Source organism: Larimichthys crocea, chromosome III (assembly GCF_000972845.2).
Source record: "Larimichthys crocea isolate SSNF chromosome III, L_crocea_2.0, whole genome shotgun sequence".
Classification (NCBI taxonomy): Eukaryota; Metazoa; Chordata; class Actinopteri; family Sciaenidae; genus Larimichthys; species Larimichthys crocea.
The window spans coordinates 33,424,163-33,496,251 of NC_040013.1; the positions used below are offsets into that span (position 1 = coordinate 33,424,163).

Sequence of the window (72,089 nt, forward strand, 5' to 3'; positions counted from 1 at the left end):
AAAGAGGAAGTTTCTCCTTTCAAACTGACTCTGAACTGCTTAGTCAACCATGTCCATTGAAGAGTACAACTGTTCATTACAGTGGGGTCGTTCTGCACAGATAGTGGCCCAGCAAAGCATACAATTGAAGATGATAAGACAGAACGCTATAGGGAAACCTAACTCTGTTTCCTCTCACAGTCTGTAAAAAAACCCCCAGCAAAACACCTCTGTCTAGCCAACTAAAGATGCAGCTTTATGTCATGACTAAACTTCACATTAATTATGGTCATATATCAGCCATATCGAATATATATATAAGCAAGTGGATTCATTTGTCTTATAGTTTCGGCACATAGGTAGAACCGTACACCTGCCACACACAGTCATCAATCACAAGGTTTTAGTCTAACATCGTTAAGTAACCGGAATGCGCACCGGTAGAGCCACTGAACAAAAAGAAAGAGAGGCAGAGAGGGAGGGAGGGGTGTGTTTTTCTGGAGGTATTGCCTACACTCATACAGTGTGTGTGTGTGTGTGTGTGTGTGTGTAGTCGTATGTATGAGAGCGATAGAGTGACGGAGCGTAAGACTGAGAGAGAGAGAGAGAGAGAGAGAGAGAGAGAGAGAGAGAGATGACTACATATCAGATCCACGCAGAGAGCTTCCCTTCACAGAAAAAAAAAACTCCTCCACTGAAGATGGAACCACTGGATCGCAATGCGCCTCCGTACCCATGACCAATTAAGAGGGAGCCAACAATTATTGTCTTTGTGGATCCGGACACGCGTTGACTTTGTCATCTTTTCACGCTTTCAAGAGACACATATAGAGCCATTGTCTTTTTAAGTGTAACGCGTCGTTTCTGTGGATTATATGGAGGTGGTTGGATCTTAAGGACGGAGTGCGTCAAGTGAGCGCACGTATCCAACAAGTGGATGCATGAATTTGCTCGCGGCAGACAAACGCCGGGACTGAAAGCACAAACAATCAGTGGATTGATAACCTACAAATCGGCGTATCGATTGATCACTTTACAACAGAGACAAATAACCTGCACTAATTGGCTCAGGTGCTTGTCTTGGTTGATGGTGTTGCATATATGTGCGCATTGTCTCGGTCTGAGGTAGTTTTTGTTATATCCAGTGACTTTGTGTATTAATCAGTAAATTGTTTTTCAAGACAAAAAAATAACAAAACTGCAATGAGGTAAGACACCCCCTATATTATTTTCCCTGCTATTCCGTCGTTGACCAAAAGCAAGATTTCGGCGGACACGCTGCGGAATCCATCGTCTCCCACCTCACCCCTCATGGACTCGCTTCTCCCTTCCCTCTCTGTCCGTGGGGGGAAGTTTGGATCCTCTCTGTAGAAATATCTGTATGACGAGGGCGCAGGTGGCACCCAAAGGTCGCAGTCATGCCGATGCACCCAGTCACCTCCACACTGATGTATCGGGGCATCTGCACCATCCCTGACATCCTCTCCTACAGCGCACCGGTGAACCTGCCCGAAGACGAAGTTGAAGGTGAGATGTTACCTGCTCGTGTATACCTGAGGGTGTTCAAGGCTGGGTGAGCCGCACAGTGAAGGGTACGTGGCTGTGGTCTGCTCCTGCGGTGGAGCTCATTCAAACAGACGCGCGGTCAGCACCGTGGACAGCGCACATGACGGGGATAAAGATGTGAAATGATTGATTTTGAGCTTACAGGAGGCCTGGTTTAGGGTTTGGATTTTACACCTAACAACACACCTTCTCTGATCTTGATATAAGAAGCAAAAATGTGCAAAAATATTAACCCACTTTGTTATCTGTGTTACTGAACGACCAGCAATCCTGTTTCAATTTTCTGTCATTGACTGCAAAAATAGATTTGCAGCTCAGTCAGATGGTTGGTTGCATATGCCTTCAGGGTGAAGCTGATTTTCTTAAATAAAACAAGGCACCTTTTCTGCCATTAAATCTTACTTCTTGAGAACAGCAATGATGCATTGGCTCTAACTAGAAGCAGGAGCTGCTGGGTGGGAATTTGGTTCACGGAAGCCAGATTTCAGTGGCCCATTAAGTCAGACTTTTTGATGTTCAGATGGTCCAAATGGTACCAAATCTTCTAAATGACTGATTCATCATTTCAGGATAAATCCTAAAGAAAAGTTCAATCTTTCTTTCTAAAACAATATACAGATCACTTTGCAGCAGTGCAGTGGCACCCAACAGAAAGATATGTTCCCCCAACAAGCATGCTGACACATGACAACTATTCTGAGCAATTTGTTGTCTTTTTTTCTGTTAGTATCCTGAGAATATTCATGCCTGGAGCACTTGTGATGTGAACCTACGACATCTGCACATTATCATGCAGCAGCCCCTGGGACATACAGGTCCCAAAGCGTGTTGTGATGACAGTAAGTTGTTGCGTTGTTGCCATGTATCCAGCGCAGTGACGCTGTAAGGTATCTGACGTATCTCTGCTCAATGATTTGTTCAGTGCACCTCTCATCCATGCTGCCTTATTAATACACACATTGTTAGAAAAGGCGTTTTTGAGTGTGTGCCCACGTTTTTGAAAAGTCATGCATTTCTGATTAGGCAATGACTGAAAATGCATGTGAGTGAATTACAGACAAGCTGGGTCTTGTGAGGAATTTTGTCAGTTGGTGCTGGTGCAGAATTTTCCTGGGAGAAATCAGAAATGAAACAATTAATTTAAACTAGAGTTGCACACATCGGAAATTACACAGACCCACACTCCTTCTTTGTCTGACACACACAGAAACAAAGGTTTGCATCTAAAATACAAGCAAAGACACATTCGTACACACATAATAAGGTTGTCAGGAAATGCTTTTCAGCACTGAGGTTGATATTAATTAGATAAACTGTGGAAGAGGCCAATTATGAATTGGGTTTGATTTCCAAAATGGGTGTTCAAGTGTTCAGAACACACACACACAGCACCAGAAACATCCAGAAAAGAAAAACAAAAAAAAGAGGTTGTTTTATTTCATACTCCATTGCTTTTCTGTCTTGCTTTGACACCCAACAAACCGAGCCTGTCATAAAAGAGAAGTGTCCAATGTGCCAGTGCCAAAAGTGATCTTTGCATGATGTCTTGATTATAGTTTTGCATCACACTCGCTTTATTGTCAAACATGATTTCCAGTGTACAGAGACCTTGCATGACAGAAATATATTTTGCGCACAGCGGCAGTGCAGAAAAAAAGGGTGTCTCATATTTCAATCATTTTTTTAAACCAACTCCAGAGGAAGCTTTTGGTTGTCAAGCTTGAGGAATCTCAGTTTCCTTCTCACCCTCCCACTTTAATTTACGGTCAAGCTTAGGATGCAATAAACAAACAACACTTCCTTTTCATCTTCATTTCAATTAGTCAAATCCACTTGTACTGTCTCGCTGCAGTCGCTCTGTCGCAGAGTGACTGAGTGAGCCGTTTGGGCTTTACAGCTCAACTTATAGTGGCAGTTTGACTGGAGAAGCAATGGGATGCTTTGTGGAGAGAGGAGAAAAGCTCGAGGTAATGCACAGTTAACAGCAGTGACACAGCCTCTCTCAGCTGCTCTAGAACATTAGTGATCCGGTGTGAGGGGCATCTTACAGGTTGTGAAAAAGGCAGACTTTAACGTCAGTGTCACTGAGGAAAATGGATTGTTGTTGTTGTTATTGTGGAACTGAGATTCACAGTTTTTCCTGTCGGATAGCGCAAAATGGGAAGGAATATAAATGTGGTAAAGCTGATTAATGCCAATTAATAGCTCCAAAAAAGTGACTGCATAAATACTACACAACAAGATGTGCTTTAAAAAAAACAACAACACCATTTTTAGCTTTTGGAAACAATCCTGCATTTACCCTCATCATATTTTCAGCTGCTCAGAAATGGAGGAAAGTGCCACAGCAGCTTGGATCATAGCGTTTGTTCCTTCCAGACATTCTTTTGTTGCATTGTGATACATTTACCTCCTTATCCCCTTACCCCTGATGTTTCTTTTGTAATTCAGCTGTGCAGGCCCAACTGATTTTGTGAGAATTATTATAAACATGTTTTGGAAGTCTGCTATTATTTCTATACATCGGCTGTAAAACATGTTTAAATACAACAGATTTCCATATGGTCTCTATCTGTGACTGGCGTTGACAGAATTTTTTATGCAGCACTGCATCTGAAAATTTTTTGGGACTTCTGTTTTTGGAATTTATACAGGGATCGTACTGACTCAAACATTAGCAGTATCATGTATGTAGGATCACAAACTGAACATTTATTTGTCCTTGAATGAACAAATACATATTTATTTTTCACTATATAACATAGAAACATATATATTCCTTAGTTTAATAAGATAACAGAGATTCATGATAATTGTTAACTTCATCAAGGCCAGTATGTGTCAAAAGGAAGGGTGATCATTTTTATATTTTCTATATAATGTGTGGAAAGGAACATTTAAAGGAGAAAACTTGCATGATATGCAAGGCCCCAAACAATGAGGAAGTCAAGCCAGTTTCTATAAAACACATTACTGTAGTTGTCTCCTCTGGATTGCAGACACTGTAAAGGTCGCTAAATTCTAAGTTATAATATGCATTGAACAATCTCGAGCGACAGCCTCTGTGTCTCGTCACTGCTCTCATCTCTCTAGAGATGGACGAGAATTGGTTGGAAGTCTGAAGTGTCACATACATCAGCTCAGCCGTCAGGGAGACAGGGCTTTGTCACGAAAAGAAATTGCACATTAGTGAATATGTGTGTGCGAGTGCATGTATAGGGACAGGAGGCTCAAGCCCTATTGGTATAGCCAAGGACTTGATTTTCAATTACCGGCTTCAACACCGCAGGGACTGGACCAATGGCATCATACTTTGCGGCTGAGAAGGCTGTCAAAGCTATAATTGGAACAAAACACTACGTTTCTGATTCGCGATAAGCCTGTGTATATGTATGTGTGTGGTAGATGGTGGAGGGTGGTAGCAAGTACCTTAATGTACAATGATGTGAGCATAAATTGAATTGGACTCCGTATTCTCCATTTCCCCTCCTACACAAGAGGGACGATAAAAACAGTTGGTCATATTACAGGAGCTCGATATAGTTTAGACCTCCTCCACCACTAAAGCCACACGCTCACACACGCATACAGTGTCAATATCACTGCAGGTGGAATTAAGTGGGTAGCCCATTTCCATGCTGCCTAACAACAGCCCTATTGGAAGCAGCTTTAAAATAGTCTCTGGGCTGAGCTTAAAGCATTTGTAACAGGTCCCAGAATGAGGCTTGTGTAAACAGACGCCAGTAGTTTCCTGTAGACACAAGCAGAAGATAAGACAGAAGCAGACTGTTTGTATCTTTCCGACAAGGTTGTGATCAGTTTACTTTATTCATCGTTTCAGTTCAATTCAGCTCTGGCTTTCCTTTCATATTATTATTTCTATTTTTTATTATATTATTGTTATTTTCAGACGTAGACTTATACAATTTCAGATTTACTGAAATAGAATGATACATATTCTCTGAGCGACGTGTCTGTTGCAATAATCTTTGAAGTCTGCTTGAGGGGAGTTTCATTCTATCACTGAATATATTCATCCACAATAGTCAATCAATTCAACATAAATGATCAAACACCTAGAGAAATCCATTCATTTAATGTTTGCTGAAATGATTCTATAAATGCAGCACAAATAAAGTGAGACAAGTGAATTTACTTTATTTCCACTGCAGCCATAATGATGGACATTATATACTTGTTTTTTCCTCACTCGGTTCCAGTTTCAGTGTGTTTGCTTGGCCATGAAAGCCTTCTCTTAATCACTGTCAAAGAAACAGGAAAGTGTATCCAGAGCCAAACCTGTCACAGAGGCCCAGCAGGGACAAATCTCTCAAGGAGGATTTTAAACTCACTGTGTAACAGTCTGTGGTAATCGAAATCAACGCAGAGTTATCTCTACATTTGTTCATGCTCGTGGCAGAGTGAAGGGGGGCTTTCCATGTCTCCAGATCAAACACAGATTGGGCTTGTCACTTCCCCCCCAGAGACAGGAAGCTGAGATGTTGCAAACAGGAAGTGATCGAAATAATGTGACCAAGTCACTGAAGCTTCAGGGTGGATTTATAACAACTGTGTCTACATTATTTCATTTACTTTGTAATATTAGTAACAGTGAGAAGGTCTCCCTCGTCTTTTACTGAATTACAGACCATCAATCAATGTGGTTTTCGGTATTTTATCCACTCTGATAGAGAATGATAACTGAGGTGGATCAGCTTGGTCTAGACTTAAATATCTTAACAACTATTGGACAAAGTGCTGGGAAATTTAGTTCAGATTTTTATATTTTGATAACTCTGATGATCCCTTTGTAGCCTCTGGAACTCACTGGAAAGAAAATCAGTCAACCACATGCACCATTGACTATCTTTGGTTTATTGGAAACTGTCCCGAAACAACCAGAGACACTCAAAGGTAACGTCTGTGTATTACGATGATTAACATCAGGATTTGGCTCATGAACAAGACTAATTTGGAGGAGTTTATTTTTTATCCTCATATGTTTCCTTGAGTCATAAATATGCAGTTGAGAATGTTTTATTTAAGATACTCTGACTTCCAAGCTACATTTTGTTTTTGAAAGTAGTTTGCTCTCAGTAGTAAAAAATTAACACATGCTTCTCTTTCGGCATTTTTAGTCATTCCCTTGGCCTTGAGTTTTTGGGACTTTGCAAATCACTTTGAATGACAGCTGCTCAAAAAAACTCTGACACCACTGTGTTCCTAATGGCATAAACTGCCTGTGAGGCGATCTTGATGTTTTTCGCTCGACTCCTACTGTAGCTGCTGCAGAAAACATTGACTCATTCCTTCACCCTGAGGTGGAGGGTTGACATCCATTCCTTTGGAAATACTTACATGAATACAAATGAAGATATTTAAAGACAACTGCATTTGCTTGGCAAGACAGAAAATATGCACATAACGTATTGCTGGTGCAGAATCAGTGGGTGTTGTGGGGGTGTACTTCCAAGGGGTCAACTGAGACCATTTTGAAACATATGCTGCGAAGAAGATTTGGACAACAGCACATTACAAAATGACCAATCATGATGATAGCGGATATGCTGGCTCATTTTCCGAAGAGTGCAGCTTGCAAACGATCCAGATGTGTTTACCAGAACCAAATACTTGTTTTTCTCTTCTGTTCACTTACCGTATTGACTGCTTTTAGCAAAGCTCTCTCTTAGTAAACCAGAATTAGTTCAATTGATGTTCTATTATAGAAAAAAAATACCCTTAAATCAAACCCCCTAAACAAGCTGTTTGTTTCCCCTAGCATAGATGAGAGCTTTTCATACCTCCCTACAGACAAAAAAAAAATAATGTTTTCCATCTCACTCTAAAACAATAATGGAACAAAAAACAGAATCAAACTCAGAAATTAAGTGTTTTCCCACTGCCAGCACCATTACATTTCCACTCTCTGCCTTTCAAATCCTTTTGACAATGTTACAAGTCTGGCAAACGTCAGTTTATAACTCAGACAGCTTTTGTTAATGATTTCCAAAGAAGAAAGACATGCAGCATCAACAGCACTGACTGCTGTAATTGTTAAATTACTCCCAAGTTAAATGCCTGTAAAGCCAGTGACAGAGTTGTTGTCAAAATTTGACTTCGGTAGTGTTTGATTTGCAACTTGATGCAGCATGTTGAGATCATGTTGCATGAGTGCCTAAAGCCTCAAAAATGTTGTGATTATTAAAGAGGTACACACCCAGGTAAAGAAAAGAAACAAGATGATTACATAAATCCATTTTAGGATATGTGCTCTGACGTTACAGATATGCTTCCCCCATGAAAGTATACTGCTTGTACATAATAAGGGTGAGGACAATAAATCACTTTGCTCATCTTCCCGTCTGTCAATCCTCAACTGTTCCTGCTCTACCTGCATGATGGAGGGCCGTCTTACACAATTTCCCAGACAGACGGGCGGGCGGGGATGGACTTCAAAATGGCTTTCTCGGTTGTATCACCCGTCTGGATGAGAAAGGCAGCATATGAAGAAGCTCTCCTTGACATAGATGGTGATAAAGATGTGAGCACAAATGAGGCACTTTTCAAAGGGTGAAGTGACCCAGCACCACAACCAGTAAGCCACAGGTTTTGTATAGATCTGTCCAATAAGCTACAGGTTTTATATAGATTCGTCTAGTAAAACTGCTTAAAAAAAATATGTGTGAGTTTTGAGAAAATGTTGTGGTGTTTGTGATGATATTAGTGCTTAAATCTTATGTAAACTTAATGGTATTCTGAAAATAACCACTGATATGGTGCCATTTTTTACTATATTAAACTTTTTGCCTTGTAGAGTTAAATCAGAATACTCTAATGATTATACGTGGAAATATGAAACTATCGCCAGCAGCTTGTTTGCTAAGCATAAAGACCAAAACAGAGAAACAGCTTAGTACAGTATACAGTATAGCACTTTATATATCTTTTTTTTTTTTTTTTTTTACAAATTGTGTGTGAAATTGACAATTCACTGTTTTACAGTGGGTTATGTACTGGCTTATTTGTCGGCTCTGAACAGTTTCTAGGCAACCAGTGGTGACTCAAGCAAGTTACTGTGCCTTGAAAGACATAATCCGATATGTAGTTGAGCGATGCAGATTAAAAATACAGATTAAAACAAAGAAGATATGGCACATTAATGAATGGATGAATGAATGAATGAATGAATGAATGAATGAATGAATTCATAGTTAGACAGTCTAACCTTTAACCCCATTTTTTCCAGCTTAACTAAGATAACCAATAGCTCACAGTAGCTTCATATTTACCATGCAGATTAGAGAGTGGTATCAATCTTGTCATCTAACTTTCATCTTGAAAGAGAATAATTGAATTTTCCAAAATGTCATTCCTCCTCCTATATTCCTCCTTGATATTTCCCTATGCCTGTTGAATAGCGATCACTTTGAACATTTGACATTCAAAACACGTCACCAAACCACGGCATTGTAAAAATTCTCTGTTGATCAGTTGCTGTAATCTGCCAAGTTGGGCTTGATGGAAAACATGTGGTGTAGATTAGCAGAGAATATCATGCAATGCTGTGATTACGGCTGTCGGATAGGTTAAAGTTAAGTCATTTATTTCCATTTTGATCGATTGCCATGAAGGAGTGAATCCAGCAGACTTTATTACCTGTGAAATTAACTGTGATGAGTTCTGGAAGGTGAAGTGCTTTTTCTCCGTGGTAATATTCCCTCCCTTTGATGAACAATACTGCAAAGTCTACACCAGACAATAACAGAAACCAGCGGTAGAAAAACGCGATCCATAAGTGAGCGTGTACCGTTAACGTGGTGGAACTGATGAGGGAGTGTTGGATAAGCTGTTATGCATAGTGGAGTCTTTTGATTGTTCACATCTGACCTTTGTTTGAGGTACTTCTCACGGGTTTTCGCCTTGTGGATACTGGCTCAGCTTGGTATCGGCTGTGATGATGCAAACTTGCAGCCTTGAGGGAAAAAGAGCCAGGGAGGGAGGGGAAAATGAAGATAGATCAATGATTCTCCTACCTCGCTGGAAAAGAAAACTGAAAGAAGTAACAGAGATGGGCTAAAACTTCACGGCCTTTCACTGACTTCAATCGTTCGAGGTCAAGTGGGATTTAAGAAGCTGGCTGTAGGATTTTTTTATTGAGGATGAAGCACCTCAACCTTTACAACTTTTTTTTTCTACCAGTTTCTCCTTGTAGTCATGTCAGTATTACATTGGAGAGGTTAAAGCGCTCTAAATTTCAAAATGGAGGGAGGAGTTTCTATCCAAACCCAGAGATGGGATTTTTCTGTAAGACACAGACGACTTAGACTCTGCCATATACCCCTTATGAATACTCCAGAGCCTTATTAGAAGCCTGTTATGGTAATATTCAAGTCTTACGGGTGCCCAAGTCAGCTCATATCCAGCTAAAGATGGATTAAGGTTGCTATGGGTGTTTAAAAATAGTCGCCTGAGGTTCACACACACACACACACACGCGCGCGCGCATACACGCACACACATACACAAAGCTGTGTGTTTTCTTACACTCATGAGGTTTCACATTACATAAAGAGTGGGTGTGCTGCAATTACTGATCCAAAGCAGCCCCTAAGTAGATACAGGTCTGACTGAGGTGAAGAGGATCTCTGGCTCTGAAAAACAGGCCCTGGATTACCTTCATGGACTCTTCACCACTACAAAAGCCTCGGTATTAGTCTGTTCTGCTCAAAGTGCACTGCGTGTAATTAGCAAAAGTTTTCACTGATGCTAAATTTAGCTTGAAAAGGGGTAAAGCTTTGCTCCAGGCATGCCTCACAAATCCAAATAAATATTTCCCATGTGATGTGTTTCAGTCCTTGGAGGATGAGGAGAGTTCCTTTCACCCATTTCTTCCTGATTACTACTTTCTTTAGTATACATTTACAAGCAAAGATGATGACATTTTTTAATCTATATTGTCTAGAGTCTAGTATAAAACACAATATAGAGAGCAGATGTCATGCCCCTTGTCATTGATGTTTCATCAAGTGATTTCTGGCTTTGTCTAGTGCTGCATACAGTTCAGAGACTGTTCAGCATCTCCGTACTGCAGCAGGGATCCGGTACACTTCACTAATATACAATGCTGTACGGGGAGAGCAGTGCGATGGGGGTACACTGCACCTTTCTCTTGTGGGGGTACAGCTTCAGATGCTCGCGGCTCACGATCTTAACTTGGGCTTTTCATCCTCTGTCAGATCACACCACAGGGGACCGCATGGCATGGCATCTTTGAAGGCCAACAAGCACCTCTCTACATCAAAGCAAATACCACATGCTTTTAAGAGAAATATTCACGCCTCCCCGGTGGAGCTGCAGTCCCTAGGACTGCGTGGAAGATGCAACAACAGCGGCTTCTACATCTAAAAAAAAAAAACATATGTATATTAATTAGGTAATAAAGTAAAATGCAATTGAAGCTGAAAGAGAGAGTAGCTGGAGTTCAAAGAGCCTAGAAGCTATAATAATATCTGCAGCTACAAAGGAAAAATCTAAAATGGTGACAGTATAATTTAAATTAAAACGGCAGGTTCATTATATGATCTGATTTTATGCCAGTTCAAACATTTCACAAGAGGTAAAATTGAAACTGATTTAGTTCCAGATAAAACTTTGGTTCATTTTCTGTAATCAGGAATCAGCAAACTAAACTCCAGCCAGTAATGTGTTGCCATTCATGTCAGTAGAAAGATTATTCAAAACAATGTATAGCCACGTGTCCATCAACATATTTTGATGCACATTTCACACAAGTATCACATCAGAATGTTAACAGGATATAGAAATAAGAACATATAAAACAGGTTCTAGTTATATATCTAGATATATGCAGTAATATGCAGTGAACTTACGTGCCTCTATGATTTAGTTTAGATTGGAGCTACTGACCTACTGTTGTTTTGATTATGTGTGCCTCGTATTTGGATCCATTTATTTCAAGGCTACATGACTAAGCAGTGGTTCATTTTTGCCAACTGCCTCTCTTTGAGCAGGATAATTTAGGTCATTTGTGCAGGCACACACACCGATATCAGAGCTATTCAGTTTTTCTTTGGTTTTTTGTTTTGCCAGGGCATTTATTCACACAGTCAGGTAGAGAGAGCATTTTGAATCTTAATAGAGGCAGTCCCTCAATTACAGTAGAGTCACTGTTGTATACATGTGCATTTGGCCCATTTGGGGCTCACAGAGTAAAGTGAAAATAGGAGAATGTAGTTGTCTCTCCTGAGGACAATTAAAATAGATAAACTCTCGAAGAGATAACATTATCTGGATAGCATGTGGTCAAAAAGAAAAATTAATTTTAGAGGACGATTATTCAGCCTCTTTTGATAAGTTGTGATGGGGATTAGGTATGGTCTGCTTTGCTTTAGAGATTTGTTCGTTCATTTTAGTCTTACTATGTCCTAATTTGATAATATATTTCTAATGGTTATACATATTCCAGTTTACTGTAGTGTATCTCACTGGACTTGATAAGCCATTTATTATATTTCTGGCAAATGCAGCACTGAGGCATTTATATCCTGTGAATGGTTCGTATAAAATACACCCACAACAAACTGTGCCCCATATTTCATAACACAATACAAACTTTTTTTTTTTTTTTTGACCTTCCATCAAATATACAAGACACCACTCACCAGTCGGGATGTTTTGCTCACCTTGGCCTTTGAGTATTTTCTAAAAGTGTTTTGGCACCTTATTTAAAAGTGTGTTTGCCTTCTGCGTTCCAGCAACATTTTTTATTTTTTTTTTAGCAAGTGTGTGCTGGAAAGCCCTTCTTTCTAAAGTAAACAGATGGAGCGGAGACCTCAGGTGGATACTGAGGTATTGTTATTCTATAAACAATAAGATCACACAGAGGGAAGAAAAAAAAAACACAGCTGGAGGCTCTCAATGATTCAAACTATCCCTCCAGTAAGATATTTTGTAGAGGAAAGTAATGTGAAAAATAGCTGCAGCGAATGTCACTCTGCTTGGTTTTATAAATTGCATGCCCAGATGTAATCCATTGTAATGCATGATTGCCAAGTACCCTTGTCCCTGTGGCAGGGTTTCTATTCTGTGGACATGTACTTGATTACAACAAACTATTTCCTGAAGCTGTGCTACCACATTATACGCCGAATGACACACACTGTTTCCTGCCATCATCGATATTTCATGTTTTGTTTTTCCAACTGGAATATTTGTCACACTGTCATGCTGTGGATTTTGGCCCGAGGCTCGGCCATTCATTGCCCGTCTGACACAAATCACTGGAGCAGCAATTCCCATTTACAAGACTTTGGGCTTTGTAGTGGATTGATAAAGTTTGTTTAGGATCATACTTCAGTAACTTAACAACTGCTAATTGGCTGTAAACTTGGCTGTAAACTGAGAAGGGAATGTCATTTATATTTTAATTCAAATTTTTATTTGGCCTACCTAGACGGCTGTTATTGTCAGGCACTTCTGTAACAAGTTATGCATTATTTAGCGATATCATTCAGTTCCTGTTTTGTTTCCATTATTCATTCCAAATCCCACTCTACAATTCATTTACACACTCTTAACCTCATCTATAATGTTCTGTCAGACCTGAAACCTTATTACAAAGTGTGAATATGACTATGCAGAGATCCATTTTCAAAAAGGTTTCCGATTCAGCCAAATGCCAGATTAGAGAGATTATAGATGTTTCATGTGATTCTCCTGAAGATTTACATCATCTCTTTCTTAAGATTCATCTCCTGCTCTGCTCTTTTGTGTGCTAATCAGCCGTGTGACACGCCGATGGGACATGTTTAAAATTGTAGGTGACTTTGTTGTGGATGTTATTGCATGTAAATGAAGGGATTCAAGGATTTGTGAAGAGTAAACAAGCAGAGAATGAGGTGAAATATGCAGCATGGCTGAACTGAGGTATTAACAGTTTAAAGATGTCCTGTAGCGATTGTGGCTTCGTTTCACTGAACGAGTCGGTGTTCAAACTGTGTGCCCAGCAATATGATTTAAATGGTCATCGGAGGTGCCGATATTCAGTGTTTTGATACATTTCAGTTATTAGTCATGCTAGTTTGTTGCAAGGTTGAGGGTCTTGGAAAGAGCACAGCAGTTGATTAACGGACAGGGGTGGAATGTAACAATTTACTTTATTATTGTATTTCCAATTCATTCACTTTACACTATTTGTAACACTTAATAGTAAGGGAACATGGATTATCATGACTTCATGCACAAAAAAGAATGAATGAATTCATGTAGTACTTCAGGAACTGTCAGTTTGAGAATTTACAGTACGTCATGTGTAACCTAATCCAAAAATAATACCTTAATTAACGCAAGAACTAATCAACAATAGAGCTATTAATTATGCTTATGCTATCTGCAGTTAAAGAAACACACAGCATATGTACTACAGATGCATTATTCACAAAAACCTAATGACACTCAAGCTGATTTAAAGTTCTACTGCAGAAAACAAAACATTATTGTTCATCAGTGGATGACAAATGAGTAAATGAGTGTTTCCCTGAGCTGCCAACACCCATATTACTATAACTCAAGCATAATGTAATGTGGCATAAAAAAAATGTGTCCTTGGTGTGTGGAACAATTCCACTTTCATATCCTCCTCTACCACAGAGACTTCAGCTCGCATGTGTCTCTTGTCTTGCAGAGATCCGCGAGGCCTTTAAAGTGTTTGACCGTGATGGAAACGGTTTCATCTCAAAGCAGGAGCTGGGGATGGCCATGCGCTCCCTCGGCTACATGCCCAACGAGGTGGAGTTGGAAGTCATCATCCAGAGACTGGACATGGATGGTGAGGCAACATTTGTACAGTTTGGATTTTATTATCCTAAGTCACAAAGCACAGAAGCAGTTTACTGTCTACTTGGCCGTTAAACTGGGCTGTAGTGAGCAGTAAAATCAACGACACACACCAACTATTCCTCCTTTCCGCAGGTGATGGCCAGGTGGACTTTGAGGAGTTTGTCACTCTTCTGGGTCCAAAGCTGACGGCAGCTGGGTTGCCAGATAAGTTCCACGGCACTGACTTTGACTCCGTTTTTTGGAAGGTGCTCACTCATTTCCTGCCTATTAGAGACAAGATAGACAGCAGAGTCGCTGCTGTAGCAAAGATCCAAGCGGCGTAGACTCTGCCACTGTACGACTTTAAAGGAAAACCAGTTTTAATTGCCGCATCCAGACAGTCATTAATTGGAGGATTGGAAAGATAGGTTTGGATTCCCTTAAGAACTGTGTCCTCCATCAAGACTTTGAATTGATATCACCGCCTCTTTGTGTGTGGCGACAGTCTTATTACTTAGAACATTGAAGTCAATTTTCATGTAAAATAGATATTAATTTATTTACAGACACCCCATTAGATAATCAACTCCTCATTTTGACAGTATGATGAAATTAAATAGGATAGAGCTCGTGTCAAAGCTCCCTTTGTTGTAGTTAGGTGATAACAATACCAGAGTGGCTGTCAGAAAACCAGGCTCTAAATCAAGTGAAAAAGAGAGGATTTATGGGAATTCTCAGTGCAGTCAATGTACACGAAAAAGAATCAGAAGCAAAGACACCTGCTGAGAGAGTCAAGAAACCCGAGGGGCTACATGGCGTTATATGTGAATAGAGGAATCAAGTATGTGCGGCTGGATTGATCACACAGAGCCTCTGGTCACACTGCTGAGCTCGTCTCTGGCTGAGCTGAAAATGATAGATGAACATAGATGAGCTTTCCAAACAGGCGCAGATCCTAGACTGGTAATTTTGCAGTTTATTTATTTATCTTTTTATTTTTGGCCGCAGTTATTCACACGTTCTCCATCTTATACGTACTCACCCTGTTAACTCAAATTTTAAATAATGACAATGGTGAATGGTAAATATGCACATGTATTCAAAAACTGAAATTTGAGTCAATTTTTACTTTGAGATAGTTAGATAAATTCAGTGGAGTAAAAAATACAACTAGCGTCATAGTTATATGTTTTGCTTATAAAATACAGTTCAGTCCAAGTGGAATCAAGCCAGGGACTTTGCATTTTGACTGGATGTTAATTTAGCTGTTTAATATATCAGTTCATACTTCCTATTTTCTATTTATATTTCCCTAATCTCGTAAAATTCACACTGCATGAACCTGTGTGTTGTTTTGGAAAAAATGCTATTCCTGCTGTTGTTAATTTCCCCTTTGTGTTTATGTGTATGCCTGCCTACTGTATGCATGTGCACAAATGCCTGTTTGCATTTACTGTGTGTGTGTTTGCAGTATCATAGTCCGCCAGCCCGTGTTCATGTTAACGTTCAGTTACGTGTGTGTATCTCCAGTGTGACATGCAGAAGTTAACAGTCGAAGAGCTGAAGAGGCTTCTGTACGACACCTTCTGTGATCACCTCTCCATGAAAGACATCGAGAACATCATCATGACCGAGGAGAACCACATAGAGAACCCTGAGGACTGCCAGGTGGATATAGACAGTAAGGAAGGACCTCCTATACTTCAGACGGTCACTGTTTATGATATACTTTGCATTTCTGGAAATTTGCATCTGGTGATATAATATTCACATATATGTAACAGATCAATAACTGCCCAAAACTAGATGCATTTTATTAATGCTTGTTAAACATTAAAGGGTCACTTTACCCCCCAGATTCTTCTCACTTACTCACTTAGTGCTACTGGACCATTCTTGGCTTTATTTGCCAATGTTTTAGCCATCTGCCACTGAGATTTCTGCCATCACCCCGATACAGTTAATTTAATTTAATTTGTAGCGGTCAACGCCTTCAAAATTACCATTTGAAATATCAACAGCAACATGTCTCTCTATCTACGTTTTAAGCTGAACAAATTAAATTAGTCTTCATTATGTTAAAATTTTAAACTAATCTGATGCCACTATAGGGGTAAATAAGGGATTAAAATGCAAGCAACATCTTTCCTTATAACTGCATTAAAAATAAGCTTTATAAGTGTTTGAAAGATTATAACAACACATAACAAGCCACCATAAAATAAATATAATATATTATTTCTGGAAGTTTTTTTGTCAATGAACCTGTTCATTCCTCACTCGCATTGTATTTTGTAGAACAGGATCAACATGATTGAAACAACACTGATACCAATTTCTCCCATCAGCAGCCCCAATGGATCATAATGTACTCCAGCCAGTTATCGGCATTGTATGAAATGGCAGCGGTTTTGTAAACTGGGCAAGCGTGCAAAGCAAATAGCGTTCTTCCCTCTCCCCTCTCACTTTCTCCTCACTCGAAAAAATTACTGCGCAATTGCTAAAGCTCCATCTGCCTACACAAACTCATTGCCAGAAATACAGGAAATCCCTAACTGAAGAAGAAATAGAGGCACGTTTTAGGAAAATGTCCAGTGAAAAAGTCAATTATACTTCTTCATTACAAAATAACTGAGATTTACTGAAGCAAATTGTTGTCTGAAAATCAAACAGTTTTCCTTTGATGGTTCATTGAAACAGGGCTATTATTGAGGATGCTTTGCTTTTTATCTGGTCATTTACCTAATGTGTAAGTGTAACGGTTTTTGGAGCCATTACAAAGCTGTTCTATGATTTACAATCTTTTCTGCTGTCACAAAAAACGTGTTTTCCCAAGAACAACAATGACACTCTTTAGGAAATAAAGATAAATCAAAAGTAAGATCAATTTTAAGCATTCTGAAATGTTCTACTTGGACAATAATAAGGGACAGCATGAAAGTTTCTATTTGAACATTTTGTTTTGCTTCAACTCCCTCCGGCTCTTCAGATGATTCTGCAGATATACTACACTTTTTCCTGGAGTGCTGGTGTTTTGATGAGCATCTTTTAATATGCCAGTCAGACGCCAATCCATTTGTTTGTTGTTGTTCCAATTCCAATCAACATTTCAATCTAGATGCAGTTACGCAGCATACAGGTGTGAAAACAAATCTTCTTGGCAGTGTTCATCCCTTATAATTGTGTTCATGTAATTGTAAGGTTTTGTGATGAGCTCTTTCATTCGGAAATTACTATCAGATATCTCTCAAGCAGTAAATAACGGCTGATTCAATGGACCTTCGGATAATCTTTTTCTCTTTCCCTTCCACCTCCTCTTTTTTTTTTCTCCCCCAGGTTCCAGCCCGACACAACAAGTCAAGCAAACTTGTGTGCGCAAGAGCCTGATATGCGCCTTTGCGATTGCTTTCATCATCAGCGTAATGCTCATTGCAGCCAATCAGGTACTGCGGAGCGGCATGAAATAGGAGCAGCCGCATTTTCAGCCTTGACGACTACCTAAAGGCTGCCTTACAGATAGAGGACTGAGAGGATGAGGCTAAAAAAGAAAAAAAAATACAACAGACAATCACACAGCTGTAAAAAATGACTGCAGCATAACTGGAGTCACCAAGGACACTACATGTGCAGGAATTTATCAAAGACATGCTGATGGCTTAGAGTTTCAAGGACCTCACATACCGGACAGCGGTGTGTTTAAAATGGACAGCTGACTATACATATCACTCTTCGTAATACAGCATTTAGTATATTAGCTATGTGCATTTGAGCAGTGTTACGTTCAGTATGGTGGCAGCTATAGAGAGAAGTGTAGTAACTGTCCAGTTTTGTATTTGTCCAGTGTACCATGCGGTTTATTATAAACGAGTAGAAAGAAATAGTGAAATATTGTGGGAACTTTGGAGAAACTGTATTCCTGAGGATGAAATTTGTTATGTGCAAGGTCTGGAGCGCACTGTGTTGTAGAGATATTGTATGTGGTGCAACATGGTTAAAAAAAAACACTTGGGAATAACAATAGCTTAAAGGAAAAAGACAAAAGGGATTTGCAGGGAGGTGCATGTGATTGCGTGGATAGCTTCACTCATTCACAGAGCTGCATGGCTTCAGTCTGAGGCGGATGGAGCGGGGTGAAGCAGGTTAACAGCTCTCGGGAGGAAGGTGTTGATGTCTGAATGGACAGGTAACTGGCTGCAAAGTGGCTGGACGTGAAGTAAACACTCAACTCTCTTTGTCTCCACAGTGGGGCTTTGCAGGCCTCAGAGGATGACCATCATCTATGCATGAAATGCATGGATTTAAACAGTTGTCTTGACACATTTGTAAAAGTTCCTATCAATGTATTAATCATTATGACTGTGTAAAAGAGCTGTTTTCAATTACTTCATGAAAACTGTGAGCAATTGTGTGTGGTCTGGGGTATCAGCAATCACAACAAAAGTAAAGCATACAACTGCATGAAAAAGAAGGGCTGCTTTAGTACATGCTCGTAAAAATTAGTTCCGGGATTGCTAAACTATGGACCTTTTACCGCGCCGCGGCGTCTGATGATCATCTGTCACTGCCACCGAAGAGCAAACAACTCCAAGCTGTGTGCAACTCAACCATTTAAAGAATATGCATCAAAACTGATCTGGATGGTAGTGCTGATACAAATGTGCAGGAATGTGTTATGTTCTTTTATTTTCCGTATGGATGAATTGCTATGGAGCAATAAATGTGTGTAAAATGCACATTTCACAATGTTTCGAACAGACATGAAGCTTCAAAAATGTTAGCATCAATGGACCTACTAACTGTTAAAGTCAGAAAATGTTGTAAAGCACTTTTCAAATTAAGGTTTTGGCAATACAACAGAGACATTGCCTCTGATGTTCAAACAGAGGACAACCCTCTTATTCAGTGAGACACAAAGATCAGACAGAGTGGAAAAATGCGTGTCAGAAGCTGTCCAGTGCATTGATGTTTGACAGGGGCCAAATGGTGTAAACTGTTGCAATAAAACATTAATATCTGTGAAGCACCACATGAATTTGATTGGGTGTAGTTTAGATTGTTGTGCATGCATCTGGGTATGGTCTGTCACTTTCAATGTTTATTGTGCATATAAACCAACTTCAACCAAAGCTTTGGAGGGATCTGCGACAACAGGACTGAGCCACATAACGATAAACATAAACATAACGATTTGAATTATTTAGAAGAAACCTGAGCCAGAAGTTAAAGATTCAGTTTAACATGAACAGATAAAGAATAAAATGGGGTTGAGTATTTGTAATATTTCAATTGTTTCATAACAGATTATCTATAGAGTATATGAGGCAATTCATAAACATATACTCTAACCAAGATGTACTTTGTGCCTAAACCTAAGCAAACAGTTGAATTGATCAATTGAGTCTAGACTAATGTGATGTTGAAATGTTACAAATACTCTCTCTATATCTGTAGTTGGACTTGGTAATCCAAATAAAGTTTCACTTTTGTTTGAAAACCAAGTTTTAATGTTTGACAGAGCCAAGAAATGCCCTGAAACACAAGACACTGCAATACAGAGATCTAAATAATTCACATCTTATGAATATCCCTTTTTAGGATCGCAGCTTCACAAACATGGATTTTTCACAAGAACCAGAACCTCACAGAGGCAATAAAATTAGACTACCCTATTGCCCAGAGCCAGCCGGGATAACGATTATCTAATGCAAATTGTCAAAAGTGTCAACTCCGATGGAACACACAGGGAAAAAAGAGAAAAAAGCCCACTTATTAACTAATACCCATGTTTCCATTTTGCACTTTAAGACGTGCTGCAGCGCACAACAACAACTCACCGCCATGATTGTCATATCCATTTCCAGATATACTTTAGGCATAAAGAATTACTTTACCATAGATGTATCTATTTTTGTGATAAGAATATGATGGACTAGAATATTAACTGATCGACAAATGATACTGTCTCATTGGTTTTCTATTATATCATTACTGAGGGGACATTTTCATGGGGAATAAAGTTATAATAATAATTTGATTTGTTGCCTTATTCTTTGAGACACTTTGGCATTGTGCATACACATACAAATACACCAATTATGGGTTTATAGTTTATCACCAGAGCAAAATGTATAAACCAATATTTATTTTCTTTTTACAGATGAAAAAAAAACAACTGTATGAACATGTTGATAGTCTACTGAATGTCCTATTTCCATTGTACTGTACTTTGATACTTGTCTTTGGATCTTGCAAAAATGTTTATTGACCATGTGATATCTGTTCATTGACTCCACCCGATGTTCTACTTCTATGTCTGTGGAATGGTATTTCACATGAATAAAATCATGTAATGACCATGTTATGTGTCCATGAAATCATTTACGATTTGTCAGTTCGATCAGGTAGAGAGCGTAAGATGAATCTCTGAGGGTCTGTTTTGCTGTTTGATTGGCATTTTGACATTTCAGATTGAGACCCATAGAAAGTGATGGATTCACTGAATCCATGGATTGATTTATTCCGTTTTGAGATGCCCTTTGGCTCAGCTCAGTGTTTTTGGGCCCCATCTGTCAACCCAACAAAATCGCCTTTTATATCTCTTATGTCCACTAGTAATGGACAGGCTGTTTCATTCAGCCTGAAAGAAAATGGGAGATACATTTTACAGCAGTCATTCACTTTAAAAATCTACTAAATAAAACGATCCATCTTTGTTATCTGGACAGACTCGTCATCAGTATAATGATGGCCAGCAAGTTAGCTAAAATCCAAGAGAAAGACTTTATGAGGCAGCAATCTATCAACAAATAACGCCTCAAAAAATACTGCATGTACATTTTCTTTTTCATCCCAGGAAGGGAACATTTCAGCCTAGCTGATAAATGTTGTAATGCTGGTCTCTTGCCTGCAGCGCCATGTTCAGTCTTTGAGCAACAGAAAATGCAAGTAGGTGGTGAGAGGAGATTAGGAGTGTCTTGAATTGCCAGGAGGCAGAGAATGTGTGTCCCAAAAGTGAGTTCAAACCAACCAATAAGTACTGAATGTTGGACATTTTAGTTCCCTTTGATTGAGCTTGGTAGTTATAAATTAAAACTACACTGTTTTCCATAAAGTTGGAATAATTTTGTTTTCAGACACATTCCTCCTTTTTTTAGAACTGTTTATACACATCAGATTAATTGTGGTTTTGTTTTCACTGTGATATGTTTGGAAGAGATTGATCAATAAAATTTTGAGAAGATACTTTACCTATTAAAAATAAATCACATTAGCACAATCATTTCATGGAAAGTTAAAAAATATTTTATTCCAACTGTATGGGCAACAGTGTATTTACATCATGGTTACTTGCCTGTAACTTTACTTGATTTACTTGAAGTATGCTATGTAATCTACAGTTTTCTATCAAATAGGTCTACAATTTGAATTATATTCAAACCTTTCATCTGCATTTTTGTTGGGCGTGGTGCACACAGGAGGCAGAAGCGCAGTGAAGACCCTCCTCTGTATGCAGACTTCCTCACTATTTATATTACTTCACTTCAAACATTACACAGGCATGTCCAGGAAGGGGCACCTACAGTGTCCTAATTTGAAACATAGGGCCACTGGCCATACTTGGGTTTGAGAACATGCTGGGCAGGTTGTTGAAGTTGTTGTAGTTCTGCATTTTGAACCAAGTACTGACATTGTTTGCACGAATGTCCACCAGTGCATATATTTCTTGGTGTTAATGTTGGCAACAGGAATGTGTGATTGAATCTGTTCCACTTTTCTCTTATTTATCTCTTTGGGTTACACCTTGAAACATGTTAGAAGGATTTTTTTTATAATGTGCAGTAAGTCTTAGCAGATATAATCTGACCTATAGATTTAGGAACTCACTTGTGCCAGCTGTGCAACAAATTCACCCTCTGCGATATTACCTTGACCTTGAAATGGGCAATAAAATATACTTTATAAAATATATATTGGCATTATCATATTGACAACACTATTTTGTAAAAATGTATTGTGACAATGAAGCAATCTGCAAAGGTCTGCTTCTGAAATGGTGGAGTTACTTTGTAAGGGTGAGTAATGTACAACATATTTCCAACATGATCTCAAAAGTCAAAATGGGCTCTACCAAATGGAAAATGATTAACATTTTTACATAATGTTATTCATAGATTACCATCTATTCCTATTGGCTATATTGCACAGCCTCTGCATATTTGCATTCAGATGCATTTTTCTATCTTTTCAGGCTACATGTATTCAAATCTCACACCTCAATTCTGCATACAAAATCATAAAAAAAGGACTCGCATTGAGTCAGCAACTGTATCATTGCCTGCAGAATTAGACAACAGCATGATGATTGATGTTACACGTTGACGCCACAAATAGAAAGAACTTAAAAAACCGAAGCACTTTTGAAACATGCAGAGATGTCCACATCATATATGTATTTAAATAGAAACTAAACTAAACTAAACTAAAGCATCCCTGGCCCCTAAATATATGTACTTAATTAGATCTATCCAATACAAACTTCACAGCTCCAAAGAAAACTGCAAGAGGGACAGTTGTATTGCAACTTTGAGAGAGCTGTTTCATGCATTATGTAAAGACGTCACTACCAGAGAACAGATAAAAAATGACTATTTTGCGTTCTTTACTACATTTTTTTCAGTTTGACACGCTCTACAAGGTTCCAAATGGCAACACAAGCCCCCATCAAAATGAGTAACGATTTTGTCACTTCAGAGAGAGAGGAAATAGGAAAAGTATTTCATTTCTTTTGTCTCAACATTAATCAGTTGCTGAATGCCTCAAGGTGAACACTGGTAATCAAAAGGAACCTAACTGGTACAACATTCATCTCTTTTGTGTGCTGCAGAAAAAACCTTGGAGACACAAAAAAAAGCGAAAAAAAAAAAAAACCTTAGTAAGCAATGACCAGCAAACTATTACGGCAACCTGATGATCAGTGGAGGTCAACAAGTTAAATTCTGCATGAACAGATAAATCATAATGGAAGGAGAAGAAGTCAGTTCTTAGATGGTGGTGTAGCGCCCTATTTTTTTCAAACGCTTTGGGGGTTTTTTCCAAGCCATATTTATCTCAGATTCCTCTGTGGGACCAGTGACTCATGGTAACTTTATTACTCAACTGCAGGGTTCAGAAAGAGCTCTATTGCATCAGTCCGTAAAGGGCTTTCACTAAAGTTCTGCATATCACAGTGCCTTCGAGCACCCAGGGACGATCTCCCTCCTTGGCAAAGCTTAAAGGCTTTTTATTTTAAAAGGAATATCTTGATACAGCTTCAAAAGAACAAGGCAAGGTTGGACACAGTTCTTAAAATGACTTTAAGATGGCATAAGCCCAATGGGTGGTAGAGAAAGGACACGAGAAAATGTTTTAGGAATACTTGAGATAATACCTAAAAGCTATGCAAACCCTGAGAGCAAGTTTTGTTAATCTAATCACTGCAGCACAAACAAAATGGGCAATTGAGCATGTTTTCCTCTCTACTATACCGAAATAAGCACTAGAGCTAAGCTGACATGGTGCAGTACCAGTGGTAATCAAATTTATTTATGGAAGGGAGCGAATTACAGAGCATATAAAAGTTTGTTCTGGGGATATTTGAATCCATAAAAAGCATATAAAGATGGATACACAAATGTTCACATGGGGGGCAACAAGATTCATGCAGAAAAACACTACATGTTCAACTGCTGATTGCTTGATTTTTTTTGACAATCAGGTGCATAATGCGTTTTTGTGTGCAGATAGTGAATGTTCATGCAAATGTTTGAAAAGTAATCATTTAAAACGGGGCTCAATTTCAGAATTAAAGGCTGCACATTCTCGTTTCAGCCAATTCTTTCAATTGTTCTTGCTCTCCTGGGCGTTTGAGCAGAGATCATTATCATTTCCCAATAAGGTACTAAACACGTTTGCACTATCCGACTTAGTTAATCATCAGGGGACTGTCTGTAGTGTTTGCCAATCACTATCAATTTAGGCTGCCCAGGCTGCATACAGATTACCGGTTTATGATCTATACGTGCAGCAAGCTCTCTCAAACAGCAGTACTGTAATTTGTATCTGTGCATACTGCAGCATCAGGTCACATTGTTTTCAACAGAGATATTTGCAGTCGCATCAGGCCACACTATAATTTCCCACAGAGAGTGAGTGATTAAAAAGGACTGGTTTTCACAGCAGCAGCCGCAGTAGCAGAAAAAAATGACACATTTCTCATTCATTACTGATGAGCCTGTTTAGCCTGTGTATATGAAAACAGGGATCTGAGTTTATTAATGATTTATTCTCAAATTTCAGTGAGGGCAGAGTTAAAGATGTTCAAATTAGCTTTTTTCTAAGCCTTTTAATATCATCAGCTGTAATTAATAGTAAACAAAAAGGTACAGGAAACTAAATAATTTAGAGAGATTCAGTGTGATCAATTGCATTGATCCAAGTAATTATGGGCCAGAAATGAAAACACTTCTCTGTAAAACAGAACTGCTTTATTTTCTCAGTTTTAAAGACACCAGCTGTAGCTCTCAGCCTTTTAGTCACAATGCGTTCTTATATTTGGCAAAAGTTCAAAGTAGAGAAACATGAGACAGTCTTTGCAAACACTTCCCTTGGGGGGGTTGAGCACAAACTGTATCATTGGTTTGACACTGCTAAAAAAAGGCTGGATTCATTGAGGCGGTTTTTGAATTATTGGTTGCATGCTCTGTTGATCAGCAAAGCATGGTAATCCTGACCCTGTGACAAAGAAAAGAGAAAAACATTTTATCCAGACCATCCAAATGTTTGGTCAGTACCAAATATCTTTAGTCTGGGTCAAGTATAAAACTCAGGTAAGATCATGAGGTGAACGTTGAAGGCGGTGCGACTTCTCAATGGAAAGAGGCGATTAAATACAAAGTCACTCTTCAAAATTGCACAAATGATGCAAGGTGAAAATTCACTTTGCTCTCAAACACCTAGGTATGTAGAGATGCATCATTAGACTGGAGCAAAAGGTGGATTCAAGCTTCTCTGCACACCGAATCCTATTTCTGATAAAAGAACCTTAACATTATTTCTATGCCTAATTACATTTCTACAACTCTAAAAAAAATTAATGCAAACTCTACAGCCAAAACATAACTCTAGACCAGAATAACCCTCAGTCGACTGACAACCAAGCTGCAGGATTTTACTCATGCGTAATTTTTAGGACATCTGCTCTACACAATAAAACCCAAGATTATCAATTTTAGCAAATCAACTAGAACTGCATGGTAAACATGTTCCAATAGGTTTCCACACAGTCGAATGTGAAACCAGCTCATCTGTAGCAAGTTTCCAATTTGAAATCACAAATCACTGGAACAACATGTCCAACCAGCTCAGGCTGCCACTTCCTCCCACCCTGTGGCTTGTCCAGCACGTTCACAGCTAAAGAGATGAAGAGTAATCACCGGACTTCCAGAAAATCAAACAATGTTATATTTCCTGCCAGAAAAAAGATGTCATTCAAGTCGACCCCTGGGTCAGGGCCAGTTTGCTTTTATGAGAGAGGATCTGGGGACCTATTTGATGCCATCAGTGCTGGATTTGATCAGAGCAGATGGAGTACCCGGCTGCCAGAAGTTTCAAGCTTTATTTTTTCTTTTCATTGATTATTTATTAGTGTCATTGTATGGGTGTTCTTTGTTTTGTTTTTCAGCTTGACTCTAATGAGAGAGAGCTTCAATACGGGGTGTGCAGCTGGATCAGAAACTTACTGCTTACTTATCTGCCGGGACTATATGGAGGTTACCAAACCCCCAACATGCTGTATAGATAAGATAAGTGGATAAACAAATGAGATCACCTTCTCTGCCTTTGCAGGGTCTCTCTTTCAGACAGCAGAGAGCAGTTTCACCTTCCTCAACTGTGTGCTGAGCAGTCAGTGAGAAGAACTACATGAAGTCCAATTAACATATTAATAAATAAGACTTCATTTATTAAGTATTTTGTCGAAATACAACTAAGTATTGGTTCCTTATTGTCCTTTCTACTGTCACATTTGAATACAGTGTTACAAAGCCATTGATGACATTTGCAAAGGTTGTTGTGAATGAATTGTGGGTTTTGTTTTGTATTTTTATTAATTGGGTTTTTTTTGTGTGTTAGCTTTGTTTGTCCAAAATATTAACTTCAGTGAGTCAGCTAAAATACTGCCTAGTAATACCAAACAGGGTTTTCTGTATATTACTCTATAGAGGCACTATCACCATATTTATGTTATGTTTTGCAGCACATTTACCATACTTTGGCTGCTTTTGGCTTTGTCTTTTCTGGAAGCTATTCAATATATAAGAAAGAAACTATTGGGGAATTTACCAAAGAAACCAAGAAAAAAAAAAATCAACATCTCACAAATAGTGTTTCAAGTATTATGTATGAGCTTCTCCAGCTTCAACAAGGCAAGAAAAGTGAAAGCTGTCCCACCCTAACAGGGTGCTGAAAGTTACTTTTGTACCAAATGAGATCTAGTTGGAAAAATGCCCAATCGTTTCACCTTTACAAGCTCTTTATTGAAAGCTTGAGGTCACAGCAAGTGAAGGACCACGCTTTGTCAATTTCATGAGCAGGGAGTGTAATGCTTCAAATGTAGAGAGCCTGGATCTCAACGTAACCCGTTGCCAGCCTTTAGCCATCAACCCAGTCAGGTCCTTCTGCAGGGATGGATAATATCCAACAACTGCAGATTCAGAGGCTCACTGGCTCTGTGCTGCAGAGGTGTCAGGCAATGCTGCAGGAGGTCACACAAGGTACTGAAGGATTACAGAGTGACTACAGCTACACGGTGTATTATGTATGCTTCCTCCATTAATTTCAAATGTACAGTGGTTGTTGCACAACCTCACACACTATATGTGGAATGTATTTAAGTCAGTTAAGTGAGGAATAATCTAAAAAAGGCTAAAATGTGCAATGTGCACTGCCTAATATAGCCAAACCCTCATCCTAGACCTGATCCACCTCTAACTAAGCCTATGACTCTAAAATTAACCCAACCATTGATGCTAAGTAGAGATCACTGAAACCACAGCACGTCAATACAGTCGCTTTCTCTTATCTTGGTTAGTAAAGTCTATCGATATCTATAAGGCATTATCAACCGAGAGTAGCAAATAACCTGTGTGTGACTTTAAAACTAACATCTCCCAAAATAAGTTTAAAGAACTATTATGAGAGCGTGCAGTTGAATACATAAGTAATAAAACACATTTTATAGTAGAGTAGCTACTGTATGTTAGCAGACTTTTTATAGTAATATCACACTAATTGTTGTTTTCAAGTTCAGTACCCTGTACCACCATGTTTTAGCATTACTATTATCCTGTAATGTTTTAATTACAACCACTGTAGATGTTGGTCAGTAAAAGTTACATACATTTCCCTTTATATTCTTAGGAACACCACCAATATGACTCTTTAAAGTCTTCTGTTGTGAGTATTTGAGCAACATGTGTAAATCCTTTTGTGGCTCCAGAGAGAGAGCTGTGTGTAATCAGATAAAATTATTCAAGTGATGTCACTTGAATCTGTGTCAGTTGGGGCTTCAAGTTTGAAAATGAACAAAATGGAGTTGGGTGTGGACTTGATCTCACCAGACCTCATCTCGGCTAGTGGCTCAAGGTTACTGTAGCGGCTTTTCGCATAACACAACAACAAATTATATTTCTATTGTATCAATTGACTCTTTGTAAGGCTAAACCGGCAGAGTATACCACAACCCCGGATAATTATGGCTAACCATAATACTAGACCTACTTGAACAATCCCAGTCCTGAACAACAGAAACAGGCTCGATGGAGACTGTATTACAACTGATTATTTCCTGTCATTGTCCCTTTTTTTTTGCTTTTCCATTTCCATTTCACATTATTCACACTAAATGCTGTCATATCTGTGACATTTTCTTTTTGCTGTCAGTACTAATGTTGCATTTCTTTTCTCCATTAGCCTGACGGAGCAGTGCGGCACACAGTGCAGCACTAAGGGGAGGTTTTTTTCCTCCCCAACCTGTTCCTGTAGGCATTTAAACTGAAGCATCATCATTGCAGTCTCTAGACATCTGGCAATCATGCTATAATGACTTAGATATTCTTGGTCTCACTGTTTTTTAATTCATCTCAGTGCTATAAATTTCCATCATGCGCCTGCCCACTAGATTTTAGTGTGTCATGTTTCTGTCTGTCTTTGCAATTGTCTTCAGTGGCATTATCATTCACGTCATGGTCATGGACCGGAGCCAAGTGCTTGATTGGATCAGGAGTCACCAAACTTCCAGTTTTAATTGAATTGAAGCTGCTCTCTCCCCAGGAGTCCACCAGTGGCCCATGGGTAGGAAATCTGAAGTAGAGCATTAAGAATTATGCATGAGATGCTTAGGTAGCATTAAATGGAGGTTTTAAGGAGGTTAAAAGCAAGTGAATATCGATACAGCAATTTTGGGGAGGTTAGAATATGTGGCTTTATTTCTTGAGTAGAAAAAAGTAAACAAACAATTACTCCATACAGCAAGATGAATAAATATTTGATGAAAAACGCGAAGATGAATGCAGCTCTATGAGATGGAAGTTGTGCCCTCTCCTGATCATAAATTTTTCATCTCTGTACCTTGATTGTCAAATACTTTCCGCTTTTTATCTTTCTGATGTGTCAGGCTTCACATGAAGAATTGTCACACTAAAAAGTACTTATCAGGTTGTTGTTTTTTCCCTTCAAAAGCCTGGCATCACCTACCACCATGTTTTCCCTCATCTGTTTGTCAGCTTAGAGGCAGCTCGATCACCGGCTAACTATCACAGTTAAAACATGTTTTCCCACAAGAGCCTGTGGAGAATTCTCAGAAGCTTGGTGGCTTCCTTCTGGCCAACAAAAACACAAACACACCAGTAACATGGAGCTCATATGAGAGTACTTAATGGGGAGTTACAGATAATGAGTCATTTTTTCCTGGATTTATTATTGCTCCAGAATTAATTAGACGTTTTGTGTATTTGCACACACCCATGCTCACATGCCACTGATCAGTTAGTGTACGTACTCTTATCACAGACCAAAGGCTTTAGTACTTTAGTCAGAACATGCCTCAAACGGATATCAGAGTCCTGCCTGAATCAAACATTTGGGGGTCATGCAGCTGCTTCTACCACGCCTGGAGGTGAACTTCTGCTGCTTGATCAGGGCTCAGATGACATATCATATTCACAGCATTGATCCAAGGCCACAAATGGCAGGAGATTTAATTGAAGACTAACTTCATACAGAATTTATGCAGCATATCTTATGTTATCTCCATTGTCTATTAGAGATTAACTTTTGCCGCAAATATTGACATTTAGTTCATTTGATTTTGTGACGTCATATCAGTGTTTGTGCTTCTATTTATTATGACATATTACTTTTCAGATCAGAAGAAACAATCATTTCCAAAGTATAATACACAATGTGACAATTTATAATACATCATTTAGAAATGCAGGTTCATCCCACCAGTTTTTAATTTCCGCAAGGAACATTTTCTATGTTTTTCCCCTCCAACTTTAAAGTGATACTGTGTGACTGAACAGCAGCTGCTGTGGCAACAGGATGCAGGATAATGAATTTACCTTCATATCCTAAGATTCTCTCGAGTCAGTTGCTTTAAATACCTCATAAGGCCAGTGAGACTCTGCACAGACCACTACAATCTGCAAGGCAAGGGTCACATGACTGACTAAGACACAAAGGCATCATTAGGCTGCTTTTCTGTAGTCTTGCTAGCTTTTTTCTACTCTTAGGTAAGCACTGAAGAATTAAAAACATTTCTTATTCATTTTATTTGCAACAGTTTTGACTGAACAGTGCCTGTGAGTCACATCAACAACCTTTTTTCTAGATGGAGAGTAAAAGTATGTTTTGTTTTTGTAAAGGAGACAGAAATTAAAATGTTAGTGGTGGGCTTTCAGACATTCAAATAAGAATGTATAATTTGTTTTAAATGTGTGAAATTTTTTTGATAGTCCTTGATTCCGATTTCAATTATCCAAATTGAATTAGTTTAAAGAGAGAGCTATTTGACGAGATTTATTAAAATGTAATAAAGGATAAAAATGTCACTAAAACTAAAATCCCGATTCAGTTTTTTTTTTCTTTTAATACAATGGCCTGTCTGAAGGAGGACAATATTTCTAAGGTGATGAAAGAAAGCCTGTTCATGTGCTCGGTTGCTGCAACAGTCAAGGTTACTGTAGATCCATCAAGCGTCAAGCCAGAGTGTCCTTGAGAGAGATGGTTAACCCCCAGCTGCTCACTCACTGACAGACCCTTTGATCACAGACACCGTAGATGGCTAAACTGTAATTCATACCTGCTCATGTACAATGTTTTTGTCATCTGTTCGTTTATAGGCTGAAATACGCATGCGTCAAAGTGGGTGTTATCTCGCAAACCTTAAATTGTTGACAAGTCTAGAAATTAATTTACTGGTCTTGACAAAAGATATAGTGAACATCATGTTGGTGAACCTGAATGAAAGATACATTTAAAACAGCATGTTTGTGTTTACCAGCTTGACTAGTATGAGATGTTTTATGACAAAGTTAGCCCAGAGGAACAGAAGCCAATGTTTCTTTGGATGAAATGCTTGGTTACAGAGTTTTAGGCAATGTTTTGTTGTTCATTCATCAGTTGTGCTGCAAGTGACCATGACCAATACCAGAATATCATTTTTGCAAATAGCAACTCCACTGAATCTCATTTAACAGAGATGCTTTTCTTTTCTGTACTTCATGAACTCACCTTCGGGAACTTATCTCACTTTGGTAACCACATTGTTGTAATTGTCTTTAATTGAAGGTTTAATAGCTAGAGCATATATCATTGTTTTTTGTATTCACCGCCCTTGGCTACTAGTCTTTGATTTGGCTGTGTGTCGGATAGGCCTTATTTTCCCCACATTAAGTGTTACAGTAATAACTGCTACTCGTACAATTCACCAAGGCCAAGGGATTTGACAGGCAGATGGATGGCTTTTATGGTGTAGTCAAATTTAATCTCTAATAGTGGGGGATTTACAACTTTTAACGCAGGATGGATGGACCATGTTTGCTGGCAAGAGTCCTGGATGGAATTTTCTGAGCAGAGAATATAGCTGCATTCAGACTGGAGTAAGATGGGAACTCTTGATGGGAACTCTGGGAAGGCTGTGTAACCTCCAAGTACATGTTTATTTCTTCATACATACATTTGAACACGGATAGACAACATGGTTGAAGCTGGTAACTCGATTGTGTCAAACAACATTAATTTAAGCCATTGTACTGTATTTCACAAGGGAATATCAATGCTGAGTAATGTGGTTCAGGTCCTACCTGTTTTGGCAGCACCTGGAAGATGCTTCAAGTTTCCAATAAAGCATCTGTTTAACATTGTTATGTCTGTACCTTGTTCAGTAGATGCAGCATCTGTTGCAGGCCAGTCCCTGAAATAACGTTTTTCTTCTTATGCAAATCGAATTTATAGATTGTGGATGCGGTACAGACTGCTCTAAAATGTAGATATCAATAAATCTGTGTCCAGACCATTAGTATTATTTGTGCCCTGATGTTGTGTACTGATACAGGATGGATTATTTTGGTGAAATAATGAAAATTAAGTGGGCACTACTTTGTCAAGATAAACTAATTTCATGTAGATTTATGTGACTCAGGTTATTATGGGGATTTATTCCTGACCTTTTGTAAACGTCACAAAATTACAGATGCCTGCATAAAGCCTTACCTGCTTAAAATTCAGACATCATTGAAATCTTGTATCCGGTTTTTGGAAACATAGTTACAGGATTCAGTCAGTTTTAGGTAAAAATACAGACACAAAACAACCGGGCTGAAAGAGTCTACAGTACTTTCTTTTCCTGCATATACAGCACACTTATGAAAGTGGCAAACCCAGTGCGAGCTCCTCAAAAGACTTCTCACTCCCGGTGTGAAGCAAACGTCCGTCTTATGTGCAAATCCAGGTAACATGCAAATGGCTCTATTCAAAACCCTCTCAAATTATGGCAAAATAAAAAAAGTCCCCATAAACTGAATATAACAGCTTTTATGTGGTTTGCTCTGAAGGCAGTACATTCTCGTGTCATCAAGCGCTGCTGATTTAATACTGTCGCTCCTGATAAAATATTCATCTGTACTGTATGGTGAGTGGCTATTTAAACCACTGGGAAAAGTGAATTGGCCTGCCATTCCCCCTCACCCAGGTAATCAGACCCAAATTGAAAATACCCAGCCACCAATTTCAGTCTGAGTTTCAATATCCCTGCCTGCCAGTATGATGTCACATTTCTTTGCGGAGCCTGCTGGCTGTAAAGGTGGAGACAATATAAGTGGCTTATGAATGAGATTTGAATTTCATGGCCCAATATCATTTAGAGGCAATATGTAATATAATTGGGCAATATGTATTTGGTACCTTTTAAAGGCACCGCCTCTTGTTCTGGTTTGACAGATGGGTCATAGGAATAAAATAACGGAGTCATACACGTGTTCCCCTCAACCCCACCATATTGTCATCTCTTTGCAGATGCTGTGTCCTATTCTATCAGCCATATCTGGGGAAATGAGTATGAAAGATTGAACAATGTCCCAGAGGATTTAGCAGTAGGCTCGCAGCTTGACACTTCCTGCAGGCCTGCTTAAACTGAGGCTCACAGTATGCTCTTGGAAGAATTTTACTTCAGTTGCTAATGGAAACAGGTTACAAAAGAATCGCAGGGACCTGACCTAAGGTGGGTCAGTTGTAGATGTGTTACTGGTTTAATGAGTTTCTGTGTTCGCTTAAGAGATTCATTTACAGGTCTGCTTCATTGAAATTACAAGAACCATTTTTCCTCACCTTTGGTTAGTTTGCGACATTCAAAAAAGTGTCACTGTGGTAAGTGACATACAATCAGTTTCACTTGAGTTTATGTCCTTATGCTTAGATGATTATACACTTCATGATTTACATGTAATTCCAACTTTCTGACTATTATGTAGAAGATCGGATGTTGCTTCCTGTCACATTCACATTTTTTTTAATTAACTGCAATCTTTTCCTAACCTCAAAGTATTCACTTGCCAAATCCTAACCTTGGCTTGGTCATTGTTTATTTTCAACAACCACAATCTTTCCCCAACCTTTAACATTCCATACAGTAGCTATGCATAGATGATGTAGAAAGTGTGAGAAAAACATACTTTGAATGTTAAATGTTAATATAATTTAGGGTTTTGCAATAATTTGGTAATCGGGTTGGCAGGGGAGGAAATAAGCCATGGGCCATTTACATTCTACCAGATACAAAGAACAAAAAAACAAAACAAACAAACAAACAAACAAAGAAACATGAAAGCAACCTAAAAAGTACAAGTCTCTGATATTTCTACATTAATACAATAGAGGTGAATTGAATTTTACGGTGCTCGGAGCAATGAAAGACTTTCCTGTAAATAAGTTCATACTGACTTTTTTTTATATACCACTAGAACAAGAAGTTCCAGTGGTATATAGTATTTTGTATGGTTTGTTTCCACAAAAGTTAAAATGATTAATTATGGTAATAGTCTGGTCTGGACAACAAATGTTTTTTAGACTTTCCTAATCTGAATCTTATTCAGGCAAAACTCAGTGCCAGTTTTTTTTTCATTTATGGATACAATGGTGGTGGTCTGTGGCTCAGAGAAGTGCGTATATAGGCAATAATTGATATTAGCATGAATTCATTGTCAGTTTTGGTCTTTTAATGCAAAAAATAGGAGTAATATTGCCTTAATATTATATTAATGTTAATATTAATGTAATATTGCCTTATTCTTTGAGTGAGAAAATATTTTCTTGCAATTTGAATGAACTTTTAAACAATGATCAAGGTGTGTAAGAGCATCTTCTCATCACAGTTTATGTATGAAGCTGAACTACAATAGTTTAAGGGTTAAAGCTCATTGTTTAACCACCTGGTATTAAAAGGATGGGAACATTTCCAGGTGTCTTGGCAGGCCTTGTGAGCTCTCCACCATGAGGGATTACTAAAATAAGGAATGAGGATGTCGCTGTGATGTCTTGGAAATTTGCTTCCTGACTCTGCTCAGGACAGCCTTGTCATTCACATTGTGTGATTACCTCTGAGCTGCACCCAATCATAATTGAGGCAATGACAGCTAGGAAACCTGATCAGAAGTTGCAGGGGGGCTTTCAAAAGGATGCTAAAACAGGATGAGGGGAAACAATATGTTGAGCAAGATAGAGAACATTATGTTCCCAGTCTCGTTCTAAAGAAAGGCAATTTGATGAGGTGAAATGTGTGTGTAGCTGCTTCAGATGTGACCAGTGTACCTCCAGGGGGAATTTCTATTATTTTCTTCACCACCAGCTGGTTAATCTTCCTCCTCCCCACCACCTAAAAAGGTTCATACTTATTAAAAACCGGATACAGGAGAAACAGAATGAGTCAGAGCATCCTGGTCAACAGAATACTCTCTGGAGAGCAGGGAGCATGAAAGCAATACTGGAATACAAAACACGTGTCAGACCAGTGTTAGACAAAGAAATAAGCTCAACACCACCATTATTGCTGCTTTGGTGTATGATTACTAGATTTCTGTTGACCATAAAGAAGGAGAAAAGAGACAAAATATTGAAAGATGCTCCGAGTAGCATTTTTAACAAATACGTGACTATAAGATTAATTGCAGCTCTGTATAATTACTGTCAGCAAATGAGAGCAAGGCTGAGAGGATCATAGCTGTATCGGATGCCTGCAGCTTTAGTACAGCTAATGTTTCTAAGAATTGCCTCCTTTTGTTTCGGTCTGCGTTTTATGTGTTTGTTTTCTCTTTGGCTTTACTGAAGAGGATAAACATGTTAAAAGTGACTTTTCCATGAGCACTTCGCTTGTCTGAACGTCTGCCATTATGAGACAGCTTTAGTTCTTTTGGCACTCAAGGACTAGTCAAAAAGACAAACTGTCACACTTCGTACTCTTCCTGTTATTTGCTGTAAATCAAATTTTATGGAGTGTAAAAATAATGCTGTAGATTGTAAAATCTGGTCTGATTCAAAAAAGCAGCACAAACACCAGGATGGTTTAATTTGATTGTAGTCTTAGAGTTCATGTGTACTGTGATCTGCACTGTCAACAAACCCTGTAAATGCTTGCATGGTTGTTTTCTGATTGTGATTATTAGTGGTAGGGTGTCTACGCATGATAAGTAGTCTGAGATGGGAGGGATAGCCACAATAAACAGTAATAATCAGGCACCACAGGTACAGGCAGACAATAAACAATCCTAAAAAGAAGCAACTTAAAACCGCCCACTATGTATAAACTGGGAAGAGCTAATGAGTGACAAGCTGCAGTTGGGCAGGCGTGTAAACAAAGTCAGGTGATTAACGAAGGAGAAAACCTCAAAGAGGAGGAAAAAAGGGAATAATCATTAAACGCATGTCTTATTTCTGCCAAATGAATATATCAAAACATGTAGACGTGTGTATTTGCGTGTTTTTTTCATAGACACTCGAGCATGAACAGGAAAATAAGTTTCCTCCTGGGACAAAACAGACGATATGAACGTGGCATGATTTACAGTAATGCTGCTGACATATACTAGATACAGAACATAACAGTAAAAAACAACAGTTCATTAATTCTATCTAGCCAAGCTGCTTCGTCATCACTACCGGTGGAGGTTTTTTTCCCCACCTCACAAGGTCACACAGGTAAAATTCAAGGCATGCGGAGCATTTTTAATTGAGGTTAAAGGGATCATGTAAGACACTTCATGTTTTTGGTGACAATTTGCTAATTAAGTCAAGGTAACCTTTTTTTCAGTCTCCAGGTTTTTAACTCCCAAAAGATAGATGTAAGTTTTTCCACATTTCTTCTCTTCAGCAATATGTGACCTCATGGCTGGGGTTTGTTTTGAGCACTCACTTCTACATAAAGTGTTGAGCATACATTACATCCTCCGCTCCGAATATATATATATATTTTTTTTTTTTCTGTTTTCTGTTCTCCATGAATGGTGCAGCAGTCACTGCAGCTTGTTGTTTCCTGAATGTAAAGTAGAGAATATGAGAGAGAATATAAGAGAGCATGTCGTATGACAGAATTATGTGTCTCTCACATAACCGGTTTGTTGACAACCTAGTGCACGACACTCTGAATAATTTCTCAACAGAAAACATATGATAGATTACCAAACGCTGCCTGTGAGCTGCTGTAAAACAAGTGTGACATCTATAGTGACTACATGTTATATCCAAACTGAAGAGAAACGAGCGTAGACAACAAAATATTAAAATTGATTTCCACGTAGACAAGACACAGAGTTATAGATTATAACATAATACATCATATTCAAGTGTGGACATGCCTAACCTTTATGCTTCTGCCAAAGGGTTTCCTGACCAGGACATGTGCTGCATGATAATCTGTTCTCATTGGACTTTGCAGCACTGTCAAATGCTCCCCATCTCTCTTTTGGTCGCTGACTGCCACTGTGTGGTCATAAATATTTAACACATTTCTGCTGCAGTTAGATTTAAACTCTTTCACTTCACAAGCCTTAAGAAACCTGGTTCCCGCATCCCACTTATCAAACAGTGATCGTAATATTATAGACTGTAGGAACGACTTAAAGACAGATTGGAAAGATTGAATGCAAGTCTTACATCGTGTCTTCCAAAAATACAGAACAGGTTGCTTTATGGTTAGAAAAAAAGCTTAATCTTGTCTCATGGGCAAAAAAATTGAATCTATCTCTGCAGAAACAATTCTGTTAAACCAATACTCAGCCTGCATCATCCATCATCATTAAAGAAGAGAAAAAATCCCTTTAACACCATCTGACAAAAGCAGCTACTGGCAATGCAGTGCCTTGTATTCCAAATCCCATTTTGTTGTTTGATGGTGTATTTTGCTCTATTACCCTGTAAAGGCACATCACTCTGACAGTTTGGCTGACATGGCATCAGATTCTGACATTTAGAGTGGAGCTAACATGATGTTTTTCATCTTTTTAAAACATCAACAGCAAATGTCAGGGCACTAGTGTTTCTTTTAAATCAAATAGGGTTCTTTCTAGAGCTATCATGTATGACATACATAACACTGATCAGAGGTCATACAGGAACACATACATTTCTGCGTTGGCCTCAAAAGACCAGAATGCAACGCTCTTACAATACATATAGAATGACACCATTCAGTTTTTTTTTTTTTTTTTTACAAAATAGTTTATTTAAATGCTTACAATGCTTTCAAAATAACAAACTCACATTCATTCTCTGCAGTTGTTAAGAGGCATTGTGGGAAACTTAAAGCACATAATGTAGTTTTAGCAAAAGTAAGCGAACAAAGGTAAAATATGAAAACATCTAAAATTGTTTGAATACTTTACTTTAATGGTACATATCATGGCTGGGTGATACAGGCAACACACTGCGGTGGTAGGGCAGCCCGTAGACAGGGCTCATACCCGCATGGTGGAAGCTCTCCACCTTGCCAAACTGGCGCAGATGGAAAAGCAGAGTAAGCTTTCGGGTCATGGTCCTAAGAGCCAGGAAGGAAGCCAGGATCTGGGCGAGCACGAAGAACAGGTAGATGGAATGGACGGCTCTTTCTAGAGGCAGGATGATAATTCCTTCATCGGTCAGGAAGAACAGCAGCACTGGCAGCTGGAACATGAAAGACAGGAGCCAGAAGGCTGCCAGCTCTGGCACCTGATGACAGGGAGGGAAAGGGGGAAAAAGAGGCAATGCAAAGATAGAGCAGTCAGGCATCAAGTGCTTCACTTGTATCCACATGAAAGCACAGAAACATTTGCACATCCACACACACACAAACTGAATAGACAGTTGTAGCCAGGAGCTGATTGTTTACACACGCAAGCAGAATACTTAAGCAGACACTTCCTCTCCTGTGTTATTCAGGAGATGGGTCCATAACAGACCGCTGTGTTGTGCTTCAGAGAGGATGTTGGTTTGAATTACCTTCTCTTTAAGGTTGCCAACGTAGCCTAGATGGAGTCGGACCACTTCAATGACTGTGAGGAGGATCATCCCAGTTATGAGCAGAGCTTGGTAGTATCCGGGAAGATAATAAAACTGGAAATAAAGCAGAGCTGGCCTGTCAGTATGTCAGGTAGGTATGAAAAATGTTTTTTACTTGCAGTTAAGTGGCTGAAAAAAGTTTAAAACACAGATAAAAATGTGATTTATTTCTTCCAAAGGATTCTGATGATCTCAAGTTGAGATGATCTCAGTTTAAAGTGGTGCAGTGTGCTGTATGTGGTATCTATTATTATCCCTAGTTAGAGCTGAGGTTTCCACAGGGTCTTTTCTGCTTCTACCACTAGACGGCACCAAAGGTTTTCCAATTTGCTGCATAGTGGATTTAATAAGAGGATTGAACTGAATAAAACAAAATAAAAATATACTCATTAAATATTTTTTATACGTTTGAGTATACTTTTTTCTATTTTATATGTGTAAAGCTTTTGAGTACAGCATAAATTCCTCTTAGTTACCGAAGAAAACATAAAAATGTGATTGAATTGAATTTTACCACATTTGTCCATATGACACTGACAGATCATGACAACTGTGAAAATGTAAATCACCAACTAACCTTGACTTCCAACATGAAAACAGCAGAAAACCACCAACAAGGAAAATAAAACATGTTGAAGTACAGCAGCATCTGCAGCGGGAGGTGGGAAACCAACTCATTGACCACTGCAAGACAAATAATAGTAAGCATAAACACTCATATTCATTACACACAATGAAAACTACCCATCATAGCAGACAGTTACACACAATAATGTACAATTTAGATTTCAGTTTTATGCTTTGTCACTGTACTGCATATATAATAAATATAAATAAAACATAAGTGTACAGATGTTAGACAAAATAATGTGACATGTCATGTCATGAAAAGGGAATTAATCGCTAATGTAACATAATCACAATTACAAGAACTGCAAAGGTTAATCATAGATTTGATGCTGGTGCATTTATCAGTGACAGGTGAGGTCAGTAAACCAGAACTTTGTTGTGTGACTTTTTTTGACTGCAATCTTCAGAAAGGCCAAAAATACTTTCATAATTTGAGCATCACACAATTAATACACTTAATATGTTGACAGAAGCTATTTTTGCAAACCCAGGATTTTGTCCAATGCCATCTGTTTACAATGTTGATCTATTTTAGAGTTAAAGTAGTTGTTGTGTAGCTACTGTTCACAATATTTTGTCTAGTCAAGTTATATCTTTCACTTCACACATAATCACATATGCCATGCATTATATATATAGTACACATGCAGCAAACTACACTATACTACAGTTGTAAACAGTATGTGGAAGCAGTGACCAACCAGAGGCGTCCTCCTGCTCCCTGGTGAAGTCGCTGTCTGCTGTCCTGTTGTTGGTGAACACAGAGCCTCCCATGTAGGCCAGACCCATCTGCAGGTTCTCCGGAACAGGTGTATAAAACACTGGCATTGTGGGTAGAGTTTGTGACCATGACCAAGCCAAGGTGTCAGGAAGTGCAAACGGTCCAAATCTGTGCTTTGTGTCCCTTTGTGTCTACTGCTAATCCTTGTTGTGTTCAAATCATACACAGTACACACAAACGCATGAAGGCACACAGACACAAATGGACGCACACAGATGCATGCTGGCAGACAGTACTGCTAATCAGATTATAGTGAAGGGGGTGGGTTGAGGATTAGACTGAGACAGCAGTGTGGCAGTTTGTTAGTAAGTTGGCTATTTATGATGCTCAGTAAATATGTTCATCTAATTAGAAAAAAAAAATGAACAGTTGTTTAAACTTTTCAGAGATAAAATTGGCACCAAATGAAAAACCAGGACAATGCAGGTTCATTAATTTAAAAAAAAAGAAATATTAGCTACGCATATATTTATTCATTCTGTGTGCTGTGCTATGTTTTTAAAATATACCATTCCAAGTGACTTGTTGTAGCCTACATTAAATGTAGACAACAGGCAACATTAAACACATTGATCCAATCATGTCATTTATTGTTGTGTTTTACAACCTTTTTTTAAATTTTTTTATTAAATTCATCATATAAACAGTGTGACACAACAATGACTAACAACACCCTGCATGCTACACCCAGCCAGCGAGTCCTCAGAATGGTGCCTGGCTTATCGTTTTGGCCTTGGGGCCCCACTCGTCATTTATGTAGCCTGGGTGCAGCAGCAGAGTTTGGCCACAAGGTGTCGTCACAGCTCGTCCCTCGGGGCGCGCAGGGGGAAATGCTGAAACTCCTCTGGCACCTCTTCCCCTTTCTGGGACCTCTTGTAGAAACCAAGTGAGTCTAACAGGCTGCTGATCTCGTCTGCCTTCATTTTCTTCACTGGGACAGTCTGACGTGTAAGGAAGGAAACACACACACACACACACACACACACACACACACACACAATGACACACGTGTATTTGGACACATGGTGAAAGGCTTAAAAGCAGAGATGCTGTATTTGGACACATGGTGAAAGGCTTAAAAGCAGAGATGCAGTACAAAATAGAGAAGTGTGTGTTTGCAGATGTGTACTGTGTTCAAATTCACTTCTGTTTATACTGATTAATTTGTCAAAATTGGATTTTTATTAAAACTTGCTCAGTCACTGCTGATGTCGAAGTTCCTCCTGCACATTTGTTTTTCATTTACTTGTTCAATAATTTAGTCTGGGAAATAATTCTTTGTTTAAAGTCAAATTACTGTCTCAAAGGGCGCCCACGTTATGACGCAACAAATGAAAACATTAAATCGTGACTGTCAGAAAAGAAAAACTCCCAAATAAGCTTCATAAGAGAAAATAAAAGGCGAAAACCTCAACAAACCAGTGTAGTATGCGAGAAGTTTACTTGTAAATCACAGCGGTGGCTCTTTTTATGTTCAGAAGAGGCTAACGCTGAAGAAATTCATTGGTTTTAGGGGCCGAGTTTTATTGTCCCAGGCTGGCCTGAATGCAGGTTCAGGAGTTTTTCCACACAGACAAAAATAAAAGTACGTGGGGGAACAGTGAACAGTTGCATTTTCAGGGCATAAAAATGTTCAAATTCATATCAGCATTCATATCAACTATGCTGTTTCAGAACAAAAAAATACTCAGCTGTCAGAAACCCTAATTTATACACTTTCTTACTCTCTCACTTTCTTGTCATCTTTCTTTCTCTCTCTCTTTTTTTTTTTGTTGAGGTAACTCTGTCTCACAGTTTCAAACACACTCGGTCCCGACTTGGTAGCTGACAGACGATCTGATCTAAGATGCAGCAGTCTTAAAACTTCCCTGCATGAATCTGTCTTGACATTCTGGCACTCCCTAGATAAGCTCCGTCACAAGGCGGCTGAGTAAAAGATCCCTGAACTCACATCTCACCTTTACAACCTCGTCCTTTTCGTTATACAATATCAGACGGGGATTCTTCTCCTCCGATGAATCATACTCCAAGTTGTGGCTACACAGGAAAGAACAGATCAAGGGAAACAACAGGTAGACAGTAAAGGAATAAAGCACATCCATCTGTTTTGCTATATTTAGACTCACTCAACTTGATTTCAACTTGGAAGAGAAAGGGGTTTTGGAGAGCTCCCAGAGCTGGCACTGGACTTGGCAACTAGCTAGGAACATTGTTTTGTTTATGAAAGAGGTTATGAGAAAATCTGTGGTGTTTCTTTTTTTGGGAAAAGTCAGGTCTTACCAAAAAGGCCTGAGGAACACAAGAGTACAAGGATACTACAAAGCCCAGCGCTCCATGAGAAAATGATGGAGCTCAGGCATTTTCTTTATGCCTCATCCGACCACACTAGGAGCCTGCAGGGACGACCACAAACAGTTGTTAAAACAGCATGGCAAATAGCATTGTGCACACTTTGTTCCTTGAGTGATCAAAGGTACCAGAAATAGGTCTCGTATCTCAGCAGAATACATCCTGACATGACAGCACTTGGCTTATCCCTCATCTTTCTCATTTTCCAATTTGCTCTCTGAATGCTGTCACTGGGTCCCCTTTGCCTCTTTTCAAGTGTTTGTTTAATTTCAGACCATAAAATCTTAAACATTTTACCATCACAAGATATCCAGAAGACATTTTAAAGTTATCCGTGTCCTATGTATTTCTATCCATACTCACCAGCAGTTTTCCTCTGGCTATAACAAGCTTTTCTTCAGCCGATGTGTCATTGTTAGTGTCTGATGCCCCAACAGTGAGGGCAAGAGTGAGCACCAAGAAGGGCCACATTATTTATGACAAATGAGGATCTCTGAGTGCTTTTGCCAAAGTTATTACCAACAATATGTAACCCTTTAATCCACTTGGACAGTTTCTCAGGGTGGACAAGACCATGACACAACCTTAAAGGGGTGCAATGACCTCCTGTGTTACATTTTTCTTACTGTTTATTGCTACTTTGCTATCAAAAATTCTTTAAAATCTGAGAAGTAGGTCACTGGTTATCAAACTGGTCTACATGCATATTATTCTTTTGCTGTAGTTTTATGTATTTTGCTGCTTTGGATTTTACAAAGGCCCCTGCTTTATAGTTTATAGTTTCTTCCACATCAGATGTCACTGGGGGTCCACAGAAACCACAGCATCTGTGCTCTTATCACTTTTTCCCATACAGTTAACTTGCAGGTGGTTGATAGCCACTGAGAGTCAGCCAAGCTCTCATAGCTGCCGAACAGCAGATCTTAGCTAAACTAGATTTGCACAGGTGTCACAAGGAACTACATTTCTCTCCGCTTCCCCCGTTTCTCAGAAGTAATTATTGAGAAACTGTTTTTTACTTGCACTAAAATGAGAGCTATAGTTTCTGATGAGAGTATCTGTGTGAACGAACACATTTCCACCATCTCCAACTTAAATTCATGGACTTGTTATTGACTAGTGACAATGTCACACAGGGCGAAATGTCTTGATGTCTTGTTAATATTTTTTTGAAGTGTCATTCACAAATGACACTTCCTGATCCTAACTTTTCGAGATCCCTACTCATTTTTTTGTAACACCAAACGCCCCAAACTACCACTGTCATGGAAGTCTTTTGACATTTGAACATTTGTTTAACATATGTTTTGAGGAATAGTTTAACATTCTGGGAAATGTGCTAATTGGTTTCCTCATCCCATCAACATCACATATTTTCAACACAGCATCCTCCACATTCTAAAGTAGTTTTGCATCAGAAAAAGATACAACCAAACAACATGCGTTTCTTTCTCACGTTCTTTCCTTTATTTCCCTTCTTTCTCACTGTCTTGTAGTTGCAGTGGAAGTACTGTTTGATTCCATGAAATCAACTCTCATGACAGCACAGCACATTTGCACTGTGTTCACCCTGGAAGAAGAAAAAAACATCTTTCCTCTCCAAATTTGTTCCTCTGTGTCGTGAAAAAGCAAACACGTTAGGCCGCCACAAGAGGGCATCACATCCACATGTACGCTTTTCTGGCAGTTTGGCGGGTAAAATGTACTTCCAAATCCTAGCCACAGACAATTATGTTTCCAACAAAAATAAACCATTCCTGCCTGGAATGCTGAGCAAAACCATCTCTCTGTCTCTATCTTTTCCAGACCTAGATCTCTGCAGCTCAGAGTCATGCGCTCTGCATGTACTGTTTGAGATTATGTGTCAAATGGCAGTAAAACAATCCCCCCTTTTTTTTAACAGGGTTTCCTCCCCTTGGCAGCCATCGTAAATCCGTGGGCCTGTACGCTTCTCTCACGCTGGCGTTTTGCATCTTTGTGTTTTTCAAATTCCAGTGCTGTTTCTCACAATGTATGTTCAACTCTGAAAGAACTCAAAGAGAGAGAGAGATTTAGAGAAAGAAAGTTGATGGGAGTAGGGAGAAAACACAAGGAGCAGCGGGGGTGGGGTGATCTCGCTGTGGCTGATTCCTCGGTCTATATGTGTGGATGCATACCATATGTGTTCACAATTACAATTCAGCTTACATCACATGCTGCTTGCCAAAGAGGGGGGAAGTTGTTATTATTAATGCTGCTGACAAAGGGGAAAATTTAGTCATTTATATCCAGAAAAGAGAAGTAGATGATGAAAACGTTGTGAAACGTTGTGCTTAGCAACTTTTTCCAGGGAGATTTCTGCAAACTGTAACACTTGCAGCTGGTAAAAGATCAAAAGCGTAAAACACCTCACTGTAATCCTGCCTCCCTCAGTGAGCTTGTTATAAAGACACACGCACTTCCTGTTTCTCCAAAGCACCGGATGCTGCCGTCCAGCCAGCGGGACATTAGCTTGTGTGTCCGCTCTCTTATGATGTGCCCAGTCATTTGAGATAAACAGATTTGGCTTCAGCCTCAGTTTTCTGTACTTTAGTCTGGACAGTTATTTGTATGTTTAGGGACCAAAGGAGATATAAAAAAAATATGAGTTAGAGTATAAACAGTTATCTGTATGCGTCTGTGTGTGTGTGTGTGTGTGTGTGTGTGTGTGTGTTTATGTGTGTGCTTATCTGTCTGGAGCCTCGGGGCAACTGAGGGGGAAAGCCTGCTGCCTGTCTGCCTGCTGCGCTCCAGTCTGCTCATAAAGAAGAGAGGCAGCGCTGAGAGAAGTGAAGGCGATGTGGAGGGCTTCATTCAGTAAGGATACAATGCAAATGAGTGTGCTCCACACTGTACTGTACAGTAAGCGGACATAACCTTGTGAAGGTTCAAGTTCAAGGAGCCAAAACATTATTTCTACTTGGAAACATGAAAACATTATTGTATTCTGTTCTATTTTCGAGAGCATAGAAAGACGTGTTTTGACATTAATATGCAGAATTGAATTGTCATGATGCTTTCTTGGCTGTGACTCTTGCACAAAGTCCTTAATGGAGTGAGATGTCTATGCGTGACAGTAACTGTAAGTAAATTTACAGCTCAGAGTTTGATTTAGCCCTGCGGTTGGCTTGAACCTACGACCTAAAATAAGTGTCTCCAATTTTCCCCACACAGGGAGGCCGCAGAAGGCTGTACGACGCTGCTGGCCTTGGCAGAGGATCTGTGTTGCACAGGCATGGATGACGAGGATGGTTTGCTGCCAGTGACCTTATTTGCAGTGAATTTGTTTGTTGCTGGTGATGGTGAGAGAAGGCTGCTGTTTTCATTAAGTTTACAGCCTATTTAGTCAGATTGTACTAGGTAATATCGTATTTTTGCTCCAGCATGTATTTGATGTGCTGTAGTTATTAAATTACTTAATACTCTGGCATTTTTGGAATATAGATATAATACAGATATTGACTTTCGTGCAGATAATCAGATGAAAAGATTGATATGAATAGGAATTGGAAGTCACTGCACCTAGCCAAGAGAAAAGTCATGTACACCATAGACAGATTTTACCCTCGGAGCCAGGCTAGCCGTTTCCCCATTTTCCAGTCTTTATACTAAGCTAACTAACTACGGATGGTGTCAGTCTTCTCTCTCAGCAGGAAAGTGAATATTTCCAAAAAATACAGAAATATTCCTTTGAGTAAAAGATCTCAATACCTTTTCCAACTTCTCGCATGGTAGTTAATTTCAAATCATGGTTCAACACTTGTTACCAACCCACTATCCCAACAATTATACGTAAAACAGTGACTTTCCATGGGGATTGAAATGACACCGGAAGCAGTTTTTCACTCAGTCTTTCACTTCCCTTATTTGTTGTTTGGTCACTTTCAGGACAGCTTGTGGTAATTGGAATGTCAGTGGTCTCTAGGTTTATAGGATGATTTTTATGAAGAAAGTAGCCTGAAGCAATTTGCCTCCACATGGCTGAAGGGATAAAGCATTGTATGTTGTTGTTTTAAACACCATCTGGCTCATTAGAAAAGATGATGAAAAACTGATGAAAAATTGGCATCTGCAGCATGACAATGATAAAAGGACTGTCAACCAATGGTTTCTTTTGTCATCCTGCTGAAACATCCTTGAGCAATTCATGGTTACTCCACACTCCATGGGATGCTGTTCTGTAGCTGACCCTGACCTCTGACCTCTCTAGAGGAAAGCAAATCAAAAAAAGAATTTCCCTGCGGAGGTCAAATAAGTATCACATTGCTGAAGCAACAACAAACACAACACTCCTGTCTTCTGTGGTCACACGCCGGAACCACAACAGTGTTTACCATTAAGCAATAAGAGCACATCTTCAGGAATACAGCAGTGACAGCCTCGTGCTTTTGGCACAATATGTGGGTCAAGTAGGAATAATCGCTGACAAAGGATGTTTACATATTTAAGAGGGAACAGAATAAGGTGATAGATCGGCCTGGTAGTGACATCAAGGCGGATGTGAGGGTTTGGTGTAGAAGTGGGACAGGGACGAGGGCGGCTGAGGGATTTGCACTGACGGATGTCCAGTTTCTGTCCACATTAGAGGAGCTGGGAGGGGGAGGGGGGGGGCAAGCAGACAGCAACCACTGCTCCCCTCCCTCTAATCTGTGCCTGGGTAATCAGAAACACATGGCTCCCCATAATGGCTCCAGTGTTGTCCTGTGAAGTAGAACAGGGCTGTGAGGGTTGTGTATACACCAGCCACGGTGACGGTTTATACGCAGCTAACACTTCCCTTCACATGCCACTGCACTGCACCCACATATGGTAAATATATCCTGACATCCATACACAAGTAAAAACAACGTTTCTGCCTTTTCTTTCTTTCTTTTTTTTTGGTCTGTTATCAAAGTGTTTCTAACCAAATAGACCATGGAGACAAAAGGTGTGAATAATCCCTATCTGGCAGTCACAAAGATGTGATAAAGCAAATCTGAGGTTTGGCCTGTTCCTCCAGGCTAAAGGCGGGTAACACTGCATCAACATGTGTGCATGTGTTTCTGTGACTGGTCTTGGAGTAAAAGTTTGCGTCTCAAACAACAAAGCTGTTGTAAGCTACAGTTCATAAGTCACAGACAGGACTGATTGTCGGGACAGTTGGGGTTCAGTGCATAAAAACATAAGCCATCTGCTTATTTTGCTTTGGTTTGGGCAGACACGTTCGGTCTTGTGATCATTTTCCATCCCAATATCTGGAATAAGGCAGCAGCTTTTTCTCTCTCCCTCTCTGCTGCTTCTCTGGTTCGGAGTGAGTGAGAAGCAGAAAGAAAAAGAAAAACTTTGGGTCAGCCTGTGGAATTATGTGAAAGCTGAAACCTCAAGCGACATTATGAAGTCTGAAGTCCCACTTTACTGCACAGATAGCGGATGGATGGGTGTGTGAGGGAATAAAGGATTGGGGGGGGGGGTGAATGAGGGACGAAGACGGAAAGTAGGCTACGGAGAAAAACATGAGAGAAATAGAGAGAGTGTTTAAAAGAATAGAGGAAGAAGACAGAAAGGAATAGAAAAAAAAAGAGTGTCTGACTGATCTGCTTTCTATTAGCCATCCAAATCTTCTCCCCTGATACACTCGTTCCGCAGAATTATGCTGACAAAGGGGGAAAAATCCAGGGCAATTTGAAGTCCCAGACAACTGTTTGCACACCCCTCCATGTGAAGAAAAAGAAAAAAAGAGAAGAAGAAAATTCTCCATCTGGATAGAGAGAGCAACTGTGGCTTAATTACATTCCTGGCAATTCATATTCATTTGTATTTCCACATTTACAGAACTTGTCAAGATGAAAACAATGTGAATGTGTCTTCCAGACCAGAAGGCCTAACACTGCTAAAACAATGATGCATCTGTCCGGCTCAAAGTAGTCTAAGATGTCACGGATGCATCAGAGTGAGTTTAACTAAAGTAGATAGTAGATAGAAAGCACAGTATTGATATGTTTATCCATCTCAAACTGAGACTCCCACCGTTTCAGCTTATTTGACCTAGTTTCAGCACTTCACCAGCTTGTCTGCATCTATTTGGGAGGTCGGCATGTTGTGTGGTTGCTCTTAATTTCTGCATTAAGAGCGGCCTTTTTTCGCTCGGTGCCACTGCAAGGGAGTTTCGGGTCTATTATAATGACAGTCTTAAATCGCAGAGTGAGTAGATGTCACTGGAAATCTATAAACACACATTTGATGCTGGCGCTGTTTCTCCTCCCCATTCTGGTTGCGAGCTGACCTCAGTTCTCAGTGGTTTTGGCTCAAGAAAAACAACCAGCTCCATTTCCAGTAAATGTCATTTCATAGTTACTGCATTTCCACAGGGCTGAGAAACAAAATTTAACGTGTAAGGAGGACTGCAATTAGACAGCGTTTCTCGCAGACAGCGTGTCGACAGGGATAAGAGACGAAAACAGAATTTTCAAATCTCCTCTGGCTGCGTCTGATGCAATGAATCAGCCAGGGAAATGACTGCATTTTAGGAAACCGTGCTGCAACGGACTCACATTTGTGTCAGACAGTGAAACAGCCACTGGTTGGAAATCACAAAAAGCTACTTTTCAATTGTAAATGTCAAAAACCTCTCTGTCGACTCTCTGTTGCAGTGAGGTTTTTTTTTAAGAAATAACGTGCTAAGCTCATGAACACTGCAACAATAGGTTTTCAAAACAAATAAGGAGACTTGCACAGAAAAAAAGCCTTCTACGACCACGTTATGTGCTTTTGTAGCATATCTGCATGCATGCTATTTGTTGCTTTCAACTGAAGGCCTCATACAAGATTTCATCTCAGATTTAATAAAGCTTAATCCATTACCCTGAATTTACATGGGCACTGAAAAACTGCTCTTGACTGAGTCCACGGTCGAATTAATATTTTCGACCCCTTTCAAGTGTAACTTGACTCCACTTTCTTTCTGCTTTGCATTGCAGAAAATATTTGTCTTTTTCCCCCTCACTCATAAATTTCTTTCTTCCTCTCCTTGCAGGGGCTGAAATGGCTACCAGATGTGATTCCAATCTGTTCCCGTTGCCCTGGAAACACAGGGACTGGAATAGGTTTTCTGAGTCCAGGGCTTTTGGCTGACTCATAGGGCCTGAGTTTTAAAGCCTTGCTGTTTCTATAGACTTGGCACATTGAGGGAGACCCAGCTCCAAGTCATGTTTAGACTGGCAGTAGACATGCCATTGAACCCCCTTCCCACACTCCTAACTCTGACTTTTTGACCAACCCTTTGCGTTATCCTGTATAGTCACTCCTTTGTGTTCATCTGTGTTGCAACGCCAAAGAGAATTTATGTTTCACACGTCAACCTTCAATACCAAGTCAATAAAACCAGCAAAATATTACTGTTAGCTAACTGCAGAGGGAATATGAAAAGGCCAAGTTCCATAATCACACACAGGCCTCTTCCATTTAAATCCATTCAAAAGCAGCAGGCACAGAAATCCATCGCAAGTTGTACACATGCTCAATCAACACAGTTTATCCTGAAATGCTGCACAGCGGTGACACGCAATGCACATTTCCAAGCTGTGACTTTACCACAACAAGTCAAGGATAAAAAGCCAGAGAACATGTGTTGGTATGCTCAGCTGAGAATCTTCTCCATCTGCGTGTTGAGGATGGGCAGATGGAGACAGTTGTGTCAACATTCCTCTTCATCTTAGCAGTGAATCAGACTTCAAGCCATTGTCACATGAAAAATTTGATAATTTGGGGGAGGGGTATATATTCCAGTAAGAGGTCTGGCTTACAGGTCGTAAAAGAAGTTATAAGGACGATTCATTCAGAGACATTAAGGTTATGGCAGTTGAGCTAGACTAAAGACCAGGTACAAAACAGGTACAAAACTTTAAAGGACCTAAACCAGATCAAGTTTTAAAGCCAAGTTTACAGCCAGTCTAGCTTTTCTGTGAAGCTTTACACAGTAGTTACTTGAGCCAGATTTTAAAATCAGCTCGCTAACATGCTAGCAATGACAATGTCAACATACTGATGTTTAACAAAGATAATGTTTACGATGTTTACCATTGTAATTTAACGTGTTAGCATCCATGCATTTGCTAATAAGCATGAAACACAAAATACAGCTCAGGCTGACTGTGAATGCCATTATGCAGGTCTTTGATCATAAACCAAAGACATGATGATGGTGCTAGATGGAAAGTTAAGGAATCAACAAAGTTATTACAATTCACAGTGAAAGTACCACAAATGTCTAAATCAAATTTCATGGCAATTTTTCCAATAGCTGTTGAGAAACTTTACTCACAACCACAAATATCAACTTCAAGGTGGCCCAAGCAGAAAAGTCAGTAATCACTATAGTCTAGGATGTACTGTCTGGGGACCATTAATGTCTCGCACTATGAATGTGATTACTTCAGTCAGGTAATCACCATAGTCATCACGGTTCATCCCATGGGGACCAGGAATGTCTGTGCACCATTTCATGTCAATCCACCCATTAGTTGTTCGGATATTTTAAAATATCATTCCAAAGTGGTGATCACAAATGGAGCTAAATAGGCAACAAACTGTACTTCAAAATGTAGAACTGAAAATTAAATTGTTTGATCTACTTTGCTTGAGCAAACCTAGTTTTTAAAAAAATCTTTAAAAAAAAATGTCTATAAAGGTCAGATCAACATCCATTTGTTGTCAACACTATGACAAGGTTTAATCAAAATAGGTCTAATAGTCAACAGTCCTTGATGAAATCAAAAGTGGATTGACAGTCAGACTCAAGTTCTACAGTACTGAAATATCTTTTGCATGAATTACACATATATTTTAAGCAAAACACCACGTAGGATCCCAAAAAATCTGCTTTGCCTTCTGGTTCCAATTACCTATCTCATTACCTATCCATCCACCCATCCACCCATCCACCCATCCATCCATCCATCCATCCTCCTTCATTGCCTTGTGGCCCAGTTCTGCCATATCCCTCTTCTCCCCACCAAAAGAGGACACATATGCAGCGCATGATTAACTCCTTAGCACAGAGTTTCCACTGTTTTTCCCCCATGAAAGGAGCTCTTGTCCCCCCATCCTGAAGGAGCCAAATGAACAGTTCCCTGGTTCCCTCGGGCTCTTTGAAGAGCCGCTGTGACCGAATGACTGTGGAGGACTCCTGGAACCCAGTAGCCCAGAGTCACAGGAAAGGGTCAAATATCAATGAACATTCGTATGAATATGTTTGAAGAATACAATAAGAGATTTATGTGGTTTATTACCCAATACACCCCCTTTCACCTTATTGTTGTTCTAGCTGATTGTATGTTGGAATAAGAAACTGGGAGAAGTTACCAAAAGAGAGGCCATGACCCCATGAAAGCAAATGCAGTGAATTACAGCAGTATATGACGACTGTTAAATCGATTAAATGAGGACTGATTTTTAAGTTCTGGTTTGACTAGAGCTACATGTATTGCTTTTTTATTCCAAAGAAGTAAATGAGGAAACACCAATTTAATGGCCATACACAAATGGAAATCAAAGTTGCTAAAAACAATCCACAAAAGACAAAATATACCTTACAGTTGTTAACGTTTTTGCAGCTTTTCAGGCCCTTCTTTACAAAAATACACTGTAAGCCTGTAAAAACAGGCACGGGCCAGTCAGATAAAAATTGCCACTTCATAATTACACAATGTTATGGTTTTACGTATGCAATTGTTTCAACAGTGGTATCATAGTAGTATTGTACAATCCTTTCTGTATGAGTTATTTTTTTTATGGGAGGCAATAATAACAACTGGAGGGAAAAAAGACGGTTACAGATATCCTGTGCAGCTATTAATGCCATATAATTACACTCTGCGTCATGCAGTTAAGTGTTACACAAACAATAACATCAACAGAGAACAATTACAAAGCCAATGTAAACTTTACAGGAGGAGAGTACTCATACTGTAGGTTCTTTATAGCCAAAAATAAGCAACATACCAAAAAAAAGAAGCAAATACAACATGAAAGCCAGTTCATTGACACCAAGGAAAACAGAAGAACTAAAAAAGTCATATAAGCACAGCTTACAAAGATAATAAAAAGTACACAATGTATACAAGTAGAAAGTGTTGAAAATAACCAAAGAAATGTGTTGTACCATGATAAAAACAAACAAGACAATTTTTCAAATTAGCTGTAAATGTAAAATATTCTTCAGCTCAATGGCATGTTAACTTGCCGCATACATACCTGTCATCCATTGATCATAGCTCCTGTTTCGAGTGCTACTTTCAAAATAGCTAATCACCAATAACAGAAATAAAAGCACGTTCCTCTTGACAGACTGCATTAGTCCAGTTTAAGTATCCCACCTCAAAACTTTCTTTGGCTTACTCATTTTAGTTGAAATACAAGTTGGCGACAACATTTAGGCAAACATAGCTTCTTTTGCTTAAACTGATCCACAGTTGAGGCACATTTTAACACTTGAGGCATGGTACCATTTAACCCTATGGCCGAAATACATGGAGCATGGACGTGGCACAACATGGCAGTCGCAGCAGAGCGCATCCATTATAATCAGCTAGATGCAACACAGACTATGATCTATTTCTTATTGTCTATGCATGGGTATGCAGCCGTTCAACAGGTAAAAGCCACATAGAAACATGTAAAAAATGAGTACAAGATTAAAAATGAAATTATTACCTCATTGTAGTGGAGGCAATGCAGCAAAGCAACCTTATGGGTGTTTTTACATTCCACATTAAAATAAATCGATCAAATCTATGTGTATGTAAGATCCTACAGGTAATTAAGTCGTTAATATAGCCTACTCTTCCAAAACCTGCATAACAAACTGCATTATCACTTAGCAAAACTCAATATGCACACAGTGAAGCTGGCATGAAACCACAGGCTATAAAGACAAAGTCAAAACCCTGCTACGCCCTGCCTACCTAACACGCTGTATCTATGGCCCATGTATTTCAGCCGTTATAGTCATACCATAAAACAATGTAATTAAAGCATTCATCTACTAGCTTACGATAATATAATCCTCAAGGGACAAAACAACTTTGACAAGATTTTCTTTTATACAATACCCCAATGGCATAAACAAATTGATGTGAGAATAGCTCAAATGGCGACACTGACCTAGTTTCTCGGCTAAACTGAAAGAGCACATAAAGACACATAACAGTCTCTTTCTGTAGTCTGATCTGCAGAGAATGCTATTAACATCCATTACTTTAATAAAACTATTGCATCTGCTCTGCAGGGAAGATACTGTCCTGCACTATGTTTTCTTACTACAGATGTTGCTTTATTACAGAAAAACTAAGTGAGTTTATAGTGATTTATGAGCATGACATAAAGTTAGGACATAGGATAGCCTGTGATGTCATTTTTGGTTTAGTGGTTTAACTGACTGAATAAAACATATAGTATGAGCACATTCTGGTGATTTGGTGTTACAGTAGAAGTATGGAAGAGGTTTAAAACAGCCATTTTTTGCAAAAAAGACCTTGTTTTGGTTTCAGCAAACCATGTCTGACAAAAAGGGTGACAAGCAAAGAAGACAATTAAGTCCTAAATGTAGCATAACTTGTGTACTTTGGGGTGTTAAATGTAGTTGACTTAAGAGAAGCTTCCTAATAATGTGGGATATCAAGCTCAAACTTGCTTTGGTAGCAAAACAGAGAACAAAAACAAAGAGGTGCTTTCTTTGCTAAAGTTCTCCAACAAATCACATTGAAACTGTTGCTCTTAGTTGACAATGAAGTAGACCCTCATATGCAAAGAATAGCCTTGGCATAAAAAAGAGGGTTATAGCTAATTTAAGATGTCTTAATGTATAGAACTGTATTTATGCATGTTGGTCCTTAGAAATGATAAAAAGCCAAACAACCAAACAAAAAACATAGCTTGCAATCCTCAGAGGATCTAACTTTCTTGTTATTTTAGTACCTTCAGTACCTTTGGAGAGCATACATGAAAAATAGCTATTTTTCGGACACCTGCATGGCAAATTAGAGTTATGCAACCTAAAGCAATCCATATATAAATATAGTGGTGGAGGAATAGAGATGAATGAACTATGATTATGTCTGTGCACCACTGTTCTCACAGTTGTGTCCGGCGTAGCCACAGGTTGTGGTGTGAGATTTATACATAGTTGTTACGCAAAAAAGGATTCTTGAAATGAAATACAAAGGTGTATAGAGGTCATTATAATACAACTCACCAATACGACTCAACTGCGCTCTTGATTTAAAAGCTTTTCTCACTCTTGACTGGTCCTGGAGTCACAGCACTCACACAAAAAAATCTTAAAATTCCTTGATTGAAAAACTATGTGGTTCACCTTCCAACAAATCCATTTCAGTCTCTTTGAAATGCATCACAAACTTAGACCATTTGTCTTCAAAAATACTTATTTCACAACCTGTGGTGGCATAATGGCTGTCTTTTGCTGGGGTGTTTTACTTTCCGATGTATCCAAAGTACCCTCCTTGCCTTTCTTTCTGGGTGGCTTTTTTATTGGAGTCTTCTTTGGTGTAGGATCCAACGTTGGGTCCCCTGCCCTTGAGCCGTTCAAGTCCTGCTTCTCCGGGCTCTTAGCTTCAGGGTTCCCGACGTCAGTGGTGACAGGTGCCACCATCTTCTGGAGGCTGCTCGAGGTAGGCAGCAGGGGCTTGTTGGAGCCCTGCTGGCTCATTCCACTGGAGGGGGTCCTTTTGGCTTTCTGTGGAGGTGTTGGCTTCTCCCGGTTTCCCTTGGGTGTGGAGAGGCCATTGGTTTTTGTCAAACCTGTCCCCTCGTTCCTGTTGATGCTTTGGGTTTTCTCCTTGAGCTGAGCAGCCAGGAGCGTGGCAGCCTCAGAGTTCATATGAGGGTGGATGACCTTAGGGCTCTTTGGTGGCTCTTTTGGGGTCTCCTTTGGACTGTCAGCATTCTTCTTCTCAGATGAGGAGCTGTGGAAGTTGCTTATCTTCTTCAGGGCATTCTGAACCACACCATTGATGTGCTCCATGTGACTCGGACTACTGTGTTCATCTCCAGACTTCTTACCTCGCAGAGGTTTGTGTTTGCTGGGGGAGCCATTGACTTCTGCATCTTTCCCCTCCTGTTTCTTCTGTTGCTCACGGCTCTTCTCCTTCATTTTTCGCTCCTCTGTCTTGGCTGAGCCATCACTAGAACTCCTCTTTTTCTCCTTTGGCACTGCAAGGGCCTTCATTCCACCCTGCCCCTGCTGCTCAAGCTGGGGAGACGCTGTATTATTTCCGTGTATCCATGATACTTTTGGCTTTGTGGATGGGTCTGGTGGGCGTGGTTTGGGCTTGCCAGGTGAAGGTGGTGGCTTTCCATTGCGCTTAGCCTCTGGTGTGGGAGTGCCATCCCCGTCCTTGCCACTACCATCGTCCTCCTTGGACTGCTTGGACAGGCGGGCAATGCGGGCATAGAGTGCCGCAGTAGTGGACTCAGAGCCACTGGTGGAGCCTTCACTGTCAGAGGATTTGAGCAGAGGCTGCTCACTGCCTTCTGGTTTTGTGATACTGGTGTCCTTCAGGGAGGTGTACTCCCCAGCATCCTCCTCATTAAGAACATCTTCTGGTTTCTCTGTTGCTGGGCTGGGGCTGCGCTTCTCCTTGCTTTCATTCACAGATTCTGCGGATCATTGGAAGATGGTATTAGTCAAATATTAGCTATTCAATATTAACTTTATCTGTTCAACAAAATACACAGATAATGTAAACACCCATTCATATTGTCACTGAAAGTAACTAACTGACACATCCTTACTTGCTCTGGTATGGCCACTAGCTTATGGTAGGTTACTGTATGTTTGCTAATGTTAGCTAACTCTCTATCTAGTAGATATATTTGTTTGCCAACTTGATGATTCTCCACTTGTGCAACTATTATCATGTGTTTTAGCATTTCAGCATTGTGAATTTACCAGTTGTAGCCACAGTGGACACTGTAAGAAACTGCTGGATATCAATAACAATGTTTAATGTTTAAGAAGATTTTTCTCATTTGAATCTACGGATATAGGGTATGCTATTACCCAGTATGAATTCTTTTAAATCACTACTTAAAACTCATTTTTACAAACTCGCCTTTTCATGATGTCGTCTATTTTAATTCATTTTATTTTTTTTTTTATCTCTTTACTCTATTTTTATTTATTTATTATTTATTATTTCTGTGTTTATTAATTGTACTTTTATCATTTCTTTTATTTTCTTTGATTCTGTCAACTTGTTGGGTCTACTGCTCTGTAAAGCACTTGTAAAACTTTGTTTTTTTAAAGATGCTATATAAATAAAGTTATCGTTATTATTATTATTATTATTATTATTATTATTATTATTATTATTAATACTAATAATAATAATAGCATTATTATTATTAGATGTAGTATGCTACACTGATTGCAAATTTATCATTTGTGGTTTTGAGCTATATGATCTAAATAGACTAATAGACTGGACAAATAAAATTGACAGCACATTTCTGACAAGACAATAAAAAATGTTGCATTGCTGATAATAAAGTAGAAAACAGACTGAATAAGACTTGATCTGACTAGAAAAACACTAACACATGTTATTTAAAGACTACCACTCAATTTGCTGATTTGTATACACATACTTGAGACTGGAGCAGCTCCAGTGCAACAGATCCTATCGGTGCAATTCTAATTCAAACACTCTCATGATGTTTGCAGCAATTATTTTGTGCTCAAGGCTTTTAATTCAAAATTGATTGTTTTAAAGCCCTTGAACTATTCATAGGGGGAATGAGAACTAAACCACACTGCTAAGAGAGCACTAAAAAAATGAACCAACTTCCAGAATAGAAACTTATGGAATGGGTGTTTTCCACCAAACTTTAAGGAGTGAGTCACTGTTTGGATTTGTGCCATATGCTGACTTGACCATTCCATTTCCTGTTTATACGCTCCTTGTTCACAAAGCAAAACCTGAACCAAGATGGCATATGATAAATGTCTGTAATAAGATTTACAGAAGTGGGTGAGTCACTGCACGTCATACTGGAGATCTTGTCTTCTTTAGAAACCTTCATCTGTCAGCATGTCTGTGTATGTGAAAAGGCTCCTACATGCCAAAGACAAATTATGGATTTATGTGCGTCATTCCAGATAAGTAAACTGTTTATTTATTCTTCTGATGACTTACCTTCATGGGGCACACAGTAAACAGGCCCCTCGTCTCCGCTCTCAAAGGAAGAGAAAGACTCCTGGGACGACCAGGAGGAGGGGGAGGGCTGTTCTGCCACTGAGGGGGGCTCAATGAAGCTGCAGTTGAAGGTGTTTTCTGGGTCGTGGTGGGCTACTGAGAACAGAAAACAAACGCAAAAGCCAAAAGGTCAGCCAGAGGGTATTGTACCATGTTACAAGAACAACAGTCTGTTCTCATTCACTCTCACAACTGCTGCAGATTTGTAGAAAGTGTTGGTTTAAGTGAGTCTGTGAAAAAAAAAAAAAAAAAAAAAAAAAAAAAAAAAAAAAAAAATATATATATATATATATATATATTAGATATATTATATATATTAGATAATCTGTAATTACATCAGCAATTATATACCAGCAAAGTTCAGATCCTATGTTAAACTGTTGCAATGTTAATGTCAGGTCATCTATTAATCTGGTCTTTTCTAGTTTTTAGGTATTGAGCAAAAGGAGCCAGAATTTATTATTTGGTCATCTTCCACTTTATTATGTGGTCATCTTCCACTGAATCCCCTCCCTCAATGACATGTAGGTCGAGTCACGTTTGTCTCTCTCAGTCTGCCTCTGACTCTCTAAATCTTCCTTTTCCTTCCTCCGCTTCAGACACTGCAGCATTCTGCTGACCCTTCAGTCTCAGGACAGCTGTGGTTTCTGAGGGATACTTGCGGTTGATCTTTCCATCTGGCGTGAACAGCTCAGTTTTGGCCTAAACTGTATTGGGCGTTAACTCAACATGACCGACCACATCAGATGCTCTTGTTTACATGCCCAATGATACATGGGTTCATCCGTTTGTATAGACCTCAGATAAACCCTGTGTGGAAGCAATCCCCTAACTATACCAGGACCCTTATACCTAAAAAGATGAGCTACTTTTTGATCTACAGAAGATTCAAATACATATAACTTTAGCTGCTGATCTGTTTAGATGTTCCTCTCACCATGAAGGTAAACTAAACAGGTCTGGTTTATTTTCCATCATAAAATGGTCTGATGTTTATTCTCTAGCTTCCTGTATCCATCCATCTCCCTCATACCATGTTATTTTCTGTTGTGCCTTACTTCCTTTCAACAGTTTCCAACATTTTCTCAAACAACAACCAGATTTCGTCATGGTCAAATCAAAGCTGGGTCATAGAAAATGTCTTTGTGTGTGACACAGAATTCTTTCGCATACTGACATGTTTGCACAAAGCAGTGTTGAAGGACCCTGATTTGTTTTTTCCTTGAGCACGGCTGAGTTTTATCGAGTTTTCAAAATGATAGATTTAAACTGTAAGTTACTGTCTCAGATAGAAGATCTGTTTTAAAGTATTGCTGACAAGAGTCATTATTACATTAAAATTATTAATTTTCTTACATTTATCTAAAACAACTCTCTGACCTGCATGTCTGAGTTTGGGAGTCTAATGTCTTTGTGTTACTCGTAGGGTGGATAATGTCAACACAGGTGCAACATGTCTACAATAAGCAAGTACGGATGTGTGTAAAAAGGGGGAAGCAAAGACCAAGAATAACAAGTGTTTCGATATATATGTAGAGGGGACTTTCATCCAAGGGCATAGTTTGATTTAGTTAAAGGATATCCTGTTTACCACAATTATGCCCACTGTTCTCCTAATGTAGTTGGACTATTGTGGCTGCAAAAATAACTCTAACATGGCACTATTATTCTGAGTGGATTAACTGTAAACTTTGTGTGGGTATGATAGATTAATAACCATATATACAGAACCTGGTAAAGTGTTTATCCAGAAGCATGGATGGCAAACAATATGAGTGTGAGCGAGGAATGTAGAGGAATGTAGAGCAGCTAATCTATGCGAGGACTTCAGTTAAGTTAGTCAACAAGCTGACACATGGGCATTTTGTGACTATACTTGTATGCAGTGATGAACAACTGCTGTCCTTGAAAGCTGCTCCCCCCAGACTGTGGCTCTAGTGCAGCAGATTGTTCTGCAGACTGGACGCCACTGTGATCCCTCCCTACATGGAGGCCAACACACAACAGGGCATTATTGACACATCCCAGCTGCAGAGCTCCAGCACCACAGTTGCTCAGTGGGGGGATGCGTTAACAGACCTGAGGCAGAGGTAGTCTTAAGCCTAGAAAGCTGGGCTGAGACAAGAAGGTTGCTAGTTCAAATGCCTGGTCCAGCTGTGGAAATCTGGGCATAGAATGTGGATGTTATGTGCCAATAATAAGAAGAAACAATATGTTTCAGCCTGAAATAGCCTGTGTTAGGGTTACAGGATTACATGCAGAGTCTAGAACAAATAAATACACTGAGTGACGTCAAACATGGCCCACTCAGAGCCTATTAATCAATCACTGATCACTTTATCCATTAAAGACATCTGTAGAAGAAGCATGTTGTTTCTTACCAAAATGTAGCCCTTTGTTTCATCACAGTTATATCAGTTAAGAGTGACTTTAGGGTGTGAGAACGTTTTCTTGAAACAGGTCACAACTGCCTGAACGTTAAGTCGAGCATTGCTGCAAACACACTCACAATCGCAGCCAACTTTCCCAGGATAAAAAAAGATGAAAAAAGCAGGTGGTGCTTCCCTAAGCCCTCACCGATGGGGAAGCATTTGGACACAAATGATGCAAGGAATGCTGGACAGACGTGTATCTGTAGGGCGTGGAGTAAATATGCTCAGAATGGAATGCCAAACTACAAGCAAACAGCTTTAGTTACACCAAGAGGCGAGTAAGTGTCAGTAGTGTTCATGTAGTTATTTCTCTGGAGCTAACTATGCTAACAGAGGAGTAAATGTTGTCTTCCTTCCCTCCTGTTTCTTTTTGTATTTTGTCTTGCCACATCTGTTGCCACTGACCCTGGTGTGGATAAATCACAGTTCTGACACGGGCTGGGGTAAATTTGACCACTTCCTGTTTCCAGCCCCATCGGGCCCCCTCTGGAATGCGTGTGTGCAGGACTGTGTAGCCCCAGTCAGGGCTTGAGTTTCTAAATGTTGGCAGACCATGCTTCTGTGGGTAACCCAGCAGAAAGCAGAGTAGCAACCATTTTGATAGGACAAACCAGGAAGTACAAGACACACACATACTATGTTTAGGGGAGTGTTATTAAACACATCCCTATATTTTTATGTATAAATGTGAAATTGATTATTTGTTTAAAAAGGCTTTTGACTCAGATGACGTTGCTTTTAATGCCTCTGGCATGTTGCCTCACATGGTCAAACAAGCATATTAATGTCCCACGCCATGATGACAAAGGCAACTTTGTCCTGGTTGTATTTTGACTGAGGCAGATTCTAGCTTAAATAATCAGCTGGATAACTGAGGAGGCACATGCTACTCAGACATGGAAAAGAAACCAGGTCATGATGTTTTAACTCCTTCCACGGCACACTGACTTCAGTAGAGCCCCATTAAAGAAAACAAATTACAGTGTTTCTTAAAAAAAATGTTTAAGCTGAGACTGCTGGGCAACACTTTGAATATATACATATATTAGTTTTTTTCAACCAATCAATCTTTTTAATCTATGAATTTAAATAGAGAAAGATTCCCATCACAAGTTCCCACAGCCCTAACCCTACAGTCCAAGGATTAGAAGCACATTTGACAAACTGGAATGAGTAAATGTTTGGCTGTTTCAGCTAAACATTATTAAATGACAATAAATCAAAACATTCGCCCATTTAATACAAACATGCTCCTAAACGGATATGTAGTAAGAAAAATATTTATATGTCTTGAAAATATTAAAATAGTTTCATATAGAAGTTTGGGTAGTGAAGTACAGAAAAATATTGCTGCAGAGCATGACACTACACTCACCCTGCAACTGCAAATGTATCGTCACGATGAATAATAATCATTTGTATGGTGATATAACATGACTCACTGGGGAAAGATGAATATGTGCTTATACAAACACTTTTAAAGAAACTCACTTAATTAAGTGAGTATTTTTAAACCATTAAAACTGTTTATGAGCCCTGAACAAAAACAGCCACATTAAACTGTGTGTGGTGGAATTTAAAATATCAGCATATCTCCTCTGTCTACAAAAAAAAAAAAAAAAAAAAAAAAAAGTCTGGGGTCACAGACAGATCTGTCACAGACCACGAGACCTCCGCATGGAGCACCAGAGCTGCAGCGTCCACCCAAACAGTGCGGCCTTTGATAGCACGTCACTCACCACAACCCGGGCCCCCTGACAACCACTGGCCTTCTTTTAATAACACAGCCTGCTCCTCAGGCCTAAGAAAGATTTTCTTGGGGAAGAAGACGATGGAAACGAGTAAAGAAAATGAGGAGAAAAAAGCCCCAGTTTAGGGTTGTAATAATATGAACACATGGCATTTGAGGGTGCCAAGAATAATAAGGGGCTCTAAAACCAGTGCATTCCTTTCAAATGAAACCCCATACTCGCCTGGCAGCCACCATACACTTTTCAACCCTATTCATCATCTAAGAGGCAGACTAAGGTAGCGCTGAAGAAGTCACCGACTGTCACTTATTGCTGTCATTGTCCCTGCTGTGTTACAGTAAGCTGAAGACATATAAAAGCACTGACGGCTAGCGACACCACAGTTTTCTTATTCTCTGACACCTCCATATTATGTCAAAATATGAATATCACCACATTCATTACCTGTGCTAATTACACATCATGCATTAAGGAATCTAAAAGAGATGCAAAGCTTAGCAGTCTGGGTTGTACAAGCACCAGAGAGTATGACTACATAAAATACAGCAGCCTCTGGCAGCTCTGCGGTGGAATATGAGAAAGAGTTTTGGGGCTTACCGACTACTTTGGGCAGTTTCTGTCGCCTCAGTGGAATACGGGGAAGTTTAGTGCTGATTCGGCTGAATCGTCCACACAGGATCCGCTTGGCTTTTTTGCTGTTGGTAGAGTTGTCTTGGTTAGGATTGAAAAGGGATGACGCCATGGAAATCCAAATGAATCATTCAAAAGAGGCATATTAAACCTGGCCCTGTGCCTCTTTTGAGGCCTCAGGGGCTGCTCACATTGCTACTCACACTGTAATGTCAATATATAAAAGCACTTAAAATACAATTTATATGCAGTTATTCGTTTAACAACCTGGTACCTGTAAGAGAGACAGTAAAAAGAAAATATTTTCCTCTATTTTCATAACCGGAGGTGAGCCTCCTACTAAGAACTTGAGCCATCGTGGAGCTAAGAGGTGAAGACACCCATCTGTCACTCACTTGTGGTCGTCTTTGTGTCGACAGAGGCAGCAGCAGCACAGCAGCGAGAGCAGGACAATCAGTAAAAAGGAGACGAGGGTTCCAGCCGCAATCACACCCATCCGCTGGTTGGGCTCTGAAAGACAAGACGGAGAGAATTCTGGGTGTGCCACATTGCCACATTTGGAGCAAACCTCTGAAAGCCAGATTCAACAAATCTCTCTCTCTGTCATCACTAACACTAGACACTATGGCATATTCAAATTATTATGATTTACTGTAGAAGTACACTAAAATGACTTGAGGACAGGTTCCAGCTAAATTTGTATAATCTTTTTTATTAGTGTGCTGTGTAGCTTATATTGCGTTAACAACTGAATTTCAATCGTTGCTTGACATGATGTGTCTCTGAGGATATGAGATTTCAACAGGCTGCAATTCAATCCAAATCATTCACTATTAATCTTATCTCCCTCAAGACATGGGACCACTTACCCTCTCATAGCTGATTTCCTGCAAACGATTTCCTTGCTTCACCCCCCCACGCCCTACCCTTTACTACACACCCCTCACCATAACTCATTGATGATTTATTAGCACCCCTCCCTTTTCAAGTGGGACACACCCCGGAGATAATAAGTGCTATATTGCACAAGTGTGGACGGCATTTGTCGCTTGAAAGGATAGATGACACCAGGAGCGAAGCAAACCATCAGCTAAGGGGTGAGTAGAAATGGTCCCCTGGTCTTTACATTGTCACATAAGGCTGAGATGGATTGTTGGGCAGTCTGGGCGTGACATGTTGCCACTGCTCGGCACTCACAGCTGGATAAAGAATAAGAAACAGTTTGTGTGTGTGTGGGGGGGGGTGACAAGGCCTCATAATATCACTGCCACCGCCCATCACGTACATTATACAACAATATTCTCCCTGCCTGCCTACAATGATCTCCTCTTTCCAAACAGTCCGCTTTTTCCTCTACTCGCCCTCCCTCTGTCTCCCTCCCAACATCTCTTCTCTTATTTCTCTTAGATTTTCTCCATCCCCCTCTTTATTTCTTCCTTCCTCCCTCTCTTCCTCTCTCTCCCTCCCTCTCTCTCTCTCTCTCTTCCTCTCTCTCTCTCTGACTGGACAGGAACAGAGCCAACAAACACAGCCATAAAAAGGACACAGGTCTGGGTCTGGAAACACTATCAAGGCCTCGCTACGTTAACTCTCCCACTACACACGCTGACCTGAATAGACGTGTTTGTTGGTACTCTGTGTGTACAGCCAACTATTAGACATTTAATACACAGGCACAGCACTAGTGGCATCTGGTTCTTTGGACAAACAGTTCAGAGGGTTATAATTCTTTCTGTATGTGTCGTCAGAGTAAGAATTCTTTTGTCTCTGAAAAGGTACATTATTTAGAAAAACACGAGTTTCTGATTACTACTGTTCACAGAAACCCCCTAAAAACACCATAACCAACAAAACATGTGGTTGTTTTTTTTTGTTTTTTTTTTAAAAGAAGGAGATTTTCTTACGGAGATAGCAAGCACCAGACACAGGATCGCAGTTCTTGTCATGGCAAGAGCAGGTTTGGTTGCAGTTCACTCCATACTGGCCAGGCTGACAGGTCATATTGCAGCTTGAATACAGAGAAGAGGCAAAAACAACATCTGTTTAATGTCCATTCCAAGTGACAGATGCATAAAATAGGACACAGAAAGAGAGAAAGGGGATAAAAGGGATCAGTTTTTTTCTTCCAGGCAATTTTTTCCTTTGTAGGAATTCTTTCCTATTCCAAGAGCGTCCTTTATCAGTATCTGTGAAAATATGCCTCAAAACACAAGCTCGCTCATCATTCAATTCCCAAGATATATAAGTATGTGACAAAAGTAATATGAAAGCCTGTGTAGTGTAAAGCAGCCGAGGGCATAAACATGAGTTTTTTAGAGTATCTTAGAGTGTCTTAAGACTTACTAGATGCCATAAAACCCCGGGTCACACAGGCACTCTCCGGTAACAACATGACAGATGCCGTTAAAACAGTGACTGCAGTTGTTCTCACAGTTCTCGCCATATGTGCCATTGGGGCAGCGCACCTCGCACCTATCACGCACAAAAGGAATGCCATGATTACAGTCATTTTCAAACTGAGCAGTATGAGTCATAAACATTATCACAGTGCGGAAAATGGTATTGCAGCGACTACTAGTTAAAAGCACTGCCATTATGTTTTTAACTTTGAAGATGGCTCTGTTTTAACAACAAAATATGAAAATGTTTGCATGTCTTTCTTGTAAAGTTGGACTGTGTGTGTTTTCTTACCTGTCCCCAATCCAGCCAGGGTTACAGTGAGAGCATTTGCCATGAATGGGGTCGCAGTGGTGACCGTCTTTGCAGGTGGGACACACTTCTTGACAGTTTTCGCCAAAAAAACCTTTGGAGCAGAGCTGGTCACACCGTGTACCATTCCAGCCTCTGTCACAGGTGATGCAGCGTCCCTCTGTCACCTTACAGGGCTGCTGGCCCTTGCAGTGCCCACACCTGAGGTCAGCCAAGAAAAAAATGTAAAGAAGAGTTCTCTCTTTTATCTTGCTTATGCAAAAAAATCAATCTCATCTAAATGTAGTGAAACCATTGAATCCTCTGCAACATAATGGAATGAATCTATATTTGTATGCTTTAAATGGTTTCTCTAATGCTTTTTTAAAGCGGGAGATAGACAACATTGAAGTCTAACTCTAACTGTGTTTTTGGTTAAGAGAAATTGTATCGTGAGAGAACGACACAGTCCGTGGAAGGTAAAGCACTTAACCTGAATTGCTTTTACATGTTGGCTGATGATTATGGGATAATGTGAATACCAACTCCCAAATCTCACTTTATTATTGCTTTATTAAGTAACATGTTGAGATATTTTAAGGGTTATCAGCTGCAGCATATATCAAATCTTATTTCCTATTAAAACCACAAAACCGCACCATAATACAGCTCAGACAAGGGAACTGAGCATTAGACATCTGTAAAACTGCATGCTTACTGTGTTTTTGAAATGGTACATTTGCTCTCTGCCAAGTCTTTTAGCCCCACCTGTTCCTGCAGTTTTGACCGTAGAACCCAGCAGGACATGGTTCCCTGCAGAACTTCCCACGGTACCCTGGTGTGCAGGTACACGAGCCGTCCGCCTGGTTGCACTTGCCGTGGGAACACTGGCAATATCGTTCACACCGTGGGCCCCACAGTCTCTCACGGCACTGGCAGCGTCCCGTGAACTGGTCACATGGTGAATTGTTACAGTTACACTGGATGGCACAGTTCCTCCCAGTCCAACCGGGAGTGCAGAGGCATCTCCCTGTCATTGCATCGCAGACAGAGTTGATGCTGCAGTAGCAGTTGTTGTTGCACTGTGGACCCCAGACGCCAGGATGACATGTGCATTTGCCCGTCTCTTGATTACAATTGCCTTTTTGGCATAAGCAAGCATTCTCGCAGTTAGGTCCCCAACGATTGTGGTTGCAGGTACACTCGCCGGTAAAGTCATCACACTTGCCGTTAGGGTAACAATTACACGTCCCTTTGCAGTCAGGACCCCAGAATTGGCCAGGGCACTCTGTTAAAAGAAAGTGCAGTAATCAAGGAATGGGGAATATTATTTTGACCTGTTAAATATCCCAAATTAAACTTGATTACAGTCATGCTTGTAGTTCTGTGAGGCACAATGGTGCTTTAAGCTAAACAAAGCGCGGTAACTTAACAACGGGAATGCTAACATGCTGATATTTTTAATATTTGTGATGAGAGCTAAAAAAAATTATCTTTTACAAGTGAATAGTTTCTATTCATTTGTCATTTAAACATTGCATTTAAGAGGCAAAACAAAATAAATAAAATGAAAAAAATTGCCTTACTTGTGTCACAGTTAGCACCAAAGTATCCATGGCGACAGCGACATTCATTCGGCCTGACACACACCTCTTTTTCCTTGCAGGTGAAGTTGCCTTCACAGAGAGCTTGGGTGAACAAGAATGGGCAACATTATTAAACTGACTTGCACAATAAGCTGTATGACACGTCCTGATAAATGTTAGCACTCTGTGTGGTACATACGTGTCAGGCATTCATCCCCTAGCTGCCCCCATCCACTGCAGCACACAAATCCTGTTGATCTGGAACAGAAGTTATGAGATTCAGACTGAGAGGGGAATGATGAAGAACCTGACTAAAATACAGTGAAACAAACACATATCAAAGCGGCAGCATCCGCGCCCAACTCATTCCTCTTTGATCTCATGGTTCCTTATTGATGTGGCTGGTGCCAAAGTCTGCAAATGTATGCAGGGCATTGTACATGGCGCATATGCTTAACACATGATTGTATATTTATCTGAATATGAGTCATCCCATCTGTAAACAGTACATACACTCAAAAGCTCTTAACCTCTGAATCTGCAGAGTTTATCAGATTATTTAGGTCTCCAAAGCCTGAAGGCGTACTGAAGGAGGTATGAGAATATTTAGAAACAATATTTTGCAGGAAAGTTTGAGGTCCTGTCAGGAAAGAACGGATGTGTCTCCTCTTCCTCCCACGCCTATGACCTCTGTGGGGCCCCTGCAACACGTCAGCTTCCCCTCAAGTGTTTGAAGATGGCAGTTTGCTTTCAGTCAATGAGCAGGGAGAAACACTGTTTCTTATCTGCCAGAATAGGCGCGTGGTAGAGATCAGAGGTCTAACCTCTCTATGCTCTTTCACTTGTTTCGGAAGGGTAGTTTAAATTTTTAGATTTAAATAAGCCATTTGTCTTTTTATTTACACAGTGTGACACTGGGTTGAACTTTTTTGCAACTGTGCTGGTGTTTTTTTTGGTGAGATGAGAGTCACTTGATATGCAATGAGTTTACCCTTGTCGATCTTTAACACACAATCTATGTCAACGCTCGGGAAAAAAATAAATAAGATTGCATTCACTGTTGTGTAGAATTCATTTGGTGTTTAAAGCACAGCTGCACTTCTGTTTGCCTTTCATTATTATAGAAAGAATGTACCCTCTACCTATGCCAATGACTTCAATAGCGGCTCATTCACAGATTCAAAAACCCATTTTTCTGCATCAGTGATAAAAGCATCACATTCAAGTCAGAGGAAATAAAAACATAATGGGCATGATGAGAAAAACAAGTGAATGTTGAATGCAGGAAAGAGGGCACAATGTAGAGCAGTGGAGGCCAGCAATATATAACACTCTGAAAACTACACAAAGCATGAAAATATCTTATATTTTTTTCTGGAAAATGACGATTTGTTGACCATTAAAGAAAAATCGACTTCAACTTTTCAGTTCTTGATTACTTTACATTTCATTCTGGCTGCAAGAACTTCCATTTTTTACATGTTTAGTTTTCAAGTCTGTAAAGGAGGTCATGTTGTGTTAAAAGAAACAAGAGATACTCCAGCGTATGATTTCTTATCACACATCTGTTACAGTGGAGAGTGAGCACTGGACTACATTTGCTGTTCTTGTCTACCACAACTGCACAATTCATAGACATCAGTCCAACAAGTTTGGATGCAGCAGTCAGCAATTGTGGACTTGTGGATGTTTTTTCTTACACTACTAACCAGACATCCACAAGCTGAGCTATAATCCTAGAGGCCATAAACAAATTATTTTTGGACAACTTTGAAAGGGATCTGTGGATTCATAGAATCTGATTCCATTACTTCTCAAACTTTTTTTTTAAAATAAACTTGTGCATTATTAACCACAGTGTGTTATCGGTGCCACGAATGCTGTGTTGATAAACGAGCAATTAGAGCGCCCTCTGTAGAGCAACAAAACACCCCTGTTCCAGATGTACACATCTGTATAGCTGCTTTCTTCAGTGAACTCCGCCTCCTGCTATACAACGGACTGGGAACACGTTATATGTAGAAAAGAATGAGGTCAACGTGAAATGAGAGATATATGTGTTGATGTAAAAGTGAAAGAAACGTTTTGAGAATTGTCAGTGGTTGACTTTAAATTAATTTCCACTTTTCACTTGAATGAGGCCAAACACTGCAAAATATATTCTTTATCAAGTTATTAATGTCTTGTGATCCGTTTTAAAACCCAATTACTCTCCAAGGAAATTAAAGATACTTAAAGAATGATGAGATGCCACTTGTTTTCAATGCAATTGGACTATTTTTTAAAAATCCTGAAGCGAGGAAGAAAAGAACAAGAAGAAGAAAAAGATGTCACGAGGAAACTTAAAACTTATTAGTGCACTGAATCCTATTTTCTTCTGCACTGATGCTTACCCAGTCGCTTTGCACACATTCTTGCCTTTAGGGTTGAGTTCTTGGCTGAAACTGGAGCAAAAGAAAAGACAAACCACCGCAACAACAGCAAAAGAGTTCTTCACTTCCATCGTACAAGCAGCAGCATTCTTCTAGACGCCGTCTTTACTCCGCATTTCCCTTCTCCAAAACCTTAATGACTTTTCACTAGATTTTAAACCCTCCTATTTAATGTATGCACGTAATCCAGATGTATCTGCATTATAAATATCAAATCCTTGTCCGAGAAGATGCTTTAAAAACCTCTTGCCACCACCTACGCCATCGAGAAACTCAGCAGAGAAAAAAGTGAGCAGCCACAGACAGCAATCCCAACCGAACTGAAAAAAAGTCATAAAACCAAAACTTGCAAATCACAGTATTCTTGATAAACGCTGTTCTCTCGCAGTGCGCAGTTTATTCCATCAAAGTTTCTACAAGAAGCCATCGTGCAAAGCTGATGAGTCCAGACTCATAATGAAAAAAAAGAAAAAAAAAACTTGTTTCCCAACAATAATGTCTCATTAATGTCCTCAACGCATCTGGAAACGTGTAGCCTGATGGTAATCTTGACAAAATATTACGGCAAATTAGCTGCCTTTCGCTTTTTCCTCTCGGAGGAGAAGCGCTTAATCCGTAACTTTTGTCCTCTCTTGCGCTCTCAGGAGTGGCAGGAGGGGAAATTCCTGATTTGTTACTCTATCTTTGGCTGCACCACCAAATTTACATAGCATAGGTCTGTGTGCAACAGGGTCTGTTTTAATGGCCCTGTTCAGAAAGAGGTCTTGTGGGCAAATTTTTTGGGAAAAAATAAATAATACATAAACTAAAATAAGGAAAGGAAAAAAAAGGGGGAAAAAGTAAGGAAAAGACGTTGCTGTTTTGCATTATGAAAATTATGGTCATCATTATTAATATAGTTGCATATTTCAAGATCAACCTGCCATAGTCATACATATTTGTAAGATACAGATTTATGATTTGTATATAACTTAAAAGCACTAGTTTAAGGTAGTTTTTAATTGATGGAGAGTGTGTGTGCCTTTGTATGTAGGGGTGGAGGGGGCAGTAGTGTAATAACTACATGTTAGACAATGGCTCCCCCATCTGTTAACACTAAGTAATTTTGGCATATGGCACCTCCTGTACTGAATAAATAAATGTGCCAGGTCTCTTAAAGACTGTAAGCCAAGACAAATATCATGTTTTTCATTTACTTAGATGCATTATAACATCCAGGTCAATAGCTTTTTCTACTAATGGTTGCACAATGCATGTGCTTGGGGTCTCCCAGGAGCACACATTTCATTCCAGTAGTGTGCTTTGGATGGATTCATGCTGGAAAAAAAATCATTCAATACTCCTCTTCAAAATGTTATTACATGTTTGTAATTTTAATTCCTCCATAATCTGTGATCCATATTTCAACAAAGCCCACTGTCAGGAAACTGCTTTGACCCCAAAAAAATAGTGTAATTCATGGGCATTATTATGCATGATGAAATTTGCACGATATTTTGCTTATGTGGCAAATTATGTGGCTGACTGAATATCATATCAGCCACTTCCAAAGCGGTGTGAGAACAATTTATCATTGTCGTTATGGATTAATCTGCTACTTCTCTCTATGAATCGACTGATTATCAAATAGGTAATTTGTTAATTCATTTTCTGTCAATCTCTTTCTGTCCATCGACTTACATATGTTTTGTCTGCAGAAATCAGTCTTAGAACTAGCAGTTTAGTTGTACAGTGCAGTTGAGTTAATTTGCATTTACACTTAAAAGGACCTGTGGGATTGAGTGGCCTCTAGTGGTGTAGTTTCTGAATGCAGTCCCCTCGCCTCATCCTGTTAGGAAAAACTACAGTGGCTGCACTTGTCATGAGCGTGGAAATTAGTTTTAGAGACCAAAGCCATTGCATGAACCAGGCTGTAAACATGTTTATTTCTGCAGTCAAATTAGGCATTTTAATATGGCCATTTATGGTAATTGACTCGCTTCTGCAGCCTGCCTCAAGTGACCAATTGAGGAATTACAGTTTTTAGCACTTCTGCATTATTTTGAGCACCCAGGCTTCATTCAGCTGCCTCAGGTCCACAGATGATCCACATATTTGCCCGTTTTTAAGTAGCTGGAGTCAAGAAAGGCCAACATGGTGACAAGAACTTTCATTTTCACACTTTGAGCCTCACCTATAGCAATAGCTGTGTGACATTAGGAATACATCTATTCTTTATACTTTTTTTGTAACAAAATACAAACAAACAAAAAACAATTCTCATCTTCAGGTGTTTACACTAATAAAAACACAGTTAAGCATATTATTCTCAATTTCTGCCATTTTCTGTAAAGCCCCCTAAATTATACACTGGATCCTTAAGTTTATGAAATGACTGTTACACAAAGGCTTAGAATATGCTCTTCTATGAGAGACAAAATCCATCACCTCTTGCTCTCAACAGGCACTGATCTACATTCTAATACAGCAAGTTTGGAAACAGCTGTAAATCCTAAGATGTATTCAGACTGTTTTTCTCCCATCGACCTTCATCAAATAACTTTAATAATTTCTTCATCTAAGCCGTCAACCTGTCTCTTAGACCCCATCCCAACCAGGCTGCTCAGGGATGTTTTACCTCTAGTTAACCCTTCTTTATCGGATATGATTAATCTGTCTTTATTATCAGGATATGTACCCCAGTCCTTTAAAGTAGCTGTAATTAAACCTTTTCCTAAAAAACCCACTCTAGACCCAGAGGTCTTTGCCAATTACAGACCGATATCAAACCTTCCCTTTCTATCTAAGATACTTGAGAAAGCTGTAGCTAATCAGCTGTGTGACTTTCTCTATAAAAATAGTTTATTTGATGATTTTCAGTCAGGCTTTAGAGTGCATCATAGCACAGAGGCCGCATTAGTCAGAGTTACAAATGACCTCCTGATGGCATCAGACAAAGGACTCATCTCTGTACTTCAAATTGGCATCAAAGGAACTTCTGGTTTAAGTCGTATTTCTTAGATCGATCTTAGTTTGTTCACGTCAACGATGAATCCTCCA

General features: G+C 39.5%; 4 protein-coding genes across 4 annotated transcripts; 1 reads left to right on the forward strand and 3 right to left on the reverse strand.

Moving 5' to 3' along the window:
* Window positions 1-527: 527 nt before the first annotated feature.
* Window positions 528-20,738, forward strand: cabp7a (calcium binding protein 7a). The gene is made up of 5 exons (XM_010736846.3): window positions 528-1,506; window positions 14,249-14,392; window positions 14,536-14,648; window positions 15,913-16,063; window positions 17,719-20,738. Exons 1-5 carry the CDS (start codon window positions 1,398-1,400, stop codon window positions 17,847-17,849), a joined length of 648 nt encoding a protein of 215 aa, XP_010735148.1. The 5' UTR covers window positions 528-1,397; the 3' UTR covers window positions 17,850-20,738.
* A 17,031-nt stretch (window positions 20,739-37,769) lies between these two features.
* On the reverse strand, window positions 37,770-39,960 carry zgc:112294 (transmembrane protein 17A). The gene is made up of 4 exons (XM_010736845.3): window positions 39,834-39,960; window positions 39,080-39,186; window positions 38,443-38,556; window positions 37,770-38,172 (listed from the first exon to the last, which is right to left on the reverse strand). Exons 1-4 carry the CDS (start codon window positions 39,958-39,960, stop codon window positions 37,852-37,854), a joined length of 669 nt encoding a protein of 222 aa, XP_010735147.1. The 3' UTR covers window positions 37,770-37,851.
* Window positions 39,961-40,531: 571 nt separating this feature from the next.
* Window positions 40,532-42,793, reverse strand: selenoe (selenoprotein e). Its single transcript, XM_010736844.3, has 4 exons — window positions 42,626-42,793; window positions 42,230-42,306; window positions 41,872-41,950; window positions 40,532-40,854 (listed from the first exon to the last, which is right to left on the reverse strand). Exons 1-4 carry the CDS (start codon window positions 42,731-42,733, stop codon window positions 40,711-40,713), a joined length of 408 nt encoding a protein of 135 aa, XP_010735146.2. The 5' UTR covers window positions 42,734-42,793; the 3' UTR covers window positions 40,532-40,710.
* Window positions 42,794-51,714: 8,921 nt separating this feature from the next.
* Window positions 51,715-69,711, reverse strand: scarf2 (scavenger receptor class F, member 2). The gene is made up of 11 exons (XM_010736843.3): window positions 69,012-69,711; window positions 66,818-66,876; window positions 66,619-66,720; window positions 65,801-66,320; window positions 65,036-65,254; window positions 64,688-64,816; window positions 64,249-64,352; window positions 62,740-62,854; window positions 62,312-62,409; window positions 57,472-57,627; window positions 51,715-55,933 (listed from the first exon to the last, which is right to left on the reverse strand). The coding sequence occupies exons 1-11, from the start codon at window positions 69,119-69,121 to the stop codon at window positions 54,699-54,701; spliced, it is 2,847 nt and encodes a 948-aa protein (XP_010735145.3). The 5' UTR covers window positions 69,122-69,711; the 3' UTR covers window positions 51,715-54,698.
* Window positions 69,712-72,089: the final 2,378 nt, after the last annotated feature.

Coding starts and splice junctions, on each gene's coding strand:
- cabp7a (XM_010736846.3), top strand. CDS start 1,398: ATGCCGATGCACCCAGTCACCTCCACACTGATGTATCGGGGCATCTGC. Junction 1,507..14,248: donor GCCCGAAGACGAAGTTGAAG/GTGAGATGTTAC, acceptor CTTGTCTTGCAG/AGATCCGCGAGGCCTTTAAA. Junction 14,393..14,535: donor CCAGAGACTGGACATGGATG/GTGAGGCAACAT, acceptor TCCTTTCCGCAG/GTGATGGCCAGGTGGACTTT.
- zgc:112294 (XM_010736845.3), bottom strand. CDS start 39,960: ATGCCAGTGTTTTATACACCTGTTCCGGAGAACCTGCAGATGGGTCTG. Junction 38,557..39,079: donor TTTTCATGTTGGAAGTCAAG/GTTAGTTGGTGA, acceptor CTTTATTTCCAG/TTTTATTATCTTCCCGGATA. Junction 38,173..38,442: donor TTGGCAACCTTAAAGAGAAG/GTAATTCAAACC, acceptor CCCTGTCATCAG/GTGCCAGAGCTGGCAGCCTT.
- scarf2 (XM_010736843.3), bottom strand. CDS start 69,121: ATGGAAGTGAAGAACTCTTTTGCTGTTGTTGCGGTGGTTTGTCTTTTC. Junction 64,817..65,035: donor CCTGGCTGGATTGGGGACAG/GTAAGAAAACAC, acceptor TGTGCGTGATAG/GTGCGAGGTGCGCTGCCCCA. Junction 62,855..64,248: donor GTCTGGTGCTTGCTATCTCC/GTAAGAAAATCT, acceptor CTTGTCTTTCAG/AGCCCAACCAGCGGATGGGT.